Raw genomic sequence first — 70,985 nt, forward strand, 5'->3', positions numbered from 1 at the left:
CATAGAGATGGACAGGAAGCTCCCACAGGGCCCATCGGAGATGGGGGCAGCAGCTCTTCCACCCAGAATCGAGGGGGGAGCCCGGCCACGTCTGACCCAAAAGTCAACAAAAGAAGACCATTGGCAGCTACCGGAGGAGACTTCGTTGGACAGGCCGAGAAGAGAGGAGATCGAGCACACCGAGACCCAGAGGAGAAACCAGGAAGAGAAGCAGACGAGTGACCCGGAGACCAGAGACCCGGCTGCAGACCGGCCCGATCATCCAGGGAAACCATCCACATGTGTACCCACATCACACACGGCCAAGAATAAGAAGATCTGGTCTCTGCATGTGGCAGAACAGAACCTCATCATGGGGGACTCCAATCTCAACAGAATAAATGCCATCCCCGTCCAGGGACTGCAAATTGACAGCTTCCCTGGAGCAGGATGGCAACACGTGAATGACATCCTTCAGAACGCCACAAAAGAGACCAGAGTACAAAATATAATTCTCTCGTTTGGTATTAATTACAGGTGTCCAAGCAAGAAGAATAAGGGGTTGTTTGACCAGGTGGATCAAGCGCTGGCAACAGCACACGCCAAATTCCCGGAGGCCCGGATCATGGTGCCACAGGTGAATTTCTCACCAGATTTGTCTGAGAATGAAAAAGAGGTTCTAAGAGGTTTGAATGACAAAATTTCTACCCTGAGTCATTATATTCCTGCTGGGGAAATAGAGGTGGTCACGGATGGGGTGAAGGATAAGATCCATTGGTCTACACCTACGGCTGACAGAATCCTTCACAGTTGGTTACAATACTTAAACTAGAACTCCCCATGAGCCCATTTAAGGGAGGGGTTAATAAAGGAGTTGTTAACCTAGCAAAAAGGTTTGTTTTAACGGATGCACAGCTCTCCCTGCTGAGTAAAGGAATAAACTTCATCCCAACTCAAAATTTCAATAAGAACATCTGGTTTCAGTGCAAATATGAACTACAAAACTACCACAGAAGGGTCAAATTAGCCCTATACTATAAGAACAAACCCAGTTTAAAAGGTTCAAAACAACCATTTACTAATAAATCTGATTGGACACCAGCGATGGGACTACTTCCGCCCGAAACAGCAAACCTAATTAGCTCTGATTCTGACAGAATTAAAAAGAGAGCACATAGGCCTCCACCCACCAGTAACCTTAGTTTGGAGGAAAGAAGAGCGATCAAAGAACTAGCGGATAATTCAGAAATAGTCATAAAACCAGCAGACAAAGGGAGCGCCATAGTAATCTTGGACAAAAGCCAATATTTAAAAGAAGGGTACAGGCAATTAAGGGATGAAGTTTATTACTCTAAACTCACTAAACCAATCTATCCAGAAACCAGACCTATGGTAAGACAAATTGTCAATAGATTAAGGGAAAAGGGGTTTATTGATACAAAGCAACATACCTACCTGCTGGGCTCCTCCCAACCGAGGGAAAGATTATTTTATATGCTGCCCAAGATTCATAAAGATCCAGTTAAATGGGCAACACCATATGAGATCCCTGCAGGGAGGCCGATTGCATCAGATTGTGACAGTGAAACTTACTACACAGCCGAGTTCTTGGACTTTTACCTCAATCCCTTATCCATGAAACATGAATCATACATCAAAGACACATATGATTTTGTGGCCAAGATTAAAAACTTGGAAATACCAGAAGGAGCCACTCTGTTCACAATGGATGTGGAGAGTCTATATACAAATATTGATATTCAGGAGGGTTTAGATGCAATTAAGGGAATTTTTCTCAAATACCCAGATAGCAGACGCCCAGATCAAGAGCTTTTACAGCTACTTGAGATTAATCTCAGGAGAAATGACTTTGAATTCAATGGGGAATTCTTTTTACAGATTAAGGGCACAGCAATGGGAAAGAAATTTGCCCCAGCCTATGCCAATATTTTCATGGCAGAGTGGGAAACAACTGCAATGACAAAATGTGACAAGAAACCATCAGCATATTACAGATTTCTGGATGATGTCTGGGGGGTTTGGCCACATGGGGGACAGGAGTTTGAACATTTTCTGACAACTCTGAACAGCCACAATCAGTCAATCAAACTGAAGGCCACAACAAGCTCTGAATCAGTGGATTTCTTGGACACAACAACATTTAAAGGGAAGGATTTCAGCTCCTCCCACACACTGGACGTTAAAGTCTTCTTTAAACCCACTGACACCCATGCTTTGCTCCACAAAACGAGCTTTCATCCCAAGCACACATTTGCTGGGATAATTAAGTCACAACTACTGAGGTTCCACAGAATCTGCACACAACAGAGTGATTTCCAGGAGGCAAAGAAAATCCTGTTTTCCACCTTATCCACTAGAGGGTACTGTCGCACCTTTTTAAGAAAGGTGAACAGAACCTTTTTGGAAGATAAACCAATCAAGGTTACATCACAATTACCCCTTGTTATGCCATATTCACCACACATGTTGGGCTACATCAGAGGGGTCAAAGAGAATTTTCAGACTCTTGTCCAGACAACTAAGATACTCACAGACCATGAGGTGCTGGCTGCCTACAGGAGGAATAAAAATCTAAAAGACTATCTAGTTAAAGCTAAATTGAGACCTACAATCAGAACTAAATCTAAGGATTTGGGGCAATTTTTTAAACACAAACAGTGGATTTACAACGTTTTCTCAGACACAGTTTACTTAACCCGGACTAAAGGCACCGCCCGCACCTCTAATGGGCCATTCCCATCTGTACCGGGTCGGCCCGGGCCGGGTACCGTAGGTTGTTTACATATCTGGGTGGCCTGGTATTTTTCCGGGCCAACCAAGGCTCATTCTCAGCCCTCTTCTCGAGGGGGTCTGCTTCAGGCCGACCAGGGCCAACACACCCACTGCTGACAGCAAATTCACACCTTCCATTAGAGCAAGCCTCTGATTGGTGGGTAGAATCAGCCCACATGGGCTTAAGACAAGGATGTGTGGAATCAACCGGGCCAGGCTGGGGCCGACTGGGGCTACCCGGCCCGGGCCGACCCGGTACAGATGGGAATGGCCCATAACTGTGTGTATCTCATAACATGCAAAACGTGTCAAAAAATGTACGCGGGAGAGACCAAAAATACACTCCTGGTCAGATTCACACAACACAGATACAACATCCTGAGGAGGAAGGGGACAAACACCCATTTGGTCCAGCACTTTCTTATACATGGTTGGCAATCTGTTACAGCCACAGTCCTGGAGTCGAACTCAGACTGGACTGCCCGGCAGCGGAAGTGGGCAGAGAGACTCTGGATAATGAGACTGGACACAGCACACCCGGGAGGGCTTAATGAGGCTAAGCCTCGGGCTGTTTCAAGCTCCTAACACTGTCTCCTACACCCGACCTCAGTTTAATCACTCCTGGCCTGAGCCCCCCATCCTCCTCCCAACCCCTGGCTCTTACCCTAATTAGTGGGGGTTTGAAGCCATCACCTTCCTCCCTCATTTTCTCTGCCCCCTCTCCCAACCCCTGGCTCTTACCCTAATTAGTGGGGGTCTGAAGCCACAATTTTCTCTACCACCTTTCCCATCCCCTGGCCCTGACCCTAACCAGTGGGAACTGATGTTCCCAATCCAACCCCCCCCCACACACACACACACACACCCCCTACCCCATCAACTAACCCTGGCTCACCGGAATCCTGACCCTAAACCACAAACCAGAGGGCGGGTTCGTCAGACTGTACCACTCTGAAAAATCAAATAAGTGTGTGTCTTGTACCACCTGTGAACCCCAAGGAAGAAATAATGGGGGGTGGACTATCAGATCCGTGGTGCCCAGAATGGAAAAGCCTCAAAGAGACCACCGCCACCGCATTAATGCAGTCAAACAAATTCTCCTTAAACACCCCAACAGCAGAAGGCCAGACAAGGAGCTACTCCAGCTATTACAAATTAATCTGAGAAGGAATGATTTTGAATTTGATGGCCAATTCTACCTGCAAATTAAGGGAACAGCGATGGGGAAGAAGTTTGCTCCAGCGTATGCAAATATCTTCATGGCACAATGGGAGACGGAGGCATTAAACAAATGTGTAAAGAAACCACTTTATTATTACAGATATCTAGATGACATCTGGGGGGTCTGGACTCACTCGGAGGAAGACTTTCAACTATTTCTAAACACGCTAAACACACATAACCCATCCATAAAGCTGAAATCGTCCACCAATGCTAAATCAGTTGATTTTTTAGACACCACAACCTTTAAAGGCCCAAATTTCAGCTCCACACACAAACTTGACATAAAGGTTTATTTTAAACCTACGGACACACACGCATTGCTTTTTAAAACCAGTTACCATCCAAAGCACACATATGCTGGCCTTATTAAATCCCAGCTACTTCGCTTCCACAGAATCTGCACTCAGGAAAGCGACTTCAAGGAAGCCACTCGGATACTGTTTTCAGCACTATCCTTAAGAGGATATTCTAGAGCATTTCTGAAAACATGTAAAGCTTCCTTCCTGGAGTCCAGACCCAAGGACACATCACCATTATTGCCTTTGGTCACCACTTATTCTCCCTCGGCAGGAAAACTAATTCATAAAATCAAACAAAACTTTTCTAAATTCCAATCAGAGACTAACTTACTGCAAAATCACAGGGTAATTGCGGCCTACAGACGGAACCAAAACCTGAAAGATTTTCTGGTTCAGGCCAAGCTGAGACCCCTACAACAACCTAAGGTCAAAGGTCAAAGTGATTTTTTTAACCAACTGCGCTGGATACAAAACAGGTTTAACAAAACCGTTTATCCCATCACACAAGCAGGTAACCCTAAAACCAAAAACTGTGTGTATTTAATTCAGTGCAAAATCTGTAAAATGAGATATGTGGGAGAAACAGGAAATAGCATTTTAACACGCTTCACACAACACAGACACAACATTACAAAAAGCCATAACACACAGCGACCAGTAGTCAAACACTTTATTGAACATGGCTAGCAAGCCCTCACAGCCACGATCCTACAGTCAGATCCAAACTGGTCCACAAAACAATGGAAAAGAGCTGAACGGCTCTGGTTCTACAGATTGGACACACTTGTTCCCACAGGTTTGAATGAGGGATAGATCTGCACCGGTGGACTAAGTGCAGGAGAGTCTGTGCACAAAGCCCGACTTTCTTTTCTTTAACTCCTAACTGGCCAGTGGCCTCCAGCAACCTGTCTGCTGCAGATTTGTTCCTCCTGATGACCTCTGGAGGGGCACTGCCCTCCCATTTAATACTCTGATGCAATATTTCCACAACAGTTCTTTGGAAAATGAAAAAATGAGTAGAAATGAAGCAAGTGTTCTTCTGTACATTACTTACCTCTTCCCTGACTTTATCTGTTGGTCACTCACCCATCCAGTTCTGCCAACAGGGGGAGTCTGCTGGACATGGAGGAGGGCAGTATTTGTAAGACTCAGAATACAAATTGATTCTTTAATCTAATCCTAACCCCATCCTTATTCTAACCCTAAAATAGTGGAGTAGATTAGATTAATTAACCTAACCCCAACCCCTGTTCTAACCCTAAACTTGGAGTAAATTGGATTATTTAACCTAACCCCAATCCCTATTCCAACCCTAAACAGTGGAGTAGATTGTCCTAACCTTAACCAATATTGGACACTAAAAACCGGAATATCTGACACAAATTCCTTGTAATCTTACCATCAGTTGCCTCTTCCAGCCAGCAAACCTTCACCCCTGGTTGACAGGTCTCAAGTCCCACACAGATGTTGGATTGTTCAGATTAAAAGGACACACCTAAACTTAATTTTCTAATCAGCTACAGATGACTCATGTAGTTCACAGTTTTGCCCACTAGATGGCAAGAGTGTATCAGAAATGTAGCAGGGAAAGGAGTCAGTCAGATAGAGTAAAGCCAGTGTGGGGAATCTCATGTCTTGGAATTTGAATTTCTTTTAAATCATGCCCCACAGAAGGTTTGTTTTCATATAACACATGAATGCAAAGTGTTATGTACGTTGTGTCTGTATTTGTCTATTTTTTATGGTAATAACATGTTGTAAATGTAATCTGGTTAGTGAAAAGTGCCAGGCGCTCTCTTGGACACTAGAGGGAGTATGGACCAGAACTCTAAATATGGTCCTACCACTCCAGCGGCGCTCTGGAATGGTCCAATTTGATTGGACACAAGTACAGGTGCTAATAGAGCCAATTGATGCTTGTTAACTGGTATGAGCTAGATGAAACCGGTCAGAAACAGAACGGGACAACCATTCTGGACCGAGCTTCGACGACAAGAGAAGGTTCTATGCGCTTTTACAAGCTCTTAGCCTGATGAAGACTCATTGAGGAGTCGAAACGTAGCGTTGAGCTTGTTTTTTGTAAATATTTTGTTTCTTTGTTCCAGTTAACTTTTTCACGTTTGTTCAATAAATGGCCAGTTGCCAACATTTTAAGCCGCAGTTTTTCGGTTCTTTCATTTAATTCCACTTGTTTTTTTAGATAGTTAGCTACACAGTTAGTTAGTTTAGCACCTGTTTTTTAACTACCGGACATCTCCGGAATGACGTGGGACTATTTCCCACCGGATGAGATGGAGGAGGAGTCGGGCTGGACACAGGTTCGCTACCGAGGGGGAAGACGACGGGACGTTCAGTGGAACCAGCAGAATAGAGGACGTTTCCAACGACGCCACTCTCCCCAGCAACGACGGCCTCGCTATCAACAGGACCGCAGCTGGCAGTCGCAGTACCCCCAGCGGTACCCCCAGCGGTACCCCCAGAGACGCAAGTCTTACGCGTCAGCCGCCAGGTACGGTCCCTCTTACCCCCAGCGTCCATTCCAACCCTCCAGGAGCCGCAGTAGGGGCTTCAATAAGCGGTACCAGAACCAAGGACCCCAGGGTTGGAACCGACAAAAGAAACGCGCTCGGCGACCCCCACAGGGACAGTACGCGCAGCAGGGCGCACAGACCCGAAACCGGTCAGAGGCGCCACAAAGATCTGATGACCCAGACTTCACAATAAAGGTCAGAACCATGCACAGACTTCTTAAAGCAGCACATCACTTAAAAAATGTGTCGGATAAGGACAATAACCCACCCGGCATTCAAAACATAACCGCGTACTTGGCCACGATCATCAAACCCGCGGCTCCATCTACCAGAACTTCCACATTAATAGATGGTAATGCGAGATCGTGGGCCTACACCACCATGCTGATCCTTAGACAACACTACCAAGATCAGATGGAGTCAGAAAAACGCACTTTGCAAGATCTTGGGGGAAACCTACTGGCTCCATTAGAAATAGCCACTAAATGGGCCAGAAGGAACTTGGGGAGACGTTTCAGACCAGAATCGGTGGAAGAGGTGCAGGTCTTCCTGATGTCGGATGAGAAAAAGGACTCACAAGAACCAGCAACTCCCTCATCGGAAAATGGTGAACCTGATGAACGTACATCTGTTCTTGAGTCCTCCACGCAGACCACGCCCCCTCCGCACTCCCAACAACACAGGGGGCAGAGTGAGGATGAACTTTCCGTTTATGCATCCTCTCCCTACGCTCCCAGGGGCTCCGTGAGATCACAATCTCCTCTTCCGGCCCCCCCACCTTCACCACCACCACCACCACCCCACAGGACAACAGTGGCAACGATGACGGAACCATCCAGAGGGGACTGGTCACCTGCAGCATCCAACGAGGAACGACACAGCAGCCGTCCCCTCTTTCCAGCTGTAGCGGCACCACCCACACCATCACCCCAGGCACGCAGCACTCCACAGACGCCGGCTCTTCCCCAAAGGCAGCGGAAATCATCCAGCCAGGAGGAAACGTACACGCAGAGGACAACAGGATCCTCCCCTTCAGTCGTGATCGAGTCTCCGCCTCGACCCCGCGGCGTGACAGCAGAGGAACAGACCATCATAGACGAATTCCTTGCTTATGAAGCAATGATGCGCTCACACCCACTACCTGCTGCTTCTGCTCCACCACTGCTGGAACCTACGCCTGTCGCCCTCCGTCGTCGGATGGAAAAGAGCACACAGAGGCAACTTTCCTTCCAGCAAACGACTCACCCACCGCAGCCACCGCCACCACCCCCACCGGGCCTGATGAATCACCTTCATCTCAGGTAAATGCCACAACCAGACACACAAACACTGGTAAAAAATCACGAGACTGGTCACTTAACCTGAGAAAAAAATATGTGGTTCTGGGGGACTCGAATGTTGCACACCTACCTGTGACAGGGGACTGTAGCAACAACATCCAGGTGGACAGTTTTCCGGGAGCCAAGTGGAGACATGTGACCAGTCTGTTCCTCAAATCTGGGCAAATGGAGCAGGTAGAGAGACTGGTCCTCTCATTTGGTATCAACAACAGAACACAGAAGGACAAAAGGGCTTTGGTTAAGGAAATGCAAACTGCCCTTAAAGTAGCCAAACTTAAATGTCCTAATGCTGAGATCTTTGTTCCTGTGGTGAACTTTTCTCCCTCCTTATCACACAGGGAGCAAGCCATGCTCACACATCTCAATATTCACATCTCTCAGCTCAACAGGTTCATCCCTGCCCAGGACGCTGCCTTTTTCAGGGTTAAACCAGACAAGGTCCATTGGACCAGATTCACGGCTGCCAGGATGTGGGACCTCTGGTCTGCCTGGTTAAAATAGGCAGCCCTGATAGCCTACCAGGACAGGAAGGGCATAGAAGCATTGTTAATAACAATGTTTGTAATTTGTCCAGATCTTTTGTACTGTCTGACGCACAGCGTTCTTTGTTAAACAGGGGTTTAACCTTCATCCCCTCTCACAGCAAAGCTAAAAACAATGACACAACGCTGCAGATCAGACATGATTTACAAAAATACCATAGGAGAATCAAATTAGCTGTTCATTTTAAGGAAGATGGTACAGCTAAAACAGGTAAACCAAAACCTTTCATGCCAGAATCAGAATGGGCGCCCCCTGCTGGCACTTTGCCGCCAGAAGTTAACTCACTTATTGAGGAGGATCTTGGTTATTTCAACAAAACATTTTACATGAACAAGTCCAAACCTAACTTGAGTATTAACGAAACCAAAGCACTCAAGGAATTAACAGGCAACAAGAACATTATTATCAAGCCGGCTGATAAGGGGAGCTCTATTGTTATCATGGACAGGGCACAATATCTCTGGGAAGGTAAAAGACAACTGCTGGACACCACCTATTACAATAAACTAGACAAACCCATTTATCCAGAGACCATCCCCATGGTGACTAAAATCATTGACTCTTTGTATGAGAAAAGGTTTATTAATGCAAAACAGCGCAGATATCTTAAAGGCTCTTCGGAACCAAGAGCCAGAAGGTTCTATCTGTTACCGAAGATCCACAAGGAACCAGCAAAATGGAGTAAACCCCATGAGATCCCACCGGGTAGACCCATCGTGTCTGACTGCAACAGTGAAACATATCAAACAGCAGAATTCATCGATCACTATTTAAATCCCCTATCAATAACACATGACAGTTACATCAAGGACAAGTATGACTTTATAAACAAGATGAAACAAATCATCCTGCCAGACAACTCCATTCTGTTCACCATGGATATAGACAGCTTATATACAAACATTGACATAACCGAAGGCATTAATGCAGTCAAACAAATTCTCCTTAAACACCCCAACAGCAGAAGGCCAGACAAGGAGCTACTCCAGCTATTACAAATTAATCTGAGAAGGAATGATTTTGAATTTGATGGCCAATTCTACCTGCAAATTAAGGGAACAGCGATGGGGAAGAAATTTGCTCCAGCGTATGCAAATATCTTCATGGCACAATGGGAGACGGAGGCATTAAACAAATGTGTAAAGAAACCACTTTATTATTACAGATATCTAGATGACATCTGGGGGGTCTGGACTCACTCGGAGGAAGACTTTCAACTATTTCTAAACACGCTAAACACACATAACCCATCCATAAAGCTGAAATTGTCCACCAATGCTAAATCAGTCGATTTTTTAGACACCACAACCTTTAAAGGCCCAAATTTCAGCTCCACACACAAACTTGACATAAAGGTTTATTTTAAACCTACGGACACACACGCGTTGCTTTTTAAAACCAGTTACCATCCAAAGCACACATATGCGGGTCTTATTAAATCCCAGCTACTTCGCTTCCACAGAATCTGCACTCAGGAAAGCGACTTCAAGGAAGCCACTCGGATACTGTTTTCAGCACTATCCTTAAGAGGATATTCTAGAGCATTTCTGAACACATGTAAAGCTTCCTTCTTGGAGTCCAGACCCAAGGACACATCACCATTATTGCCTTTGGTCACCACTTATTCTCCCTCGGCAGGAAAACTAATTCATAAAATCAAACAAAACTTTTCTAAATTCCAATCAGAGACTAACTTACTGCAAAATCACAGGGTAATTGCGGCCTACAGACAGAACCAAAACCTGAAAGATTTTCTGGTTCAGGCCAAGCTGAGACCCCTACAACAACCTAAGGTCAAAGTGATTTTTTTAACCAACTGCGCTGGATACAAAACAGGTTTTACAAAACCGTTTATCCCATCACACAAGCAGGTAACCCTAAAACCAAAAACTGTGTGTATTTAATTCAGTGCAAAATCTGTAAAATGAGATTTGTGGGAGAAACAGGAAATAGCATTTTAACACGCTTCACACAACACAGACACAACATTACAAAAAGCCATAACACACAGCGACCAGTAGTCAAACACTTTATTGAACATGGCTAGCAAGCCCTCACAGCCACGATCCTACAGTCAGATCCAAACTGGTCCACAAAACAATGGAAAAGAGCTGAACGGCTCTGGTTCTACAGATTGGACACACTTGTTCCCACAGGTTTGAATGAGGGATAGATCTGCACCGGTGGACTAAGTGCAGGAGAGTCTGTGCACACAGACAAGCACAGTAAACAACCACAATTACCTTTTAGTCTCTCCCCAATAAAAGTCAGGCCCTTGGCCTGCAAAATAAGGTTACAAGTAAATTAAAAAATACATAAAACATCATCCTGTTGACACATTAAATGATGGAAACCATTCCAAAAAGGATATTGTGTAAACAGGCAAAAGAAAGGGGGGTTGAATACCCCTAACTAAGATTGAAATTCCCCTAGTCAAATCTAGATTTTTATTAATGTTTGGGCTTAAAGAAAACTTTGTGTTAAGTTTGCCATATAATTCTCCTGGTTAGGGTTAGGATTTTATGTTTGGGTTGGGACTTAAAAAGAAATTAAGTTGAGTGTAACATATAATTCTCCTTGTTAAGGTTAGGATTTAGTTTGGGTTGGGACGTAAAAAGAAATTTAAGTTGAGTGTAACAGGGTTAGGTCTTTCTAAGGAGAGAAGGGTCTCCTGAATGGAGACCCTTTGTGCACTGGCACTCCTGGCGTTACAAAAATCCGCAGTTCTCCACACCTTCATCTCCTCACGCTTAGATTACTGTAACTCTCTTTTCACGTGTCTGAGCAGAACCTCCCTGAACCGTCTACAGGTGGTTCAGAACGCCTGTGCTCGGCTTCTGACCAAGTCCTCCAAACACACCCACATCACCCCGCTTCTCCTCCAGCTTCACTGGCTGCCAGTCAACTTCAGGGTTCATTTCCATATCCTAGTTCTGGTCTATAGGGCCTTACATGGACAAGCACCATCTTACATTGGTGATCTTCTCAGTCCCTAAACATACTTTGTGATTTTTATGTAACAAGGGGCTAGAAAACCTTTCTTCATACATAAGTTTGTAGTAAAATGTTGAAAAATAGCAATTGTAATGTCCAGCAATGGTCAGTTTTTAGGTACTGTTTGACCATCCAACATTTGGTCAAAAAGGAGACACGAGACTGCACGTGTTTCCTTTAAATTAGCCTGCCATCATGCCACCAGCTGGAGCTCAGAGCCTGCAGCTCTGACAGAGATAATGAAATCATAACAATAACATTCTCTCAAGGTCCCTCAAAGAGCAGCCATTTATCTAAGATTACTTGCTTCACAGAAGAAAGAAGATTTTAAAATTAAATATGAATTTCTAAAACTTACAAGCTAGATATTCAGTAAATAAATGTTGTTTATTGCTACTTATAATAATTATAAAATAATGACATGTTTCATTAATCTGTGCTCAATGATTATGTTTCAGCATGTTTACTTGACAAGGTCATAACCATATTGCACTCACACAAGAGCATCTGGTGTCAAAGAGGGCGTGTGTTTCTGAGATTCTTGGTCATATCCCTCTAACTTGTCAGCCTCTGGTTGGCTACACAATCATAACATGAGAACATTAAAACCAGATTACTGGGGTTTTCCCTCAGTTCTAGAGAAGCTTCAGACCGGCCACCTGAAGCACACCTCTTTAACCACCAAAGCTTTTGACACGTCGTCAAAACCTTTTTGCACCTGCGAAGCTGATAAAGCAAACAGTCCCTGCAGAATAAGCTGATATTGTTTAGACTCCTTAAGAGTCCCAGACGCGTGGTTCCATCAGTCTGTCATGACCCGAGACATCTCTGGACTGAAGGGTCGGTGCCATGGTATTCTACAGCCCTCCGGTGCCAACCAAGAGGGTCTCTGAAAACGGACAATGTAGACACACAGATAGCGTCTGATGTGGCTTTTGATAATAATCAACCTCATAGCTTAACGCAAACCAAATTCTTTCACATCCAGAACGCAGCTCTCCGATATACAGAGGCTCTGACTAACATCGCATTCACTCATAGCTTCCATACATCACATTTAGTTCCATCCTCTCACAGTAAATGTTAGTTTACAAACAATTAAAACATGACAGGTTGGTTAAGTAAATTCTTACTTTTATAAACCTGATTGTTTTCTGAATCAAAATGAAGTGTGTACAATCCCCTAATAAATAACGAATACTAGACTCTTCTGATTAAAGCACAATAAAGAGCAGGCGGGGTGATATTCCATATTTAGATAGAGTATCACAGCTTATTGGTCATAAGTAGAGGTAATATATATATTGAGCTCTTAAAGCACTCAGTTTACCAAACCCTACACAATGTATGTCAAAATGACTCAAATGCAGAGTTTTCTGTTAATCCACCTTTATGTTCAAGCCCCTTTCAATGGATTGATGTATTTTTATTAAAAAAACTAAATTGAAAAGATTTACTTTTACAACAAATATATTCTTTTAGACTTGAGTTTCATTACAGTAACATGCAGGTTTGGTTAGACAGTCTGTCACTTCACACACAAGTACGCAAACGTTAGCTTCGTGTTGTGATTTGTCTCCACCAGCTGAGATGTGTTCGAGGCTGAGGACAGAAACGCTTCGGGTTAAACTGGGCCCGAGTCTCAGATGGGAAATGTAACCAGGTAAAATTTAAGTTCTGGGTTTTACTGCTTGTTTGTGTTTTTAATAAAAGTGGCATTTCGCTCCAGAGTTATGGTCCTTCTACTCGACATCTGATTCAGTTCACTCATGTCCACCCCCGAATCCAAACTGGTGTCTCGGCTGTCGATGGGTCTCCGTCTCCTCTGCTGCTCCGAGACGGCGTAACGGATCTCTGCTGCAGGTTTTCCTTCCAGAGAGACAAACCAGGCTCGAGGGGGCTGAAGAGATTTCTGCATTTCTGATAAACCTGAGAAGGTGTGGACCGAGTGTCGGTTCCCTCTCATTTTGTTTAATGTCCCCGGTACTGATGCTGACTCTGGAAGACTGAACGGACCCCTGGATGTACCGTTTCCTGCCTGAGAGTCATCGGACCCTCCAGGCAGGTTCTGGGTGTCTACCCCCTGGATCTGGATGGTAGATGGAGCTCCTAGAACATTCTGAGTATAGTTTGCCTTCCTTGGCGCCTCTGCAGCAGCTCCATTTGACATGCCAACTCGTGGCAGAGTGGCTGACCTGCTCCAGTTGGTCAGAACCGATTCCTCCTCCAGATGGAAGAACGCTGAAGCTGGGAGGATAGTGACAGGTTGGTTGTAGAAAAACAAACTGTCTGCAGGCTTGGTTTTCTCTGAAGTCACTTCCTTCAGGTCCAGTGAAGCAGCCACGGTGCCAGCGTTCGCTATGACATCACTGTGCTGGTCCTCCTCCTGTTTGGTCACTGAGTGGTTCTGGTTTCCTGGAGATGTTCCAGAAACGCCGTCATGACTCGTGGAGGTGGCTTGGTCTGTTTTTATCGCTGCCAGAGTTTTCCAAGCTTGATTTTCTCTTGACTGCTTTCTATCAATAAAAGCATCAATAACAACCCGTCAAGTTATTTTTTAAATAATACTGTTTTTATTTTATTGTTTTCTTCTTTCATCAAAGCAATCCACATTACAATCAGCCTAAAGAGCGATTATGTTACGTAGTTCCCTCATGTTATGAAAGGGTTCATCAAATGAAGGTTGGTGATTTATCATCTTAAAGATTCATCTGATGTGACGTGAACTTTTAGGCTGAGACATTCTGTTAACATCATTGCATTGCAGCTAGCTAGCTTGTAATCCGTTAAAGTGCTCTTGACAATTCTAGAGTATTTCTGAAAGTATTTTTTAAAGTGTTTCTTTGGGTTTTGAGGGAAGAATACTTTTCTTTAGATCTGAAAGGATCTTAAGTATTAGGTGGAAGCTTCTTAAAATGACACTAAAAAAATGTTATCTGGGCAAAAAATTCAGGCTTTTGTATTATTCTGAACCATAATTTTATAGAATGATTGCACAAACGGGCTTACCTGCTATAACACAACAGCCAGGTCAATAGGAAGACAACAACAAGAAGAGTTCCTCCAAGGAAAACCGTCAGGAAGAATAAATGATGTGAAAAAAGGTCAACGAGGGTGGGAAGTCCAAGGGAACCTGCAGAAGATGATTAAAGAAAATGTGTGTAAACACTCACAGCATTTCAACGCATTTGTGAGGTGACAACCTGCCTCTGGGGGAGGAAAAAGGTGCAGCGATCCAGTCGCCCAGGTGAGGAGCGGTGAACACCCACGTGAGTCTTCCATCCACTGAGATAAGCTTCCCAAGTCCTTTCCTCATCCACCCTCCTATATGAGAAAACACAACAAAGATGCAGCTGAGGAATATTTCTGTCAGCATCACAGGATGGATGACAGATTAATTATTCTGACTGGATCCAGGAAATCAACAAAAAAAAGTCAAATCATTAATCATCAATCTTTTTTTTATTTTCCCTGGGATTTTATTTATTTATTTGTTTATTTATTTAAACATTAAAACATGACAAGGTCCACAATAAAGCTGAAACTCCCCCAACTGCTCGTGGAAATATTTCCACTTAAAAACAAGTACATATCAAAGTAAATACAATAAAAATAAATCCCTTATTTGCTAAAAAATATTAAAAAGATTCATTTAAACAAACATTTTTAAACCAAAGTTTTCCTCCTGATGCGATGCTGATTTATGGAAGCCGGTATGAAATGAGCCCAGTTCTGATTGGTTTGTCCCTGATTTACCGACCAACGGTTCTGTTGAAGAACCACGCTGGAACAGCATCGGAAATCTGAAGGCCACGGTTCTCTGGAACGCTGAGGCTCATCTGGATTGGTCCGGTCACGTGAAGCTTCGTGTTTCCAGAGAAAAGCTGCACACTGACAGCCGCCACTGGGTTCAACTCCAAGCTCACAAAACCTGGAGATAAAAAGTAACCTTCAGTTTTTAAGGAACATTTTTACATTCAACAGTCTGGAGCGATGCAGGCGTTGTTCCGGTCTGTCTCAATTTACCGGTTAATCTACATTCCTACCCTCATCTATGTCAAGCCCCCACAATGCCGCTCAGAAAATGGTCCCATCCCGGAAGTAAGAAAAATTGCAGTTCCACCCTCATCCGCTGGGGGCTGGTGCCAGAAGCGAGCAAATCCTCATTGACTCCCATGTTAAAAATGCCGATTTCACAGCAGAAATAAACATGTTTACAGCCTGGTGCCAAAACATGTTTTTTGTCTAAATTATCTAGTTTATACTCATGACAACTCTGAGGGGGGTGAATTTTTTTCTCACTCTTCTGTTTAAAGAGCAAGTAACGTCTAAATTAACTTTTTTTTGCTGATGAACTGTATAAATGAGTGTCTAATAGTGTTTTAAATGTGTGTATTCATTATTTTAGCATTTTGGTGCATTTTCTTAAAAAATTAAAAATTCTGCCTAAATACCACAGTATAGCTCCACCTTCAGCTTAAAACATAGAATTTGACTCATTTTGAATAAATTTTAGCCAATGGCTAAAGAGTAAGATACTACGTAATCCAGTAGAGTACTACGTAGCAGCTCTGTGTCAACGTTATAAAAGCATCGGGAGTCTCGGCCACGCCTTGTGGCGAGTTGGGAGTTGGATTTGCATGAGAGTGTAGGAGGCTAGCCGTAGTTCAGCATTAGCATATAGCATTAGCATATCCTAGTCTTTAGCATAGCTTTTAGTGTTATACATACTTATTTAGTGTTAGCTTGGCTGTTGGATATTGTAGTTTAGTTACTGTTTGGCTGTTAGTGTAATTAGGAAAGTAGTTCGGGTTTAGTGCTCCATATCGTGTTAGCATGGTGAGATGGTGTAGTGTAGTATGGTTGCGGAGCTCTGTCGGGTTGCACTCCTTTCCGCTGGACTTAGAAATTAGGCGCCAGTGGTTGCGTGTCTGGAAAAGATTCAGCTCCCGCCTGGTGCTGTAGTTTGCAACCAGCATTTTACCCGCGATTCTGCACGTCTCCGTTCCAAGAGGGAGGCTGTGCCCACCGTGGCTCTTCCGCGATTTAGATGCAGCCCACCGACTCTGCTCCCCCACCATGACGGGCTACAGTCTGAGGTGAGTAAGCTAAATAAAAGTTTTAACATCTTCTAAAGACAATTTCCTACCTAAATGCAAAGTTTGAGAGACGTGGTTCACTCCATTTAGCTAATATCAGTCTGCACTGCCTTCGGGCTATTTTGTCAAGTTCACAAAATGTGGAACGATGTAAGGTTAGAATCAGCGGCGAATCGGAACATATCTCGAAGCCCTGGCCGACAAAACGGTCCACATGACTGTCAGGCTCAGAGAAAATTCGGGTTGTTTTTGTGTCAGTCGGTAATTCAGCAACAGTGACTCTAAACTGACGCAGCACTAGTTGACAGACAGCATTACAGCGTCAAATCTAGCACAGCGTGACCCGGTTCCGTGAGGAATTCTGTTCAGGAGGTCGCATTTCAGGGTCTCCACATCATATGTGACTGACTTTTACTTTATAATAACATCACACACTAGGAATGTTATAAAGCGCCTATATGGGACAGTTTCTTTTGTATTTTATCTGACTTTATAAACATCAATGTGCTTCTATTTTTTTCAGGCTAAATCTACCCAAGACACTGGCTGTCAGACTGATTTAGTAATCTGCAAGAATGCACTTGTCCAGGCTGACGTGGTGTTACCCGTAGCAAAGGTGAATTATTTTTAATAATCTTCTATGTAAACATTTTATTACCTTCTAGTTTTAATTTGTTTTACAGATTGTTACACGTGATTTTATGCTCTTTTAAACGTTCATAAATGTGCTGCTTCTTTGTTTTTATAGAGCTCACAGCCTCAGTGTCTTGTGACACAGGGACCATGACAGAAATTCATCTTCCAGAAGGTCCCAGAGCATCCACACCTCCTGAAAAGACCACGGTGTGAGGTGTCTGCTGTTGATTCCAGCTTCCACCTCAGTGACAGTGCAAGCTCAGTGAACTGTTCAAGGTAAAAAAAAATTAAAACATTTCTGAATTTTTAAGATATTAACAATTAAATAAGTATGTGATTACATCATGAAGGAGGCTACTGATTCTGGCCCTGTGACACTTGGTGGTCACCACCAGGTGGTGACGTGTGAGCTGATTCACCTGGTAAATAACTTTTAAATTAAATATTTTGTTTTTGCTATCAAAAGTAAATTAACTAATAACCTGCATTACTGCAGGACACTCAGCAAAATATGGACTCTACACCATGAGGCAGGCACACGTTAATAACTCTATAAGAGCACATAAGGTAAGCAACACCACATATTATTTTTATTACTGTACACTGTCCTGGATTTGTTTTCTTTCTGCATCTCATCATTAGCCTGGCTGTTCACCTGATAACTCCTGTCATCTGGTTATGACAGCATGAGGATGTCCTCACACACCTGTAACCTATCAGCTCATCTGGCAGAATAGAGAGAGAAGAGACAACACCACATCTCCTGTTCCTGGAAAGCCTTCAGCCATCCTTCGATGACTGAGAACCTCCATCAGCTCTGTCTCCTGTCTGCCTACAATTATTATAATAAATATTGTGTTTGACAAGTTTTTTGTGCTGCCAAATATCTCATTTTGATTCCAGTTTTGATATTTTAATGGATATTTATAAATTACATTAATTGAATTATCACATTGTCGCATGTTTAACTAGCTCTATTGTGATGAACTAAACTAGCACCTCACTGTTAAAAGCTCGTTTTAATTTCAAGCATGTTTAAGTATTTATGGACATGAACAAAAACAGGAAATATATAAATTGAGATTTATTTAATTAATATAACAAATAAGGGGGAAAGAGTCATTGAAAGGCACATTCTTCTGGAAGTTCCTGATCCCGACGACATCAGCAGGAGACCAGCTGCAGACACCAGAGGATCACCTGCAACCAAGAGCAGCTAGTATCAGTAAATAAATAATGAAATCAGGGCAGTTTTAATGGGCTGAACACATTACAGAATAATTTTCTCATGGTATATTTTCATAACTTTATGCAGCAGACTAGCTTGAGCCCAGATCTCCATGGAGAGCTGCTATCCAGCACGTTTCAGTGGATTTTCCTGCTTTAACAGGTTAGATAAGCTGTTAAGCAGCTCAGCTGTTTGTTGCTGATTAAAACCAGGTGTGTTGATGCAGATAAATCTCTAAAACATGCTGAATACTAGCTTTTTAGGGCCATGGAGACAAACCCTGCAGCTAATCCAATGCTATGGCTAACGGCTACTTACGTTCAGAGATGGGTCTGTTGGGTCGGTTCCAGTAATTTCAGGCAACTCACAAGCTCAAAACAATAAGGCTCATGTCCGGTTGTCTCCTCCAAATAGACTTGGTCCCTTTCTTCTCGAGTGTCTGGGTAAGGAGGGGGAGAAACGTCCTCCACTTCTAATGACTGCTCAGAGTGAAGGGAGCTAGCTTCGTCTAGTTAGCCGTCTCTTCGTCACTGCCACGGCTCCGCCCTCTCGGTCCTCCAGGCAACGCCTACTAATGTTGCAGTTTTCAAAATTGATACGTGGGTGGGGTAAGACTCTGAGGCACACTTGACATGCACTTTAAGTGTATTGAAAGCCTAAAATTCTGTATAATTAATGAGCATCCGACAGACGTGACCGCCGCCTCAGACCCACGTGACCACATAGCTAGCTCCGTGGAAAGGCCTCAGTACAGCCTCGGTCTGGCTTGGAAACTGCTCCGGCATTTTGAGTCTCTGTGTTTGTGTATTCTTCTTTGGATATTATTGGTGCAATTGTTGGACAAAATGACTTGCAGTGGTATTAATTGCACTAATAGAGCGTCCAAGGAGTCTCCACTTCATTTTTTTCGGTAAGTTAAAATCTATATTCGTATTTTATGTCACTGCCACCTTTAAACTAGCTGAGTTTACCGAAGTAGCTAGCTAACTATCAGTTTAACATGTAGCATGTACTGTTTAACCATGAAATTTAAATGTAAAATACGGTAAAATAATTAATAGGGCATATTTAGATGGGTAATAGGGTAAAACCCAGTGCATTTAAGATAAAAATGGGTTGAAATATGATGGAGCGCTAAGAGGGAGACTTCTGTGTCCATTCTTCCATCCGGTAATCCCCAGCGGTCAGGCCGGGCAGCCTGACCGATCCGGCGCCTACTTGCTGCGCCTAGCTGCTGCGCGGTCTGACCGCTCGTGGAGTTTTTCATGTCTGACTTTAACCGCATCTAATACTGTATTACGGCGTGAGCGCAACAGCGACAACTTAATATCGACGTGTAAGCAGCCTGAGTGGTAGGGTGTTTTCATCTGAACCCTCCAGCAGGCTATGCTGCACTATTGACGTGTTAGCGCGCGGCGCTAACAACTTAGCAACGTGACATGTCTCTGAGAAAGCGTAAAACACGGACGCTTCTTCTGAAGCGGAAAATAACACTTCTTCTTAAGCAGAGCAGGATGTCGCCTCGGCTCGTTCACGGCCGAGCCGGACTGAGCTCGATAACATTGACCAAGCACAGCCACTGGGCCGTTGTAGCTGCCACCAGGCCTGCTGAAGGAACTCCAGCGGGTTTCATCAGACTCGTAAAGTTTCTTGTTTTTGCTGGGGATTTCTGTATTTTACCGCTCCCTCCTGCAGTCTTCCCCTATTAAAATTTAAAATGTGTAACTTTATGTATTGTGATGAATGACTAATATTCATGTTAAACTGAAACGTTAGGCATTTAGGGGGAAAAAACAAAATAATAAACATTATACAGATGTCAAATAAATCAAACTGTAATTAAACTATATATTTTCAAAGTCATATAGACAGCATGATGGTTTGTGTGATCCGCGCGGTTTCACTTACACCCCTTTAATGATCAGGCTGTTTTTTATTATTTTTATCAGCTGATAGCAGTTAAAATTATGGTAAAAAATAATTTTATCTGTTTTTGATAACTTAATGCCCAGGAAGAGCATCTTCCTGGGCATTAAATATAACCCAAATGTTTTATTATGAGCAGATCTGATGAAGGTTTAGACAAGCAGTCTGCAAAGTAAAACTTGTTTAGAGTCCAAACTCTTACTAAAGCTTTTGAAAAGAAAAAATGGTTGAATTTTGAGAAATATCCACAACAGGGGAGCGAGACCTCTGAAAAATGTATATTTTCTCTGAATTCATAGAATAATGTGAAGATTCTGGGAAAAGTTGGGATTCTGAGATTAAAACGTAAATCTTTCTAATCATAATTCTGGCAGTTTTTGTGTCCTTCTGCTGTGGAAAGTCGTGCAACATGAAGATACTGAGAAGATGCTTACAACCTGTATTTTTATTCCATCCATAAATAAAATCATGAGCTATTTTTTTAATCCAAATTTGATCCAAAGGGCCATCGTTGGTTCCAGACCCGTTCTAGAACATTCCTCTAATCTTAAAGTCATCATCAGTTTCTTCCTTTTAACAAATATTTATTTGTTCAAATTTTTAATATTTATAACTGGAATATTTGTTCCTCCCTCTCCCACTGCAGTTAGTCCTGTCCTGCAACCCTGTTTTTGCAGCTTAGTGAAGCCAACCATCACTAACCTGGGGGTGGTTTTGGACCCAGAGATGCGGATGGACTCCCACATTAGCCAGGTGGTTAGATCCTGCTTTTCCCGGCTTCGCCAGCTACCAAAGATGAAGTCCATCCTGAAAGACGTGTCATATTTTCTCCCCAAGCCGGACCTGACCGTCATGTATCGGTCCAAAATAGTGTGATGATATTGTGTTTTTGTACATAACAGACTTTTTAACAGACAAATTTGTCGCATTCTCCTACACCTCTTCACGGGCTCGCCACAGTAAATATTCTATTTGGCAAGAGATAAACTTTATTGTATTTATCCTAGTGAATCTATAATTAAACGGGTAAACTAGTAGTAGCACATCCAACATCAAAGAAAGTAAAATGTTATTATCAGGAGAGGGAGAATGTTTAAGTGGTTAGCAGCAGTGTGCTAGCCGATGGCCCCCTCCATGAGGCCACCACAGCTCAGCAGAACATCATTGTAGCTTCTTCTGGGGAGAAAAACACTTAGAGAGAAAATAAAGTTAACAGCTGAAATAGCAGGAAATAATACAGTTAAAGAGCAGATTGTAGAAGAAAGAAACCCCTGGGTTAAACTGGTCTGTCTACTGCATAATGCTGAACTCTAACATGTGTCCTCAGGGAAGGACCTGATTGGTGTCCAGAACCTGCTGAAGAAGCACCAGGCTCTGCAGGCTGAGATCACAGGTCATGAACCTCGCATCAAGGCTGTCACCCAGAAAGGAGAGACCATGGTGGAAGAAGGTAGAGCAGGTCTGGTCCTGACATGTTTCTGAGGTGTCTGCAGGTTCTGGCTCACTTTTTTTGGGTCCAGGTCACTTCGCTGGTGAGGAAGTGAAGACTAAACTGTGGGAGCTTCATGGACGTTGGGACACGCTGAAGGCCAAGGCGTCCCAGAGGAGGCAGGACCTGGAGGACTCTCTGCAGGCCCAGCAGTACTTTGCGGATGCTAATGAGGCCGAGTCCTGGATGAGGGAGAAGGAGCCCATCGTTGGAAGTCCAGACTAAGGGAAAGACGAGGACTTGGCCGAGGTATGGAAGTCCCTTCCTGAGAAACTCCAATCGCTTTTCTTTGCCCTCTTTCCAGTCCTTCATAATTAGTGTTTCTGTATTTGGCATTTCCTTCGGTTGTCTACCAGACGTCGTTGCTCGTTTAAGCGTCTCATGGGTTAGGGGTAGAAGTGCTGGCCTCGCACAGGAAGTGATGACAAACGTGTTCCCGTCGCTCTTATTTCAAACGGTTTACAAGCTGTGATGTGTGTTCCCGCTGCAGAGCAGCCATGACACGTGGCAGCCGGCAGAAGGCTCACGCTTTTCCACTAAACACCCGCAGAGCTACGTCTGCGGTGAACTGAGCAGGGTTTGTTTTACGGTGGCGGATCCGATTGGACCATCGCTGCGAGAAAGCTCCACTTGTGTCAGACGAGCTGAAGGTTCTGATGTTCTGCTCCACAGGCTCTCCTGAAGAAGCACGAGGCCCTGATGTCGGACCTGTCGGCTTACGGCAGCAGCATCCAGGCCCTGAAGGAGCAGGCCCAGTCCTGCAGGGTGAGTTCAGAACCCTCGGCCCGTCAGAACATTCTTATCCACCACGTTCTAACACCAGACCTGTTAACCCGACAGCAACAAGGTGATCAGCAGGTGCTTTTGTCCTGCAGGACCTGAAGGCCAACGAGTCCCGCCTGAGGGACATCAACAAGGTGGCATCTGAACTGGAGTCAGAAGGTCTGATGGCTGAGGAGGCTCCTATGGTTCAGGCTCAGGTGAGCGTCACCTGTCTGCAGCAGCTGGTCCCTCTCACTTCCTGGTTTAACTCTGCTCGTCTCTGTTTGTAGCAACAAGAACATCTGGGTTCTGCTCCTGGAAAGGTGCGTGTTGTCCTCCGCCTCCACCAGAACCAGACGTGGTGTTTATGTTACCACTCATTTGTTTGTTTACAGGATGAAGCCGACTCTAACACGGCGTCACCCTGGAAGGTGAGTTCATTCAGCTGATCAGAGGTCACCTCTGATGGCAGCAGTCACGGCCGACCGTGCTGACATCACACAGGAATTCAGGTGACCCGGCAGGCACCAGGTGCTGGTGAAAGTGGGGACATGTCAGCTGGTTGCCATGGCTACAGTTATCTTATGCATCTGTATGACTGCTGACTGGTGTGTGTTTCCTGTGACCTTTGACCTCAGACCGTACGGTTGGGCGTTCAGACGACGGCTAACTTTAATTCCATCAAGGTAAGAGGAAGCTCTTCCCTTCCTGTCTGAGCGATCCGTCTCCAGGTTTCTTCGTCCGGCGTCCAGCCCGCTGGCGTCCACCTTCATCTCATCTCACTTCATTTATAGTGCAATACTTTCACAATATCATTTTCCCACACTTCTGTATAACTGTATTTTGTTGTTTTTCAATAAAGAATGACAAATTATTTAAGTTTGGTTTTTGTTGCACACAAATATATATCTGTAAAAAATATCTACAAAGCTAATGTTTACATAACAAGTATGATTGGGTTTTGCAATACGGCACTCAAGTTTATTTTAGTAAGATTTTCAAACCAAGTAAAGTTAGTAAAGAACACATTTCTATTGTCTGCTAAGAAACTGTTGGGATTTAAAATGGGCCTGTTGTACAAATAACTTGTAAATGATTATTCCTCACTTTTGTCTTAACCAAAGAAATTCCAGTAATTGAGCAAAAACATTTATTTTTAACACTACATTTTATAAAACAGGGCGCAAAGTGTCGGCACATGTATGTATGTCGATGGTCCGCCCCAACCAAACCAAGAGACACAGACGTCAGGGAGGCCAAGGTTGTCTCTGCAGCTCTCTGGGCACCACGCCTCACTCAGCTGTCTCCAATGATCCAAATGGCTATGGAGAAAAAATAACAGGTTTGGCCTAGCTGTTTAAAGTACAAAACCATTCATGAAGTGGTCAAGACAAGTACTTGGAACTTACACGCTGCGTTGTGTAGCTGATGTTGGAGACACACAGGCTGCCATGGTGACCTTTTAATAGATCTAAGAAAAAAATGTAATAAAAGAATGAAACTTAAAAACTCCCAGACCTCATGTCATATTTACTCATCAGCTATGGCTGATTTGTTTGGATCACAGTGAGTTACACTAATTCTAATATATTTTTATTTCTATTATACATACATACTTTTTAACTGTTATTTTCACATGACTGTTATCAGGCTCTCTTGTTCTGGTTCTGATGATAACTCTGTGTCTTCCAGTAAGTTATCTTGTGCTTACTTCATCTGTATAATGTCTCTTTACTTTTGGTAAATTGTACTGAGTCCAGAATAAAGGCTAGTTGGCTGTACAAGATACAAACAAGTATTACGTTTTGGAAATATATGAAACACCGCCAGCATCTGTTAGAGCCTGTGGCGGGGTGCTGAGGGCCGGCTCCAGCCCAGGAATGAGCTCTACACGCCGGCCGGGAGGGTTTGAAACACCGCCATCCTCTCCTCTGCTGGCTGTAAATTCTGTTATGGTTACCGGTGCTTGTGTTGCAATGTGAAACGCTTGGTCTCAGATTTTGTAAGAAAGATAATAAAATGTCCCCCCAAAATACGACTTAAATATATTTTCTCTTCTTCATGATACATTTAATGGCTGGTGCGACTCAGGAGTGATAGCGCCAAAAAAAACTACTGAAAACTTGCTCAAAGCAAAATGTTTTCATTACGGAAATAAATTATAAACTTACCGATTTAAAACTTTTTTAATACAGGTACTTCTCACGAACAGGCGCAGAAAACCTCCACCTAAACTCCGTGTAAGGTTCAGGTCGATGGGTGTTCCAGTTAGCTCCGGTTGGGTTGAAGCTAGGTGGCTACATCCGTTAGCTCAGCTCCCACCTCCGCTTTAGCTTTGGGTTAGCCAGGGTTAGCTTCAGGTTAGCTCGTAGCTAGTTCACCTGGGTGTCGTCACTCGAGCCCAGCCTTACAGCCACACCCTCAGCGCCTCCTCTCTTCCCTTTTATGGAATTGTCTGGGCTGGACGGAACCTGTGACACGGTCAAAATGGCGGTGGTGGACACCTCCCATTATGGACAGATAACGTGAAATTGAAGCCTATGGAATCGAATTGTCCAGTATATGTACAGTCTATGATCTATGTTCACGAGCTTTGGGTAGTGACTGAAAGAACGAGATCACGGATACAAGCGGTCCAAATGAGTTTTCTCCGCAGAGTGGCTGGACTCTCCCCTAGAGAGAAGCTCCCCTAGGGTGAGAAGCTCGGTCATCCGGGAGAGGCTCGGAGTAGAGCCGCTGCTCCTCCACATTGAAGGAACCTGTTGAGGTGGCTCGGGCATTTAGTTAGGATGCCTCCTGGGTGACTCCCTGGAGAGGTTTTCCAGGCACGTCCAAACAGAAAGACCCAGGACACCATGGAGGGACTATGTCTCCCAGCTGGCCAGGGAATGCCTTGGGATTCCCCCGGAGAAGCTAGCCCAAGTGGCTGGGAAGAGGGAAGTCTGTGCCTCTCTCCTTATACTGCTGCCCCCGCGACCCCTCCCCGGATAAGTAGATGAAAATTGATAGATGGATAAATTCAACAGATCAATGGGAGCATACAGGGATGTTTTAATCAAAAGTTAAACTTTATTGGCAAAAATTATTAAAATTTTTTACTTTTTCCCCCCCCAGTTGTGAAAGTTGGTCTGGGAAAACTCCTACAAGTGTTAATTACAATAGAAAGTCATAATTAAAAGTTATTTTAATGGTTGCTGAGAGTTTAGATATTATGCTAGAATTATCTATCACTAATTTCACCCCAGAATGTTTGCAAAAGGTCATTTTTAAATAAGTAAATGAATCATTAATGCAACCTAAATCCCAAACCTGATTTGGAGATCTGGACACCTGGAGTGTTGAGAGACTCGTCCTGTTTGGGAACCGTCACGTAGACTTTCAGTGAGGTGGCGTTCCTGCTGTGGCTCAGGTTCAGGAGGCGCTGAGGGAATCTCACAACAGGCTGGGAAAATCCACCTTCAAACAGAACAAACACCCAAAAGGATTATGTAACGTTCCATTTTCTTTAAGTAAACGCCTTGATGATAAAGTAAAGCGTACCAGGAGTTTTCCTAGTGATCAGGACCGAGTCCTCAAAGAGCCAGATGTTCCCTTGGGTCATCCTGAGCAGCCACACAGTCAGCGAGGAAAATACTGCAGAAATCAGAAAGTACAGATTTGTTTTTCTCCACTAGATGGCAGTGTGGTATTTTGATTCTGGAGATTCAAACATGTTTAGAACTTTGAAAGAAGAGAATATTACTGCACAAGTCCAACACAAGTTTTTGTGATTACTTTATTGATACGTTGACATCAGAAGTAATATGAAATTAAAGCTGCAAGCAGCGTCGTTCGGCCATCGCAGCTCAGCGCCGGTCCGGCCTGGCCGGCAGCCCGGTGCACCCGGGCACGTCCGCGAAACAGAAACGTTAACCACCCCGACACCAGAAATCACGAACGGTCTCCTCGTCTGCACCTCACCCTGACTCAGCATCTCCTCTGAGCCCACCAATAAATTACACATCTCACCACTAGGGGATACTCTATATTTACCAACCACACTGGTGGTGTGATGACACAGACCAAGTTTAATGCTATTCTGACCACGTTTTTTGAAGTTATTGACGGTTAAAGTTATATAGGGGGTGCTCTGACGAATTACAGAAAAATCCCATTGAGGCTTTGATTGATAAAGATGGTTTTGTGGTAGTTAGGCATCAATCAGATGTTGCATGTGCTTTCTAGAGCCAGAGAGCCGAAAGGGGCTGAGCTAAAGGGATTTGAACCAACAACCACATCAATGTGTTTGATGCAGTCACGTGATAACACAAGCCAAGTTTAATGCCAAGTTTAATGCCATTCTGACTTAGTCTTTAGAAGTTAATAAAGTTTGAACATATCTAGGGGGTGCTGTGAGCACTTACAACTAAATCACATAGAGGTCATCGTTGGTCATCAAAGACGGTTTTCTGTTAATTTGGCAACAATAAAACATCATCGAGAGACAAAAGGCTGTAAGTGGGCGGAGTTAAAGTGATTTGAATGAGTGAGCACATACATGTGTTGATTACAGTTTCGTGATGACTCCCACCATGTTTGATGTAGTTAGGAGTTTTTTTGTAGAAGTTACAAAGGTTTTATTGTATCTAGGGGATGCTGTCCCAAATTTAGGAAAATATCCCATGGAGCAGTTTGTAGGTTAACAACAATAATTTGTGTGTAGTTTGGTGTGAATTGCATTATGCATGTGTTATTCAGGGCCTAATATCTGTCAGGGGGCAGAGCTAAAGCAATATCAACCAATGACCACAGGATTGTGTTGGGTTTCTTTGTGTGATGACACATGGCAAGTTTGGTGCAGTTGCGACTTCGTCTGTAGGAGTTATTACAGTTTTGAAGGTATGCAGGGGGCGCTGTGGTGATATTATACAACGTTCACCAACCGTTTGTGCCTCATTGGATAAAGGGCATGATTGTTGATTGCCATGTTCGGTCTCGTGCAGATCGGAGGATGTTTGTGGAAGTTACAGTCAAACATAAGGTCACGGCGTCATGCCAGAATCCGCTGTGGCATCAAAGCCCCTCCCTTTCTGAAAAGCTATCTGAACTGAATGGTCATTACAGCATCATAAAGACAGTGCATGACCTTAGTGTCATGTTCACTAAATTAGAGGGGACAATTATAGGCATTTCACCATAAAACAATAGACTTGCTGTTGTCAGGGGGCGGGGCTTAGGTGATGTCAGCTATCCACATTGTTCTTGTCTTGAGATGGGGTCAGTGATCACACGGACAAAGTTTGATATAGATCTGATCATGCACATGGGAAATTTTACATCAAGTAATGTAATGGCGAAAGCTCAAAGTTTGAGGCTTAGCCACGCCCACACCTTTACACTTATTTAAAATCCGACTGTTGAATCCCCCCCCCCCCCCCATGTCTTAAGAGTATATAGCAGAAGTTTGAAGGTGATCGGTGAAAAGGGCGACGGGGCATCATTCTCCAAACGACGTGTGCAAAAACCACTTAATCGAGTACTTGGACCAAAATGGCCGACCTCCTGTGCGACTTTTTGCTTGGCTCCAAGAGACGTTTTTGTAGGTCCAGAGACACTACATTAGTGTACCAAATTTTGTAATCCTCAGTCAAAGCATGGCTTGGGGCTTACAGTTTTCAAGGTCCTAGGGGGCGCTATTTAAGAAAATAGGCCAGGCCCATCAGATTTTCACATCAGATTTTTTGTGGGGCCGGACTAGGATCATTCACCAGAAGTTTCGTGGCGATATCTTCAGATATGACGCAATGGGAGGCAAACGTATGGCCACAGCCCCACCCTCTTTTGAAAACTCCCACAAAGTGACGCCAAGCAACCCCCACTTGCCTTGAGTTACCAGCTACAAATTTGTGTTAAGTAAAATGGGGCGATTTGGGACCTATCACAGTAAAACTTGAAATTTTTGGTCTTGAGGGGGCTGGGCTTGTGTGATTTCATCATCCAATTCAATTCAATTCAAAGATACTTTATTAATGCCAGAGGAAAATTAGAGTTTCAGTACACACAATTCTGAGATCAGACATACATACATGCATAGACACATGACAAGAACTGGTGACTGTGGTCATTCGCAATCCGAGTTGTGCTACCTTAATTAATAGAGATCAGACGGGTTTATATGAGGATTGAGTCAGGTGGAGGAAAAAAAGGCCCTTCAGAGTTACCCTCCACAGGGAGGGAGGTCCACTAGTTTGGGAGGTAAGATTGGGACTCTCCACACACCAGTGCATGCAGCCGCGATAAGCAGCACTCGTCACCTCCGTTTGGACAGGGGAGGGAGGTAGTTGGGTTTAGAAAGCACAGTGACTCCTGGAAACGATTCGACAGCCTTCACCGGTTGCAGTCCCGCCCAGGCTGGGATAGGGAGACAGAGTTGCCATGGCAACAGCAGCATTCCACATTTCTTCTGAGGGGGAGTACTCACTTCAGCCTCACAGGCTCAAGGGCACCAGATTCAGATAAGAACTTGTTTTGGGGCCAGACAGAGATAATTTCCTCTCTGTCTTAAATTTTCGTTGGTCTCCAACCCCTCTAAATCCAATAATGCCGTAATTAATCTATCCCAATCCGCAGTGGCGGATCTAGGATTTTTCTGAGGGTGGGGCCATCAAGGGGCCACAATATTTATAGAGGGGCCACGTACAGTCCAACATACTTGCATACTATTCCCAGTTTTGTATGGTAGATACAGTTTACCCCAACACCATGTTGAAAAACATCAATGCAATTGTACATCAATTTTTACTGTACATTGACAAAATACAACCACACACAGCATTTGAGAAATTTTAGCATTCAATTTATTTTGCAAAGCCACAAATATCAGGTTAAAATATGTTTGTGTGTGGAAAAAACACCAGAAGAATATCACAGGACCCTCTGCTCTTGACTGGGAAATGTCTGGTGGGAAGTCAATTAAATAAGTCTGAGTCAGTTGCTTATATCTCTCAACCTTTAACATTCATGGCATTCAGAATCTGCAAGTGACTGACTGCAAAATTCAATTAAATTTAAAGAGCCTTTACAAAATGAGAAGCACACCACCAGGTCCTACTGGAACAGAACACCGTTCTGATGTCTGCGCAGGATTCTGTGCATCACACTGGAAGATGTCTGAAAACAGCAAATGAGAAATTATCTAACATAAGCCAAATACATACACAAGCATTTATTACTTTCAAAGATCAATGTTTACCATTTGATCCTGCAGGATTAGCATTGATTGGTGACTCTGGTGGCCCAGCAGGATGGAAGGTTGAGTCATTAACTTCACTCTGGTTGTCTGAATTGGAGAGAGTCTTGTCCCAGTTTGCAGCTAAAATACAAATATATGTCAAACTCCAGCTAAATCCAGCCAAAACTTTGTTTTCTATGAGACCACATTTTTATTTATTTGAAATTGAAGACTTGAAAGATTGGACTATAAAGATGAGATGTGGTAGATGTAGACAAAGAAACCAATACAATTTAAATCCATTATGTTAATGTTATAGTAAACCACATCATCATGAAGCGGAAGAATTCAGTAAACATATGTGCCATTAGTACAAGATAACATCATTTAACAAATTTGAGATAATGGTGATTTTTTTTATTTTTACCTAGAATAATGGCAGGAAAAGTTGGACTAACAAAGGAATATCCAAAACACAAAATCTCTTTGGAAAACTTAACCCTGACCTTACTTAATCAACCAATTAGAAAATTCAGTGTTTCAAACAAGGACTTTTCCCACACATTTTACAATACATCAAAATGTCACAATTTAGGGAAACCTTGAAGGAATTGTGGGAAAGGAAACTTAACTGCAACATTACTGATGATGAATGGAAAGATGCTTTGAGAAACGTAAAATCATTTACTAAAGGGAAGCAACTTTGCCACTAATGATTTGTCACGATTAACAACTTCTATCAATTTAAACAATAATCCTTTATTTTTGGTGCTTGGAATAACTGACCCAATTATTACTGATAAATATTAAAAGCTCAATGCAAATTTTCTGTGCAAGAAAATGACTCCACATTAACTGGATCAGCTCCAAGATAAAATGGGAAAAGGTTATCCTCAATTATAAGCAGAACACAATAGGCAGCATTAGGTCGTTTATAAGTGGTCAGTCCGTCCTGCTGGATAATGTGGTGCAATCATGATCTTTTTACAAAAGATTATGCGATGGCGGTGAAAAGGGAGCTTGGGGGCGGTCTCTGCGCTGCCACGGACTTCAGTTTATCTTGGACATAACTTGCTTTTTATTGCGATCAAAGCCACACTCATTAAGCTTTTTTAACAAGCCGCTCCAGAAGGTGTCTGTCCCCGTGCAGTCTCTGGTGATCTGAGCTTCAACTCTTACGGAGAGGCTCCCCGGCCATCATCTCAGCTGATTCTGTTTAGAAAAGCCAAACTTACGGCCCATGTTTACTTTCATTTTCAATATAGTTGCCGGCCGGAGCTCGGCAGTAACTGCCCACGTGATCATGATACCCCCTTCTGTTGCGCCAAGTTGTAATATGCATTCACAAGTCCGGCGTTGCGGTGATATTAGTATCAACCGTGGCAGCACGAATGCCACAAAATTCCCGCAACACCATGCCGCCACGGCGCGTTTATATTACACGTACGCTGATTTCCCAGCATGGTATGTCCTACAAGAGGCTGTCTCTCGTGTTTATCTGACATGACTGTTGCACAATAAAGATTATATTCTTTCTGACCTGATAAAGGGGGAATGGAGGTCCCTTGCCCTGTTCCAGCCTCTGGTCTACTGCCTCCTGCTGCTCTCTCTCTGATTTCTCCATGCTCGTTTTCACCAGCTGACACACTCACTCTCTTGGGAAAAAACTGCAGAATTCCCGCCTGTATCTGACCCTTTCTTTTCATGTTCTCTATCAGACAGTGCCAACTATTAACACACGAAATGCAGATTACAAAAGAAGTACATGGATTAGCAAGGGCTAACGTTTTTTCACAAGCCCTTTTTAACATTACCTTTAACTAATGTCGGCATTGCTTTCCATTGGACTTATTGTCAGACTTGACTTACATGGCAACTGTGAGTAAACAGTGATTCGTGACTTACCAACAAACTCCTCATAACGTGGACTCTCATCAGATCCGATGTCGGTTGAAAAGTTCTCCCTTCTTGGAATCTTTCAAATCTTCTTCTGTTGGATTTCACACACTATTTTGCTCCTTAGCGCCACACGGCCACTAGTGTTTGGACTCGGAATTGCATCCACCTATAATCTCATCACCGCACAAAGGACAGATAAGTGACAGGACAGGGGCACTACAGGGGCCAATCATATTTCAGCAGGGGCCAGTGCCCCTGTGGCCCCGCCCCTAGAACCGCCAATGCCAATCCGTGCTGATATGTCAACTTTCTCCTCGATCGAATCCACCTTCTGTGCCAGAGTCTAAATCTCAGCCAAAGTTCCAAGCTTACGACTCATCTCGACAATTATATGAGTTTGTGCGTTCACAGCGCGGTGTAATCCATCCCTGAGCTCCAGGATTGAGCCAAAATTCCTTGAAAGCTAATTAATTTTCTGGTAATCCAGGTAACCACTCAGGCCAAAAAGCAAGAAACCTGACACCAACACCACAAATATCCAGACGTCTTCAGAATCCTCTACAGACAGTTGAGAGAGACAGATCAGGTTCCACTGTTTCCAGGAGCCCATGATATGCCCAGCTGGCTCTGTCCCAGAGGGGCATTGGGGAGCCCCTTCTACCATTCTCATCGTTGAAAACATTTTGTCAGTCACGTTGAGAGACCAACTGACCAGGACCATATTTAATAATTTCCAGTTTCCAGAAAAAATGCAGAAGCGCCGTACACCCAAAGACAGACAAAGAGCCTTGGGGATAAGATATGAAGGAGAGGAGGAAAAAAGCGTCTGTACTCTCCAAGAGCTGGAAGAAGAATCTGACCATTCAATTTGGTTTCTGAGTGGATGACGAATGACCACAGAAATTTCTGTAACTATCTTCCATTCGGTTATGAAGTTATAGCCATTTGATTTTTTTTGGCAAGTAGTCGAACTTTGAGGCCTGGCCCCGCCCCCTCAGCATATGCGAAAAGTCAGTTTTATTTTTTCTATTTGATCGCCCATCCCTTCTGAGCAATTTCCCACAAATTTCAAGATGATTGTGCAAAAATTGATCGAGTAACTCAATCAGAAGCGGACCCTAAAAACGGCCAAAACGGATAAAAATCGCCACTTCAACCCAAAATGGCCGACTTCCTTTTCGATGTTGACCATGGTTGCAAGAGGCGTTTCTATGCGGACTGTTAAGTACTACAAGTGTACAAAATTTCATAACTGTACGATAAACTACAGTATATGGAGGGGGGTATTTGTCACATTGTAGGGAGTGCTATTCAGCCATTTGCTTAGTGATTTTTTTTGGGACCTTTAAAATACAACATTTTACACCACACCTGACATGTGTTCAAAAACTCCCGAGTTTTTGGGTATGTTAAGGCCTCCAAAAAGCCAATTTACTTGGCGGAAGAATAATTATTAACAGAGCAAAAACAAGAGGCCTTTGCAGTGCCTTCGCTGCTCGGGCCTACTTAGGCTGAAATCTCCTAATTTGGTTGCACAATCTGCACACACCATTACCAAACTTACTTGGTGTTCTGTTGGCTTTGCAGGACATCAGAGTGGAAATGTAACCCGCCCTGCTGGCTGCCACAGTGAGAGGCAGCCTTGAGGGGTACGGTGCACGGAGCCAAGCCCCGCCATCTTCTGCGCTCACAGCTGAGGAGTTCATGGTGTGGTTTATGAAAAGCTCCACCAGCGCCTGGCTCAAGGGCAGGCCACTCAGCATGTCCGCCACCTGAACCCGCAGATTAAATGTTGACCCTAAAAAGAAAATTCAAAATATTTAAACCTCACAACATAGTTACATCTAGCAAGAAAACAATGCATGTTAAGGTTTGCAGGTCAGCGTTTCTGCCTTTATGCAGTGTGAGAATAAACTTCTTTCCAATTTTATCCTGATAGGACCTTAGAAATGACACAACAGGAAAAGTAAAGCGTGGAATCCCTCGAGGATATCAGTCAATTAATCACAGCGGATCAGAAAGGGGTCAGCGTGAATTCCAAAGATAAGGATGCTGCAGGAACCTCTTTCCAGTAAATGATTTCATAATCATTACATATGTTCAGAATCCCTCTGAGGGCCCAACAATGATTATGTAAAATCTCATTAGCCACTCACACTGCGCACCAGTGGTCAGTAATGAGCTCATGACAGCAGTCTTTGCATCGGCGAGGTGTTGCATAACAATGAAAGGAAGCTCGGTAATCTATCACAGTTCGCCTGAGTGAACTAAGCCATGAGGGAGGGATGGCATGGTCACTGAAGGCTCAAGCTGGAATCAGCAATATTCTTATTCACACTCAGCTGATTCAGTTCCACACATACAGTTTCAGTCACATCAGCTCAAAGTTTAAAGCAGAAAAAGCTGCTATGAGAGCTGTACTAAAGCAACAAATGATCCTTTTCCCCTCCTTCAGCTCATCCTGAGGGATTTCCAGAGGTTTCCTTGCCAACTGGGAAAAATAATCTTACCAGTGAGTCCTGAGTTTGGCTCCTCCCAGTGGGACACACCTGAAACTCCAGACGTCTGGTAGTCTGGCCAGCCATCCAATATATGTGAATATATAGTCTGGCCACAACCCACGGAGGGGCGGGATCTATGGTTGTCTCTCAAACTGTCTCCACATGCTATTTGACAAGGAACAACATGACGTACTGACATCTGTGAGTCAGTCAACGGGACAGTCTGTCATACGCTGTTAGGGAAGATGCAAATGCATCCTTTTTCTGAATAACGGACTTAAGTAGCTGTGCTTTTGACTCAAAGGAAAGCCTGAGTCCAAATAGTCCAGGATGCAATATTTAAACTACTTTTTACAATGTCTAATCCCTAGACTTTGTTAAAATATAAACAACCTAACAGTTTACCTCATTTCAGTAAAAATAAGTTACATCCATGCCAAAGCTGTACACCAGCTCAGTTGTTCCAGTCAGCGGCAGTAACATCCTGCCCACTAAACCAATCGCTGAGCGTTCTGATTGGCATAGCACAAGACTGGTCAGGGGTCTCATTTATCAAACATTGCGTAGAATCCTTACTAAAACCGTACTTGAGCTGAGCAAAAAAAATTACTTACGCCAAGTAGGTTTGTGATCTATCAAACATGGAGTACGCACAGCTGCACGCAATCTCCGCTTCATAAATCAGAAACTATCTAGAAAGGGTCTCAGCTGCTTTTTAGTCACACCCCACCCTCACCACGCCCACTTACTGCCATGAATAGTCAATGCAAAGTGCCTTGTGGATCTCATGCATATACATAAGCCAGCTGTTGCAGCGCTCCGCCAATGACATGGCGACCGTAGATCAAGGCAGATCAAGGAAGCGCGATGTCACAGAAGCAGAAATTCAGGTACCTGTGGGTGAGGTGGAGAAAGGAAAGGAAGTGCTTTTGCAAAACAAATAGGAGAAAATCCATGGAGTGGCACAGAGTTGCTAAAGCCATCAATGTTGTGAATTATTCAGAGAGATCTGTAGCGAATAAAAAAAAGGTCCAATCGGGATTCTAACCCCAGACTCCCAGGTGTAAGTCATGCAAATGGAGATCTCCCTTGTCCAAGTAGCCAGGGTGCATGATCAATCGGGTCACAGTGACAGGACGCTTACATTGTCACAGACGCATGACATTCTGTCTCAATCTGTCCACCTGCTGATATTCTGCATTCCGTATTCTGCGCCTCAGGCTGTGTGTGTGTGTGTGTGTGTGTGTGTGTGTGTGTGTGCGCATGTATGTGTGAGTGTGTGTGTGTGTGTGTGTGCATGTGGGGGGTCTTTTTCTGTGTGAAAACGAAGCGGTACAAGTGATAATGCTGCAGGATTTCATATTTTATCCTTCTCAGTAGCAGCACTGCAGGTGCGCTCCATGTCCAAAATGTGCGTAAGCCAGGTCCTTAGTCAACTTAAAGTTACGCACATTTTTCCGCTAAGTTTTCTTTCATAAATCCCAAAGTTTGCATGGAAAGTTGTTTACGTAGTTTTCTGACCTCATTTTGTGCGTAAGCAAGCTTGATAAATGAGGCCTCAGGTCTGCTGAGGCTCTAATGGAGCGTGACGAGACCAACAGGCAGAGCATTTTGCTTCTGTAACAGTTTGTCCAGATTTAAAGGCTAAATGTCTGGACCACCATGACTGGCTCTGAGCTACACTAGTTTCAGACTCGTGCATTCATAATCTCATTTTTTTCTGTCATCATCACTCAAAAGACAATGCCATCAGTGAGGGTCAAAACATGGACCTCCAACAGGTTTTCAATGAGATACTCCAACTCCTTCACCTGAAGCAGAGGCACATCCCAACACAGAGTTGGCTATCCAGTCTTTCCTCGTTGAGGACCATGGCCTGGGACTTGGAACAGCAGATCTTAATCCTAACATCTTCAAACTGATTCCAGGTCTGATGAGGTCAACATAACAGAAACACCCATAACAAGCAGAGTGGTCTGAACTTCTAAAGCTTCTTGAACAAAAGAACTTCCGCCACTTGGCTGCATCTAGAAATTCAGTCAATAAACTTTATGAGGCCTCAAAAAAGAATTTTAGGGCAGTTTTACACTTTAAACACTCTAAACACCATCTAAGTATTTATAGTTCAGTTTAGCTCAGCTGCAAAACAACTCTTCCACCCAGAACGTGTTTTCTCTCTCTGATAGAAACCTTCTTAGACTACATTCACACATCCAAACACACACATTTCATTTTAGTTTTCATCCAGACACAGGTTGCTTTAATACCAAGTTTTAATATCAAAGTTTTATAAAGTGTCATTTATGAATTGTTTTTTAAATTGTCATCTTTAAATTGTTAGTAATAAATTCTTAACTTTTTAAACCTGACTCTTCTTTGAATTTAAACACAGAGTGGTGTATATTTGGTTATTGAACGAGCAAAGATTTCTTTAAATCTTCTGATTTAATAAATAAACTTTTGCTATTAATTTAAATCTCTTAAATTAAATATTAATCTTTGGATTAAATATAGACCAAGCCAGTTGGTGCATGAACTTCTATCGATTATGTAAATATCCATGGATATCTATGTAAATATAAGCCAAATTGTTTGATCTCTCTCAGGATTTAGCAAAGCTGCATAGCAAACAGCGTTAAATCCTAGTTGTGTAGATAAACTATGCTACATAAAATGGCGGGCCAACCAGTCTTATTCAGATCAAAACACGCTATTTTGTGTTTCATCTTCAATAATTTGTAAAACGGGGAGCTGTGTCTCTTTCATTTTCGTCCTCCGGAACTTCCGGGACGGAAGCTTTTTACTGTAACACCGGCTTCCGGCATAAACTTCCGGTACTACGACGGTAAAAATCAGCCGAGTCTGTAAGAAGTGTTTCAAATCACATCCTAATTGCTAAAAAACGTAAGTGAGTGTGTGTTTATACGTTTATTCGTCACCTTGTCTGTATACATTGTGTCACTCCTGAGTCAGAGAAACTCGTTTCTCTCTCTACACGTTAGCACAAAGCTAATCGCTAGACAGCCTGATCAACTGAAATAGCACCTTTTTCCGGTGAAATTACCTGGACTTTTCCGAGCTTTTCGGAACATCCAGACTTTGGTCTGAAGAGTGGTCATGATCAAACTGACACATCACTCAATGTGTGCACTTTAACCCGCTATGCTTAGTGACTAGCACAGTAGATTATCTACGCTACAATTACTATCAAAAGGCATCAGAAGCTATCAGTGTGTCTACTTCACCCGTTCTCAGAGACCCTCTTCATGGATCCGAAGGTCAGAGAGGTCGGATGACCTCTGGCACTGAGGATTGTAGAATACCGTGGCACCGACTCTTCAGTCCAGAGATGTCTCGGGTCATGACAGATGGATGGAACCGCGCGTCTGGGACTCTTAAGGAGTCGGAACAATATCAGCTTTTTCTGCAGGAAATGTTTGCTGTATCAGCTTTGCAGGTGCAAAAAGATTTTGACGACGTGTCAAAAGCTTTGATGGGTTAGAGAGGTTTTGCTTCAGATGGCCAGTCTGAAGCTTTCTCAAGAACTGATGAATCACCAGAGTGTTCCGGTTTTAATGTTCTCATGTTATGATTTATGTAGCAAACCAGAGGTTGACAAGTTGAGGAATATTACCAAGACAACCTCAGAAACACGCCTTCCTTGATACCGGATGCTCTGATCTGGGGTAACGGGCTATCTATGTGTCACGCGCTTGACTTAACTTTACTTTGTCCTTGTGTGAGTGCAAATGAAGATGACCTTGTCATATAAACATGCTGAAACATATATCAATCAATGTAATCATAACATAACATTCATTTCAAACTTCAATCACTCAAGCACAGATTAATGAAAGCATTTCATTAATAATTATATTATAATTATTATAAGTAGCAATAAACAGACGTTTGTTTAATGGTTATCTAACTTATAAGTTTTAAAAGTTCATATTTAATTTAAGAAATCATTCTTTGATTTAGCAACTAATCCAAGCTGCGAGTGTTCCTTATTCAGAGGCATGAAGAATCCTGTAGGACGATAAGGGAAGCTTGGGCCTTGAGGAGAGAACATCATTGTTGACAATATGTTATCATGTGTTCAGAGCTGCAGAGAGGCTCTGAGCTTCAGCTGGTGGGATGAGGGCAGACAGATTAAAGGGAACACATGCACTCTCGTGTCTCCATTTTGACCAGATGTTGAATGGTCAAACAGTACCTAAAAACTAGGGATGAGCCGAGTATCCGGTACGGATAAAGTATTTTAGACGAATACGAGCATGAGACGAGTAAACCTCGGAAATATCTGTAATCGTGCTGAAGGAAAATCCTCATTGGGTAATTGACTGTCTTCACGCTCCGTGATTGGCCAGTCACATAGAGCGCCCGCCCCTCCCTACACAAAAAACTCTCTAGCCGGCCGGGAGCACAGTCCGTCCGGCTCATCCACGCACACACACAGACAGTAACGGATCTCGCTGTGATTGCTTCACTGTTGCTCACGTTTCTTCAGTTTTCCCTAGGTTTTCTTCAGTTCGCCTCTTTTTCAGCTGAATATTTAAAATAGGGCTGGGACTTGATTCAAATTTTTAATCTAATTAATTACAGGCTTTGTAATTAATTAATCTAAATTAATCGCATTTTAATCGTTCAGGAAAATGTGCTCTCAAAGTAAAACTTTTAATTAAAATTATGAGACAGAGAATCAAACATTAGACATGGTTATTACTGTAAACTAAAGCTTTTAATAAAAAAATGCATTTTAATTATTCAAATGTCACTGTGTGATATGAAACAAAACCCAAATCAACTAAAATTTATAATTACAAATAGAAAACACCTGCAAAGGGTTCCTGAGCCTTTAAATAGTCTCTCTGTCTAGTTGAATGACTGAAATGAATTTGACTTTGAACCAGATTCAAATTTTTCCAGTTTCACTTGTTTGTATAATTGGGAGTTTTTATTAGCATTTCTACTCATAATGTAGTAAAAACACACACACATATATATTAATCCTTCAAAATGACAGTAGAACAGGCACAAATATGATCTAGGACTTAAGTGTACTAACTTTTAACACCAGAGCAGGCATGGCATATTCTGAGAATGATCAGGAACATTAACTGGTTCCAGTTGGATGACTGGAGGATGATGGGAAGATAAAAGATCATGGCGAGGAAATAATGATCTGACGAACAGGTGAGCGGACCTTCCTTACGGGAAGTCCTGATGTCACGTTAAGAAGGGGTGCTGCAGACCTGCAGATTCACGCCTGCTGCAGCGAATCTGGTGTGATCTCCAGCCTGATCACAACTTCCTCGTTCCTCGCTGCCCCTGATGCACTTAAGCATCCACCCCTTAGCTGATGACAGCTTCAACACACCTCGTTGCTTAATGATAGTAATGCATGTGATGTTTAGACAGAGACTCGTCTCAGAAACATAGAATTTCCCGACAGAATTGTTTAGAAAATCATCAGAAAAGTTTCAGAGTGTTTCTGTTTTAACTTAAACTTCTGTTTTCAACTTTAAGACACGTTGTCTGTGATTGTTTACAGAGTAGTGAGAACACGGAACGTTCTCCCAGCAGCAGCCAGGTGCCTCTCGTTTGTCTGACTACTTTCATAAACTACTGTTAGGGCACAGAATTATTCTGTCTGGTGCTTTCAGCGCTGCACAGATGTTACGTAAATGTTAAAAATATAGCTTACCGCAACTTTTGTAAAGTATCCGGTGCCACCGGACAGCCGCAGCAGAGAAGATGTCTGAAAAATGTCCGTGACACGGACTCCGTTGTTGTCTGGAAGATTCTTTTTCCAAGTTAAGAAAAGAGGCGGACGTGTTTCCTAAATCCAGCATCAGTCCAAGCAAGGCATCTTCTTTCCGTTTTTATTCCGTTAGTAGCCATTAGCACTGTGCATTGTTGTGTGTGTCAGTGATATTCTGTCTACGAGGAAGTCGTGCAATGACAAAGGTTCCGCCGTGCTCGAAATGCAAGCTGCAATTAAATGCGTGAAATTTTTTTAACGTGTAGTTTTTTTCTAATTAATCATAATAACGCGTTAAAGTCCCAGCCCTAAAACGGACCTAACGACGTCAGCGGGCTTCGTCCTTCCGTTGATGTAGCCGGCAGCGCGCGCTGGGAACCGGGCTGTGCGAGCTCTGAACCTCACGGCTAGTGCTGCTGGTTGGACTGCCCGTTTGCTCTCTCCCCCCAAGCCGTGATGTGTCGGCCCTCTGTCCACCCCAGCTCGAGAAGGAAGCATCGGAGAAGACGGGGAAAGAGAGGTAGCCGGCGCGTGAGACGTCAGCCTGGATCCCTGAACAAGCAGCTGGCCCGATTCGGCCCAGCATCTGACCCGGTGGTTCCGAGATGCCTCCTGGATTACGTGGCGCCCTGCCCAGGGAACTTGGCACCGCGCCACGGCCGATCGGCTCGAAGATCTTGCCAGACTGGGGTTTGGTGGGAGAATCTGCGCTCTGTTACGGGCACAGAGGAGACTGTGCTCGTGCGCGATCTCGGTGCTGCAGCCCCACCGCAGACCCGGTTTGGTCTGGTCAATGCCAGGTCTGTGCTGAACAAAACTTTTATTCTTCGTGACTTTTTTATTCAGCATGACTTGGGTTTTCTCTGCATCTGTGAGTCCTGGATCCCGTTCGGTGACTCGAGCACACTGCTGGAGCTGGTACCACCTGGCTGCTCCTGTTTTAACATCCCCAGATCACGGGGCAGAGGTGGAGGGCTGGTTGTTGTTTTTAAATCCAGCTTTCCTTGTAAATAGCTTACACCCACCATGTCGTTTTCTTCCGTTGAACTGTGCTTATTTGAACTGTGCATCTCCCCCCGCCTGCTCGTTGTGCTGATTTATCGCCCTCCAAAGACTGACTCTAACTTCCTTAATGATTTCTGTGATCTTGTGGCAGACTGCATCCTAAAATATGATTATGTCCTATTTTTTGGTGATTTTAACATCCATATCTGCTGTCCTGACAATGTGCTTGCTAAAGGTTTTTTTAATTTGCTAGATTCATTCAATCTAACTCAATGGGTATCATCCCCAACTCATGCCAGGGGTCACACCCTGGACCTGGTTCTCTCTTTTGGTCTCCGTGTCATGAACCTTGTGACTTTGCGTCCTGTGTTCTCTGACCACTCTCCAATACTCTGTGATGTTACGTTGCCATGTCCTGTCCCTGTGTGTGAAGCTCCAGCTACTAGGTTCAGAGCCCTGGATGCAGAAACTATTTCAAAGTTTGTGGACTGTATGTCTGTAAGGTTAGAGACCTTTAACCCTGATCCATCTAACGTTGATCACTATTCACAACACTTTGATGTACTTTGTAATCAGGTCCTGGACGTGGTTGCACCTCTCAAACTGTGCAAGTCTCGGCCTAGGAGGGAGCCATGGCTCTCTGATGTCACACGGGCTTGCAGGCGGGCGTGTAGATCCTCTGAGAGAAAGTGGAAAAAGGATGGCCTACAGGTCTCGCGTGAGTTGTTCAGAGCATCTCTGGTTGCTTATCAGGATGCTGTGAGGGCTGCTAGAACGGCCTATTTTGCAGACATCATTGAGACAAACTCCAATAATCCTAAGATTCTCTACAAAACACTAAACTCTGTTCTGGTGTATCAGGAGCCCAGCTCCATGTCTCCTACAGCTGCTGGAAACTCTGAAGCTTTTCACAGATTCTTTGTAGATAAAGTGTCAGGCATTAGAGCAGCTATTTCTGGTAACTCTGTTGACCCTGTTCCAGTTCCTCCATCACCACCCACCCTGAGCTCCCTCAATACTGTTTCATATTCTGAGCTGAGTAAGCTTGTTGCGAGGCAGAAGCCATCTGGCTCTCCACTTGACGTTCTGCCGCCTCGTCTCTGGAAGGCTGCCTTTCCGTGCCTTGGCCCTTCACTTGGTCAGATTATCAATGGGAGCCTCAGCACAGGTGTGGTCCCAGCTGCTTTGAAAGCAGCAGTTGTTCGGCCGACCCTGAAGAAACCTGGTGCTGATGTCTCTGTGATCGAAAATTACAAGCCTATCTCTACCCTGCCCTTTACATCTAAACTGCTTGAGAAAGTCGTTTATCAGCAGCTGGTCTCACATTTAGCTGACTCTGATCTGTTTGAGGTTTTCCAATCAGGGTTCAGGTCTGGCCATAGCACAGAGTCTGCTCTACTGAGGGTCCTAAATGACATCTATCTATCACTAGATCAGGGAACATCTGTGGTGCTTCTGTTGTTAGACCTGACAGCAGCCTTCGACACAGTTGACCACGCGATTCTAGTGGATCGCCTGGAACGATGGGTTGGGATCAAAGGGTCAGCTCTGGATTGGTTTAGATCGTATCTCCACAACAGGACATTCTAGCACATTTCAGATAGACATTCTGGAACATTTGCGGACAATTCAATCCGGTTTTTAACCGGAACTGTGTTTTCAGACACACCACTTTTGTACCGGAACTTGTCCTTTCGGCTGCGTTCACACAGCAAGGAAAAGTTCCAGATGTCTGATGGCGGCGGGGGGTGGGGTTGGGGGGAGAATCGGACTTATGTTAAGAAGAAGAAGAAAATATCATTTCTATAGCGCCTCTCAAGATAAAAATCACGAGGCGCTTAAGCATAATTCTGTGCACACGAAGACACATAAGAGACCTGGATGATGAAGCTCAATGGTTAAAGGAATCACTGAAGCGGTGTGAAGTGCTCCGTCGCGCGTCTAGGCGGTACCGTAGGAGGCGAGCTGCTGTGGTTCGCTGCATGCTACAGGAGCGAGCTATCTAGGTGCGCACAGCGTCCCCCGGTCCTCATCCCCCTTGTCCGGAACTTTACCTCACCAGTCTGAAGCAGCCACCCTGTCCGTAACAATTCCGGACCTGTTACTAGGGGCTTCGTCCGGTTAAATTCCAGAACACGTTATCCGGATTGAGACACAAAAGTCTTACGGACAGAGTCCGGAACATTTCCGTTTTTCATGGCCTGTCTGAAGGGGGCTTTAGTGTTAAACTGGGTGATGTTTTTTCTTCTTGGGAGGGGCTCCACTGGGGGGTCCCGCAGGGATCGATCCTTGGTCCTCTTTTGTTTGCCATTTATCTGCTACCTCTTGGGTCAATTTTTCGTAAACGTGGCCTATCATTCCATCTCTATGCTGACGATTGCCAGATTTACTCTCCATTGTGTCAGGAGAAAGGTCACTCTATCCAGTCCTTTGTGTCCTGTCTTAACGAGGTGAAGTCTTAGCTAATGGCCAACTATCTACATCTGAATGAGGGAAAGACAGAGCTCATTGTTTTTCACCCCAACAGCAGGAATGTGGATCGTCATGTTGAGGGTCTGACCTCATGAGGAAATTACTATGCAGTGATTTTCTCCAAAATGACTGTGCTTAAATTGCTCTGAAAAGCAAATAATCACATCAGCGCCAAGAAACTTCATTTCCCATGATGCTTTGCACACGGAAGCATTGTGATGACGTCACCGCCTAGTACCAGAAACACGTTCTGCGCATGTGCGGGAAGCCGTGGAGCTTTTCCCGCGAACTAAGACCATAAATCTTCAGCAGAGACAAAGAATCCTCGTTCTTTTGCCCAGGATACCTGGCGGTAAGGACACGCTTGTCAATGCTCCGACTCCCTTGAGCACGCGGAAGCTCTAAGTGCCCAAGTTGAGCCCACGGAACTGCTGGAAACTAAACTGCAAGCCCATCAGATCTGCTCGTTTCTGCTCCCCTCCAGCTGATGTTTGAGGACACAGAACTGCGGAGGAAAGCAACAACTCCATCAAGCACGCTGTAAGTTATAACTCAGCACAGAAAGAAACTTTGCTGTCTCTGTCCAGCCCGTGGAGAAACACTCGTGAACGCCAAACAATGGAGAAAGCATCAAACCGACGGACGACGCCGAAAGCTGCGGAGAAACACGGAGAACCGTCAAATCAAAGAGGGAGGGACGCCTCGCTCTTCTGGTGATCAGCAACTCATCTCTTTCTCTCTCTCCTTCTTCTTCCGTTAACTCTATAGTCCAGAATAAGCAATAAAACCGCGCTATTGCTTAAAAAGTAGCTTCGTGTTTTCCTCTTTCGTCCCAAACACGTCCGTCGGGTCATTTTGAAAGAATAAACTGCTTATTGATCATTGTTTGGTATCTTAAAATGGTTTCTGTCATGGCCAGGCTGAAACTAAAAGATATTAATTTGTGATTAATCTTTTGTGTTGTTTCATGATCTTTTGAAATGTTTTGAGTGATTTAAGGTTAAGTTACTACTGATTCTAAGTGCTTTGGAAGTTAAAGTGCAAGTTGCCACCCACACTTTAGCCAGACAAAGGGGTCAGCCATCTTGTATTCAAGACTCCATTTTGAATCCATACACACGCACACACACACACACACACACACACACACACTACTCCTTTGTGAGAACAAAGGACCCCATTCATACATCCTCCATCACATGCAAACACATCCATCTTCAATCATATCACACGGTTATTATTCATCTATTCCACTGTTTATTCATTTGACAAATTGTTAATTAAATGTTATAAAATTCAGATTTTTGTGTCCAGTAGCTTTGTTGTGTCGAAGAGAAGTCTCTGCTCCGAGGATTCTACGAACTTCAAGAAAGACTGATAAGAGTTTTGGATTCATTTCCCTTTCTAATTAAAGGGTGGTGCCCCGAAGATATCTAAGAATATCTTAATTAATTAATAAATCAGTAAATAGTTCCATATTTACAGAATTTATTGAAGAATCCAAAAGTAAGTTAAAGCTTACGAATTGTTCGCTCCTAAGAACCCCAACATTTTATTGGTGCAGCCCGCATGAGGCTTGGATACACAGAGATTTCTATCCGGCACAAACAAACAAATAAATCCAAAGAGCTTGAATTAAAAATAATCCGTTGTTCAGCCTTGAACCAGCAACAGAGTGGTGCTGATTTCGCTGAGCAGGAAGCTGCATCGAACTCTCACCAGTAACTCAGTGCTTCTTTAAAGGTGCAACGTGTAAATTAATTCTGGTTGACCTTTTAGGTTAAAAATTCAGTTTTTCCTTAAAGGTGCAACGTGTAATTAATTCTGGCTAACCTTTTAGGTTAAAATTCAGCTTTTCCTTAAAGGTGCAACGTGTAATTAATTCTGGCTAACCTTTTAGGTTAAAATTCAGTTTTTCCTTAAAGGTGCAGCGTGTAAGTAATTCTGACTAACCCTTTTAGGCTAAAATTAACTGCTAATTTAGCGACTTTAACTCACAGTGGCTATTATAACTAACTGAAACCTTCACTCAAAGACTGATAACACCTTGTTTGCTAATATTCTGAAGGAATAACTAGCATATTTAACACTGCAAGTGTTGTAAGACGTTGCTACGGCAACGCACCAGCTTTTGCTAAAATACTGAAAGGAATAGTATTTTAGGCGTTAGTCACGGCATTCCGTGCAATCTTAAAACGCTAAAACCTGTGCGCACAAAGGTTAATTTAGTGTTTTTCTGCTACAAAGCTAGCAGTTGCTGCCCAAAAGGTGCAGCTTGAGCTATCTGCAGAAGCTCTACTAGGCTATTTTTGGTTCGGTTGTTAAAATGGAGGGACAGAGTAGTGAACTGACCAACTCCCAGCAACCAGGTGACGCTGTGGCCCACGACTATGAACCTGGCCTACTTTCTGGACAAATATTGTCCAAACTGGTCGCGGTTGCTCGAGAACCCGACTACCCTTCTAGGGATTTCACTGAAGAACAGCGTAGCGACGAGCTAGAAGCTGTAATTGATCAAATAGAAAACCCGGATGGTACAAAACCAATCCAGGTTCACTTAGCTAAGTTAGCCCTGATCCTCTATCAGAGAGGACTCCAAAGTGGTCAGAAGATCATGAACCTCCAGAGTATGCTAGCTGAAAAACAGCGAAATGGAAGGCTGATCGAGGAAGACAACACCAGCACCGATTCTGGGGAAGATGGGGAGAAGACCCCGCCCCCTTCTGCTGATGACAACAGACAGTGGGAAGGGGGGAAACACCATGACTCTCTGGACGGACGCACGCCGCAGGGGAGAGATGAAGCTCATCTGTCCCAACCTGCGGCCCTTTTCCCTACACACACTATAGGGCATTCAGGACCATCTAGGGGCCGAGGGCAATTCGCCCTCGAACCCCAGGTTGGACCACCACCCTCATCTTCACGGCCTTCTCAATCTGTGAGAAGTCGACCAGCTGAGCGGCACCTCTATTTAGACCGCTCCCCCAGTCCACGAAGGGTGCAAGGTGCCGATTGGGGTTATGCACCCCAACCTGCACCTCAACCATCCACCCATCCTAGCTACTCCGGTATTCGGCATGCCGATAACCAGCTGCAGGACAAAGCATCCTACGCCAGTCCGTACCCGGAGAGAGCGTATTACGCAGAAGCCCCAGTTGAAAGACGCAGGCTGCACTACGCAGACGTGCTCCGGGAGGAGGACCTCCCAAGACACCCACGTGACGTGCCAGCAGCCCGCCACAACATGCCGGACCCCGATTTGGGCCCCAGGAGTCAACATTGGGAGCCCAGAGCACACCAGCGATATCCAGCACCCTCTGAGACAGACCCTGGGTCAGAGTCAGAGGATGACGCGCCGTACCGTGAGTCAGGGCTCCGTGTACGTCAAATTGAATCGCTAGCTAAAGACATAGAACGCTTTGATCCTAACACCAATGAATCCAACGTTGACGATTATCTCAGGGAGATAGAACGTTGTCTGCTTGATCTTCCAGCACCTTCTTCAAGGGAAAAGCTCAAGCTAATTTGGAAAACCACATCTAGAACGGTGCACGGTTTCATGGAAACTCTACCACCTGACATTCGAGATCGGTACTACTCGCTCTGCCGAGCGTTGAGGGATGAATACGCCACTTATGCAGACTCTGCGTCAGCTACAATGGGGGCCTTCTCCATCAAACACGGGAGGAACGAACCCCCCAGAGAGTATTATCGCCGACTCAAAAGTGCTTATTTCCAAGGTCGAAATGGCCCTGGGCTCGAGGAAGACCCTGCCTTCAGATCCCTGTTCATTCACAACCTGCACGAGTGTGTTCGCTCCGAAGTCTCAATGTATTGTCGGATGAAAAAACTGACAACTCAGGAGATTAGGAGATACGCTCAACAGGCTTGGGAAGCCGGCGGAAAGCCCCAAAAGCCTGACGCACATCACCGCGTCATGCACCTAGCTCCCGACGCCGAGCCGCGTTTGGAGCTTGAAGGCACAGAAGCTCCACCCACTAAGCCAAAATCTGCTAAACCTAGACCTGTTAAACCGCGAGAGCAGTCCCAATCTCCTCAACAGGGGAAGGGGGGTGCTGATTGGCCGCCTAGGTCTGGACAATCAGACAGGAAGTGGCCCAACCAAAACCAACGGCAGGTAGGTTGGAACAGTGGAAGGTTTAAGGAGCGCCGCCAACAGGTAAGTCTCGAACGCAAGTCCGCAGGTGAGTACTTGACCAAAGCCGACCTCCAGGAGATGTTTCAGCAGTTCCTAGCTAAACAGAAGGAACAGCTGAGATCTGCAGGAGAGACCCCTGCACCAAAGTCTTCTTCTAAGAAGCCAGACCCAGAGCCAAAGTCCGCATGACTAGGCGTGGCTCAACCCCCCAGCGTGGCCAGGACCTACCTGATCAGCTGGGGGAACACTACTGGTAGATCACAGGAGTCTCCTGAAATCTACCCCCCAGAGAAACCTGATACTAAATTTCTGAAGTTCCTTGGTGACTTAACAAACCATGATCATGCTCGCCGTTTGTACTGTAGCACCAACGTAGGTGGGTGCATACAGGTTGATGCTCTGCTGGATACCGGCTCAGAAATCACCCTGATGTGCTCCACATTGTTCCATCGCGTGTCTGACACCATGCGGTCGCTCGGGAAACCAGTCCAGGTAGAACCCTGTGACCTGAAAATCACCAGCTACACCCAGACCCGGGAGTGTATCACTCACCGGGCGTGGCTGGACATCACCTTCCAAGACATGACTCTGGTTCACCCGTTTTATGTCTGCCAGCTAGACACTGAACCACTTCTCGTTGGTCAGGACCTGCTTGAACGTCTAGCTCCCCTCATCGACTGCCAGAAGGGTCAACTGTGGGCCCAGGTGGACACACCTAAGCCCTGGAACCCAGATAGCAGCCGACCATCCTCCATTCTTGAAGTCAGCATAAGTGAGCCGCAAAACCCTTGTTCCAAGGTCATGCCCCTCCCTACGGCTCCCACAGACGATGACCGCCTGCAAAGGCATGAAACCGCTCCTGGAACTCCGTTCCGCACACATTCATCTTTTCTCTGCTCGCTGAAGAACGTCAGCCTGCAGCCATATGCACCACACATAGTTGGTGGTCTTACCATCAACTGCACCCACATCTCAGATGCTCGCCTTGCTCTTTGGTCTGAAAAGTCAGCCATCAGCCAGCAGACGTTTGAACACCTGCGTCAGAAGGACCCCCTTCTGGTCAGTGTGACACGTAGCCATCGGCTCTTGTCACCTACTTGGCCGCAGAGGCTCCTGAAAGCGCCAGAGGTCTGCTCTCTGACTATCCAACTTGGAGCAAGACAGCTCACACATACATTCAGCATCATACCACAGCTTGATCCACCTGCACTCATTGGAGCAGATCTGCTGGTTCGACTCGGTGCCCAGCTGGACACTTGCAATCAAGTCCTTTGGGCCCGAGCCACACCATCCTCTGAGCCTCGCTCAGAAGGCCCTGAACACTTGCTGTCCGGTCAGACCATTCCACAGGCCTGCCGTGCAGTGGTTGAGGCCAGCACGGTTCTGCCCCCACAGGTCAAAGGAGTGCCTGTTCGTCTGACCCTGATGAAGCATCAGAAGCTGCCAAGCACACAGGCCTTCTTCCAGCCATCACCACACTTCTTGGAGCTCAACTTAGCCGTCTGTGGCACGCCACTCTTGGAGCTGAACAATCGTTCTGCGTACTTGTTGGTCGAAAATCCGACCCAGAGTCCTATCCACCTGCCGGCAGGAAAGCCCTTGGGCATGCTGATAGATAGCTCATTCCATGACTTCGAACTTTCAGTCCCCGTGATCGGACAACTTCCGTTGTTCTTGAATGACAGACAGGTTGGTGCAGACACATTCAGTACTTTCCCTTCACAAATGATTACCATCAAGCGGCATGAAGCCCTTCCTGAGGAACCCATTTGCAGTGCAACCTTAGATACTGACGGCGGTCAGTGTCTAACGGTTTTTGCAATAAATACTCAACCCTCTGAGTCACCGGTTGAAAGCCCGGAACACCAGAGACCCTCCTCCTCTGAACCTTATGACGGCTTCGAGGCCGAAGTCAGCCAGCAGCTTGACAAAGCGGATGCGCTGGAGTCAGAGGAGCAGAGAGCAGAGACAGAAGCCTGTTCTATGAGTTTCAGTCCGTCTTATCCAGGGACTCCCTGGACTGTGGACTCACAAACCTGCATACGGTTCGCATTCCAACGAACCCGAATGCCCCTCCTACTTTTGTACGTCAGTACAAGATTCCCCTCGCTGCTTATGAGTCGATCCAAGAGATCCTCGATCAGCTGAAGGAGAAAAACATCATCAGAGAGTGTAACTCCACTTACAACTCTCCCATCTGGCCGGTTCTGAAACCGACTGGGAAATGGCGTCTCACCATAGACTATCGTGCACTGAACAAACAAGTACCTCTCTCCAGATGGCCTATGATCCATTTAGATCAAGAGCTAGCCAGAGTCAGAGATGCTCGTTTCTTCTCTACGGTTGACGTAGCCAACGGCTTCTGGACCATGAAGGTTGAGCCGGCGGACCAGTATAAACTAGCTTTCTCCTTTGGAAATCGCCAATATACTTGGAACCGCTGCCCCTTTGGCTCTCTAAAAGCAAATAATCACATCAGCGCCAAGAAACTTCATTTCCCATTATGCTTTGCACACGGAAGCATTGTGATGACGTCACCGCCTAGTACCAGAAACACGTTCTGCGCATGTGCGGGAAGCCGTGGAGCTTTTCCCGCGAACTAAGACCATAAATCTTCAGCAGAGACAAAGAAACCTTGTTCTTTTGCCCAGGATACCTGGCGGTAAGGACACGCTTGTCAACGCTCCGACAAATTGAGCACGCGGAAGCTCTTAAGTGCCCAAGTTGAGCCCACGGAACTGCTGGAAACTAAACTGCAAGCCCATCAGATCTGCTCGTTTCTGCTCCCCTCCAGCTGATGTTTGAGGACACAGAACTGCGGAGGAAAGCAACAACTCCATCAAGCACGCTGTAAGTTATAACTCAGCACAGAAAGAAACTTTGCTGTCTCTGTCCAGCCCGTGGAGAAACACTCGTGAACGCCAAACAATGGAGAAAGCATCAAACCGACGGACGACGCCGAAAGCTGCGGAGAAACACGGAGAACCGTCAAATCAAAGAGGGAGGGACGCCTCGCTCTTCTGGTGATCAGCAACTCATCTCTTTCTCTCTCTCCTTCTTCTTCCGTTAACTCTATAGTCCAGAATAAGCAATAAAACCGCGCTATTGCTTAAAAAGTAGCTTCGTGTTTTCCTCTTTCGTCCCAAACACGTCCGTCGGGTAATTTTGAAAGAATAAACTGCTTATTGATCATTGTTTGGTATCTTAAAATGGTTTCTGTCATGGCCAGGCTGAAACTAAAAGATATTAATTCGTGATTAATCTTTTGTGTTGTTTCATGATCTTTTGAAATGTTTTGAGTGATTTAAGGTTAAGTTACTACTGATTCTAAGTGCTTTGGAAGTTAAAGTGCAAGTTGCCACCCACACTTTAGCCAGACAAAGGGGTCAGCCATCTTGTATTCAAGACTCCATTTTGAATCCATACACACGCACACACACACACACACACACACACACACACTACTCCTTTGTGAGAACAAAGGACCCCATTCATACATCCTCCATCACATGCAAACACATCCATCTTCAATCATATCACACGGTTATTATTCATCTATTCCACTGTTTATTCATTTGACAAATTGTTAATTAAATGTTATAAAATTCAGATTTTTGTGTCCAGTAGCTTTGTTGTGTCGAAGAGAAGTCTCTGCTCCGAGGATTCTACGAACTTCAAGAAAGACTGATAAGAGTTTTGGATTCATTTCCCTTTCTAATTAAAGGGTGGTGCCCCGAAGATATCTAAGAATATCTTAATTAATTAATAAATCAGTAAATAGTTCCATATTTACAGAATTTATTGAAGAATCCAAAAGTAAGTTAAAGCTTACAAATTGTTCGCTCCTAAGAACCCCAACAGTCATGTTGATCTTGGCCCTCTTTCTTCATACTCAAAACCAGTTGTTACCAGTTTGGGGATGAAACTTGATGCAGGACTTAAATTTGATCCTCACATCAATTCTGTGATCCGGTCCAGTTTCTTTCACCTGAGACGCCTTGCAAAAATCAAGTATATGTTGTCGAGAGCCCACCTGGAGCGGGTACTGCATGCCTTTGTAATTTCTAGGCTTGACTACTGCAACTCTCTATATGCAGGGTTGTGTCAGTCATCACTGCGTCGCCTACAGGTTGTGCAGAACAGCGCAGCCAGGTTCCTGACTGGGACCAGGAAACGGGACCACATCAGTCCGGTTCTGGCCTCCCTGCACTGGCTTCCGGTTTGCTATCGCTCACAATTCAAAATCCTCGTCTTTGTTTATCATTTCTTCCAGGGTGGTGGTTCCCCCACACTCCTGAACAGACACTCCCCATCACGCGCTCTGCACTCCTCTGACCAAGGCCTGCTCGCTGTCCCTCGTTCTAGGTGTCGTACCTATGGGAACCGGGCTTTCTCAGTCCTAGCACCGTCGCTCTGGAACCAGTTGCCACCCTCAGTTAGGCTGTCCCCTTCTCTGCCAGTCTTTAAGAGTCACCTAAAAACACACCTCCTCCGCTTGGTGTTTCCAGAACATGTTTGATTTTGGCCCTCTATTATGTTGAATTTATTTCAGTTTTCATTGGTTCACTCAATCCATTGTTTTACACATTTGTCCTGTACCAGAATGTTTCATCTATTTTGTAATTTGTATTTTGTAATTTGAATTGCTTTTATTGTTGATTTGTTCAATATATTTACCTACAACTGTACCATGTTCAGCGCTTTGGACTTCCTGACAGGGTTGCGGAAGGCGCTCTATAAATAAAGCTTTGATTGATTGATTGATTGAAAAACTGACCATGCTGGACATTACACATCCATCCACTTTCTGAACCCGCTTATCCATACATGGTCATGGGGCTGGGGCCTATCTCCAGCAGCCAACAGGCAAATAGACAGGGTACATCCTGGACAGATTGCCAGTCCATCGCAGGGCATCTGCAAAACATGCTATCTTTCTAAGATATTAGAGCTATAAAAACATTTTGGAGATTTTAAAACAAAAATAATGAAGTGGTTTTTACACATCTTTTTTTTTTTTACCGTGTCCTGTCTGGCTGTGAAGCAAGCAGAATTGATGTCTGAATGCTGGTGACAAGCCTTACAGATTTATTCTCAGGTGGAGCATCAAAGCGTCTGCTCTTAATGTCACGCCTGATACTTAAAACTTTATTGCTATTGTTGTTGAATGCTTTGTAATTCTGACCAGACACGGAGACAGAGGTGAAAGAGAAAGGAAGAGAAAAGGTGGGGAGAGGGAGGGGGGCACAAAAATAAACAATGAACAAGAGTCTGCTTCTAGACCTGCAGAAAAAAACTAAAAAAGCAAAAGGACAAAAAAAAGGGACACAACAACAATACAACAAGATCTAGCTATCACTGCGTCAACTTGATGAAAAAATATATAATCAATATTGCTTAAGTGAAGAATCACGATAATAAATCACAGTGCATTAAGTGCCCACCATAGTCTTAACACCTGTATTTAACGTACCCAAGCCCATACTTTTGAGAGCACCATGTGAGCACCTGTGTGTGTACACGCGCTTGTTTATTTAAGGTTTCTCTATAGGAGCGTCCAACAGAGAGTGTGAGAGACCACAGATCCGCCCCCCAAAGATGCGCAGGAGACGGGGGGGAGCTCCAAGTCCCAGAGATCCAGGCGCTGCCCCAGAACGCAGGAACCCCAAGGAGGCTGCAACCAGAAAGGCCCCCGCCCCCCTCGAGAGGCACAGAGGATCGCCCCGGGGGGCCACAACCAGCAGCCGGCAGAGTCCCGGGAGACATCAGCGGCAAGCCCACAGGCCCACCCGCAGCCTCCCACCCCCTAGCCGGCCGAGCCCGGGACCCAGCGACCTGGGACCCAGGGGCGACCACCCCCGCCGGGGACCCAGCAGAGCCCAGGGACCCAGACCCCACCAGGCAGCCACCGGGATCTATCAGGCAGATGCCAAAATCTTAAACCCCCAGACCCGGTTGCCACGAACACTCAGGCAGACCAAGGCACAACCCCTCACACCAGGTGTGGCGGGGGAGGGGGGACGAAGATCTATATCATCAAGAGAAATTCCAGGAGAGGGGAGGAGTCAAAGGCCCCACCTGACATATATAGTCATACACAAGCACAGTCACACACTCCCTCCCTCATGCTCACACATGCACACATTTACACATCTGTCTACAAACCTCAGCTAATAGCCCAGCTTGGACAACATTCAATGATTGGTTTGTCAGTCTCACCAAACCGCCGCACTTCCACATTTACCTTGGTCCGCTCCTTTTCATGCGCTCGTGCATATTGAATTAGAACAACTTCAACTTTAGGACAAACTACCAGAGTCACAAAAACAAAACACCATGTGAAATCACAGACAACAAAAGTAGTTTGGACCTAGAAAATGGTGGCTGGTGTTTAGCGCTCTCTCGTTTCTTCTAGCAGTGCGGGTTCAGGTATCCGGTGGATGTGGCCTGGGGATGATAGCCAACGGGAGGGGTGAGAGTTCCATGAGCGTGTTTTTGTTTAAAAGTTAGCTTCTTTTGCTGATTTGCTGTTACAGCTTTAATCTCCACAAAAAACACAAACCTGAACGCTTTCTCTATGTTGTGGTGTTACAATGGTTAGCTTCTACTAGCCAAGATGTCCTCAACTCATTTTTCCTGTGGGCAGTCCCAAGCCAAAAGGGCCAGGCCATGAATACTAATTTTCCTTGTGACAAAAAAGAGGCTGGCATTTTCTGACCCAATTGGTTTCCTGTCCATTTTCTTTCTGTGTTGATGGGGGTTGAAGAAAGTTTACACATTCAGCATGCATATGCAAATTGTATTTCAAAAGAATTATTACACAATTTTTCAGCAAATGAGACTTTTAAGGTGACAGTGCATATTTTTCCTGGTGTTGGGGACATTAGATACCTAAATCGTTGCAAACAAGCAGCATTTTTGTGTTGGGGTAAGACCTTACCAACGGGTGCCCATTAGGGTCAAAAAACCCTGGGGACTGCAAACTTTAGCAAAATGACAAGCACATAAGACTCCCTTTCATCAGTGGCAGCAAGGGAAGAGGTAAATGTGTAAAACAACGTTTATTAATGATGAAAGTTTTGTAACTGTTTGTTACCAATCAGTAAATGCATTTTGTCCTCATAGGCTCCCTTAGAAGGAAACATAGCATCTAGCATGGGGTCGCCCAGAGACTTAGACCCACTCCCATGTATTATAGACCAGATTTTCTTGGTCATATGTTACGAAGCCGCCAACATTTTTCAACAACTGGAGATCATTTACTTAATTTTTAACAACATTTCCATGGATATTTCCTGAGATTAATGGTAAAAACTACACATTATCCCTTTAAAAATTCCTGATGTTTCAATGTGAACTTTATTTCCTAAACATTATCTGCAAATTGAACTGTGCAGCAAACTTTTTTGCTCAGTGAATCATGAATAATTAGGTTAAACTGGATATTTTTTAAGAAATAAAGTGAAATACTGTTGGACCCTCCAGCTCTGCTATTATCAGAACGACTGTTCAGCTGCTCCTGTGCTGCCTGGACTGGAACTAAAGTTGCTGGAGCTCTAAGTCTCAGCAGCAAGCTCATCATCTGTGATTTTCTCCAAAGAGGCCATGAAGAAGCACTCGCTGCAATTTTTTCCCCCTGAAATGAAGTGCTGAACCGCTGCTATAGCAGCAATCTCCCTCGCCATAAAACCATAAGCATCTTTCTAAAAGTGGTAACAAAAGAACCCTGACTGTAGCAAAGGCTGGATTGCTGCTGCTGCGTGAAGCGCTCCTAATCCTGCTGCTAAAGGAGCTGCCAAAATATTAAAAAGCCCTCATAAAGCCCTGCTTAAGGCCAAAGCTGGACAAGCAGATCCACCCATATTATCACCCCAAACACGCTTTTCTTGCCATTGCTTCCATTTTCAGCCTCTGTGCATTTTGGATGATGTCAGCACCAGATGGACAGGAAGAGGCCTTCCTCTACAAAAGAGAGGTCACTAAATCTGGAGATGCTTTGTTCCAGATTACTATAATCTTAGTGGGGCGACACATGAAGTGGACATAAAAATAAAGATAAAATAAAGGAAAATGAGAGAATAAATAACAGAACGAAGCATTATGACAAAACAACACGTTGTGGCTAAAAGCATCATCAGATGCAGCTTCTATTATTTCTCAAAGCTGATTAAATGACAGCAAACAGGAAGGAGCATAAACATGTTGACTGGTCGGCCTGACCACCAGACAGCACAAACAGATGGTCCAACAGGGATTTATCTATAATGACGCTTGTCTAGCCTGCATGTGTGCTGGAATTAGGCCACAGAGGGAGGAGGAAATCACAAGAACATGCTCAGATGATGAAAAGAGCGACGGGAAGGTGGACTCTGGGTCAATCTGAGCAACACAGGAATAAAATCATTAATCCCGTCTGTTTTCCTGACTTTCTTTCAAATGTCCTTAGCTGCTGAGCGTGGATGCTGAGGTTTTACTGAGGAGGAGAACTGGCAGCACTCAGCAGAAAGCCATCAGAGTGGTGGGAGGACGGGAAGAGGAGGAGGGTGTTTGTACCAGAGACAACAACATGTCCAAGTTTGTCTTCCACAGACTGGGTCATGTGATGGCAAAGCACTCCTACATCCACATGAATTAGTCATGAATCTGTGGAATTCATCTTTCAGCTCCTCAGCTCAGCTCTAGAGCGTGAGAGGAAAAGTTCACAGGGGGGGCAGCTCTAGGAGGAAAAAAGCTTCAGTTTTTACTCAAATGTGGATGAATAAATAAATAAATAAATAAATACAAGCTGAACAGGATGACAGTGCTGAAGAACAAACAGGTGCCCTCCATGGATCATTTTATCTCCATTAAGATCTTTAAAACGTCTCATTTATTACTCATAGATTAGATCTGTGTTCAAATCCTCCAAATGAGACATAATCTGACAGATTTATGCTTTTTTATTTTGTGCTGCAGAAATAAATGAAAAACAGAATAAAACACTCGTCCATGTGTGTACAGACCTGGCAGAGACTGGTGCTGTGGCTCAGAGGGTTGTTGTTTCATTCGGTCCTGGTCTGAAAAGTTCCTGTCATCAGCATGCAGGAGGAGTCCCAGAGTCCCAGTAGACTCTCCGCTCGTTTCCCAGAACCGGATCAGAACCAACACACAGAACAGGCAATCCGAGCACGCGCGCATGACTCAAACACCTGATGATGATCTTCTGGGTCTAGTTTTCATCCACAAGTTGTAAAAGATCTGTACCTCACTCCATCCGAACTCTTCTGTCCATCACTATTCAAGCTGGGAAGGAAACCCCGCCCCTTTTACACACACACACACACACACACACACACACACACACACACACACACACGGACACACGCACACACACAGACACACACACGGACACACACACGGACACACACACGGACACACACACGATTCTACATCACTGATTAAAAGAACATATTAAATATTTATAATTGTATTATTTCGATGACTGTTTTTCTCAGAAATCTGCTTAATGGTAAACTTTTCCTGATTTATCTCTGCTTAGTAAACAATATGACAACTGCAGGTGGTGAGTGCTCATTTTATTTTATTGTTAATAATTTTTCTTAAAGGGGCATAATGGAAGTGTGACAGCCAAAACATGTATAGAAATAATAAATGTCTTCTTCATACATTCTCCTGCAATGCCCTGGTCCTGTAGAATGAGCCCTGGCATTTTTACTGTGATGGCCTGTTTTTCTGTAAAATCACAGAAAAAGAGAGATGCTCGGGTCGAGCAGGCTGCTTCATGGACGTTCACGCTCAGGCATAGCCCTCCGAACCGTTCTTTGAACAGTGTTTCAGCTGTCATCAAGGATATAAATGTTACAGATACAGAAAACGTCACTGGCGCTTGAGCTTGCCTAAGACTTTGGGCTTTGGTGCAGAAGACCTGGGTTCGATTCTGGATGTGAACATAGTTGTTTTAGGGTTTCTTTTTTTACATTAATGGTATATTTTTTTACAGTAAGATGCCCAAATTTTTATTTGAGACTTGCCGAACGGCATTGAATTCACAGATAAAAAAGATGTGGGTTCAACTTTCATTTTGGAACAATTTTTCAAGCAAGGGAAGGGAATGATCTGAGCATGCAGGAGGACTGACCCATCATAAACCTTTGTCGGCTGTGCTGAAGAGAAAGGTACAGAACCACATTATTTAATTAATTAGCTACACGTTCTCCTGTCCTCTGTCCTCCGGGACACACACACACACACACAAGGGACGTCTCAGCTGTTATTTTCGTTAAGGAGTGTGCACGTACAGCATGCGAACACAGGGACATACTCCAAGAGACGTCTTTCTTCATTTCACACCTAATTTATGGTCCCCTAATCTAATAATCAATTCTGAAGATTGGGGTCTTTCTATTAAACCTGATTCATATTCAGAGAGAATAATTTGTAAATTGTCAGTTTGAGCAAAAACAACTAAAATGTTAATTTTGTCACAAAAAATGAAATTTTCAATTATCTGTTGCATTATATTTCTCTTTACCTGATGAGTGAATCGACTCTTGCATCCTCTGGTTTCCACCACTAGATGGGGCTAATGCAGCACTTACTCATAAAGGGACACAATAAACATGTGTTCAGCCATTAAATAATTATAATGAACGTCCTGTTGATGGGAGCTGCAGCTTAACCCCAGAGTCTGACCCAGAGGAGGGAGAGTCACACATAAAACCAGGATCAGTGACAGCAGCGCTCCTCGTTCCCGCCTCAGAGGGAGAAACGCTCCAGAGGGAATGAAGACATTGATGTTTTCATTTTAAGGTGTAGGTGTTTCAACCTGGGAGCGCTTTAGCTGTTATTTATAGATTTGGCTTTGCAGGACTAATAACTGTTCCATTAAACAGTAAAAAACTTGGCCTCAAGAGTATTTTAAGAATTCTCTTTATAGTTTTATATTTTATTAACTAATTCAACATCTGCTCAGGTACGACGCTGCAAAAGGCCACTGGAATTTTTAGAGAAGACAGAAAACAAGCTTATCCTGCTCAAACTGACAGAACTTATGATTAAAGGTTCCCCACCACCACTGCAGAGACTCCTCAGACTTTTTAATTGAAAAACTCAGGTTTTTATCCTCCTGTTGATTTTCCTGTTTCAGTGGAAAACAAATTTACAAAATTATCTAAAATCAACACCTTCCAGCCACTCTGAACTCCAAATATAGTCAGCAGGAAACATCAACAGATTTTCAAGGGTTTTGATAAACTCTACATATTGTCAATCAATAAAAAAACAGCATGTCTGCAACTGAAAAACTGACATTATTCCCTCTTATGAACACAGGCAGTGATTAATTAAAGAACCTTCTACAATAAAAACCAAAATACCTTCAATGTCAGACATTAAAATGATACCATCTTATGCTTTGTTTGTTTAGGGAGAGTTAAATAATCGAGTCTGCAGGTGACAGACAAATTGCTAACACTAGTGTAACGTGAGGAAATATGGGTTTTCTGTCACAAAGGTGGTGTTGGACTCAGCTAGGTCAAAGCTGGGTCATTGAGAACTTTCACCCACAGATTAAGACCTGAACGCCAGCGAGTCTGGGAGAAACCATAACATCAGCCACCTGCAGTCTACCAGAAGATGTGTTTCCATGAGTTGTACCCAGACCAAGTCAAAACATAAAGTTTAAACTTCTTTTTCTTGATTTTAATGTTAAAGTAACCATTATCATTTTGCTCATTATAAATGTGTTTAATCAAATGAATGACTATTATGCTTTGGGGGTAATTATAATGGCTTAATGAATCCATAATTAGATAGTGTTGAGAATGTTTGGTACTGACCTTCACACACACTCGAGCACACAAACATTCACACATCCACACACATCTTCCCACAGTAAACTCCAGACACATTTGATGACGCACACGTTTGCTTTGAGAAGAGAAAGGTTTTTGGTAAGTTTCAGTCTTATGATTTGAGTTCGTGCTTGACAACGAAAGAGGGAGGACGTGTGAACAACCGCTAACGGGGAACGGAGCCCATGGGCTCAATCCCCCCCCCCCCCCCCCCTCTCTCACGCTGTTTCTGTCAGCCAGGCAGAATAGCTGAATCGCAACTTCTAACGCAGACTCTTTACCGAGTCTTTTGATTTCTGAGTGAATTAACTTAAGAAAGCGCGTCGACAAAACGCTTTACCATCAACGTGTACCGAGGACAACTCTGGACCGGTTCCGTTCGACACCTACGTCTCCTGTCAGCCGCCGGTGTCATCTGGATGAACCACAACATCCTCCACGGGCCGGATCCGAAAGAGGGTCCACAAGAGTTTGGTGAGACAGCACGGTGTTTAGCGTTTTGATGCATCTTTTCCAACTAAACCTAAGTTTATTCAAACCATCACTTTTCACTCAGACACCTGTTTCTTCCTGTAGCAAAATCAGATGCACACACGCATCCATCTCACCTCATCTCACCACACCTTGCACCCACACGCATCCATAATCACATCATATCACTCTCACAACTCACAACATTCTCAATCTTCATAAATTCACCAGAAGGTCTATTTGAGCAAGAACAACATATCAACTGTTAAATATTGTCCCACAAGTTGCCAATGTGATTGTTATTTCCTGTTTGTCAATTTTCAAAATCATTAGTTTAATTTGAAGAATTAAAAATTTTAATTGTCAAACTGGTTTCCTCATTGAACTGAAACACAGACACTCAGATATTATCGTCAGTTTATCGATGAAAACAACCTTTGAGTCTTCTGAACAATATAAAACTTGGTTATTGAATATTAAAAATTAATATTCCGAATTAATGGCGAGCGTATCCAGACTTCTATATCTGCGATATATCTGATTTCTAACATCTACAAGCTGATTTTTCACAATTTTAGCCTTTTCTATGTGTTTCACTTTGATGTCTTATTTTGAAAAAAAAAAAAACGGAAATTATTCCGCTGAAGTCACTCTTCCGGGAGACGTCCTGGTGGGAACTTGACGGTGAAGAACTCCGATCTCAAATTGACCGCAAATTACAGACAATACTTTGATTCATCCCATCTTCGCCTTCGGAGCGAACGTGTGAGTTGTGCTTTTGACTAGATTCTGTCCATTTTGACGCGCCGCCGCGTCTCTAATCTCTTCAGGTCGGAAAGCTACATTTCCGCTCTGAAACCTTGCTGGGTGAGCTACCGTGAGCAGCTTATCCTCAGTCCTAACATTAAAACTAAAATTCTTCCAAACCTCCGTACCGAAACTAAATTCTCGGACACCCTTCGTCTCAGTGTGTTGACACTGTGGGCGAGCTATTGTGGAAAATATTTCCATTGCATAGGCGACTGATCACAGCCGAATCTAAACGGAATGCCCGTAGGCACCTACCGTAGCTTAAATTGCTCGGTAAACGCTGTAAGTCGGGTTATGGCCGTCACGCGTTACTGCATTCAGATTGCGTACGCTTTAAAAGTCCATTTTTACAAGCGGAGCGAGATGCCTGCTTGTTAATCGGGAAAATTTAAGTCTGGTCGCTACAGACAAAGGACGCTAGACCTAGCCGGAGAGCTAAGCTAGCGAGCCACAGTTGGACAAAAAGGGAACGCGTCCCGTTAAATTGTCATACCATTTCTGACACAGTCAGTCTGTGTCCTCACAAAACCCGCATTGGCGGTGATTCTTGTAATTCACTACGGTGTGTAGAATCTACATTTTGCTACGTTTGTCCGTCTGATAACACGGCAGCGTAGGGTTTATTATTTTTTTATTTTTGTTTTGGACCGGTAAGGGTCGGCTTTCACAGCCTCCGTTGCTCGGATCCATGCCTTTTTCTTCCATCTTGTGAAGTTGTGTGTATTCATTTCTCTATCAACAATTCCTTGTTTTACCCTGTGTCATAAAGTTAAGTTGAGCTACGGACGGTCCTTGAGTGTGAGATTAATTAAGGATCTGTACCGGGCTCATACGTCGACTCAGAAGGTAAAAACGCGAGTTGCTCTGAACTTAATGAGAGATGGACGAGACACGACAAAATCTTTCTTGCACTGTTACACCTGATGTAAGGTTCTCTGACGTTCTGCTTCCAGAACATGCCAAGACGCAGGAGTCTGTTTACCGGCCGAGCCTCGCTGGTCCCTCCACCCGCCCGAACGGGCCCGCATTAGTCGGGTGCCGCCGGTCGGGCAAGGTGGGGACTAGTGGCAGCGGTTCGGTGCCAGCTGCACTGGGTCGGAGGTGGTTCTGGTCTGCAATTCATGACGTGAATTGAATTCAAACAACATGCTGTTTACAGTCATAACGCTTTTTCTTTACTTTTATTTCTTCCAGGGGGTCAAAAACCCACCATCAATATCAAGGTTTGAAATAAACAACACTTTCTCTGCTGCTTTTAAGCTGAATAAATCTCTTGAGCCTATGGTTAACCTCTCTGACAAACAGGTTGTGCTTAACCCTTTGGTTCCTGATGCTTCTTCTCTGTCATCCATGTTAGAGGCTGACCATCTCTCCAGCATGGGTGTGAAATCTTCAGGCTGTGATCCACCGCTTCAGTCAGAGGTCTGCTTTACTCGTCAGTCCGCCTCATGCACAAGCCAGCTTCTTTATCGGGGCGTGATGGAAACGTCAGCCGCCGTGAAACACTTGTGGTCTCCGGACGGAGCTACCATGCCATTTAAGGGGTTTGTGCCCGGACATCTTGACCTTTATGTGAATGACCTTGTCACTTTTCAGTTTGTGACCTCTGCTAATACGGTGGCCAATTCCTTTCTCCTTTCACAGGGGTGTGACTTAGTCTCGGGCCTCTGTGCTCTCTTTCCTGTGATTTCTCTTACAGGTGACCACGACGACGCAGTAAAACCTGCGGTTTCCAGCAGTCCTGTGGTCAGTGGCGATATTGTAGGAGGCTCGGTGGTTGCTGCGATCACCTCTCTCACGGGCACGAGATGGCCACCCGGCCCGCGAGCAGTAGGTGCGTGCAGTGATGCTCTGCTCGGGGCCCCTCCTGACAAAAGGGGGGTGCCGAGTGGCACTGAGTTTTCCGTTGCGGACTTCAGGCTGTTCGGGGGAAACCCTCCTCCGAGCGGGCGGGTCATTGCAGAAATCGACACTGACCTTCCACCAATTCAGCTGACAACATTGACCTCCGACCCGGAGTTAGGTGCTGCGCCTTCTACGGGGCGGAGTTCTAGTCAGTCTGTAAATACTCTGGTTAAACCGGGTTTTTCTGATTCTGTGTGGGAACCTCCATCATTCTTGGGAATAAAGTATTCTTGGCTTCAGTTTTCAGGACAGACCATGTTCCTAAAGCTAGCGTCATGTCTGTCTCTGATTCTAAACTTGGCTAGGTTTGCTTTGACACCCGTGACACAACCATCCTTGGATCACTCCTTTTCAGAACCTCCAAGTCCAACACATCCAGGTCTTTGGACATCTGAACACCTACTCTTTCAGCACGATTCAGGTGACACTGTGCATCTTCTTGGTATTAGGGCTTTTAAGAGCTTAAGAACTGTTCTTTGTTATGCTTCTCCTGTCTCACAGACATGGCATAAGTTTGAGAAGCAAAAGGGGGGTGGGGAGCCTCCTCCTGCTTTGCGAGCATCATTTTCGCATTTCCAGTTCACTACTATTTCTGATCACAACAAAGTCGCCTCCGTAAAGCTGCAACCCAACTTTGAGCAGGTAAAATCAGGTTCTGATCTAACAGTTAAACCATCAGCTTCGCTCCAGTTCCAAGCGGGACCCTCAGGTAAATTCAAACAAGTTTCCCTGTGTGTTCATAACACAAGATACAAACAGTTTGATAACCAAATCGCTTATGAGCCTGCTCCCACAGATACGTCCAAACTCGTGTCTCTGTGGGTCCGCAATACCAGATTCAAAACTCTATTCTGACCGACTCTATTCTGACCAACTCTATTCTGACCAACTCTATTCTGACCGGATTCTTTTCCACTAACTGGTGGACCGTTACAAATTCTCTCGTTTGTGGGATGAATTTTTAACAAATGTGATACCCTTTGAGTTTTTTTTTTCAGGTTACCTGCCTCCAGCAGGGGTCCTGTTACTAACTCATATTTTTAGGGATTACTAACCTACTGATTTACATTTTTAGAATTGATTTACATCTCTATCTTTTTATTAGTGCTTTGTGTAGCATGATTATATTTGATTACAAATTTGATTTTATTGTTACTATTTCCCTTAAAGGGCCACAAGCCAATTTGCCCTTCATTTTCATGATTATTTCTTTTATATATAAGCCTTTAATTGGTGCAGCCTGCTGAGTTTCACATATCAGTTAGGATTTACTTTCTTTTATTTGTGTTTTCTCTGCATCACGTTTTTACATGACTTGTAGAACAGGGTGCAGGACATTTCTTCTTTAGATAATTCACAAAAGGCATCCACATTTTCCCAGAGGCACCCATAGATAGGTTTTGATTGATTTCTTTGATTTGCATCAAATGCTATCTATCGTGTGGGCTGTCTCACTTTGTCTCCTTCTCCGAGCTCGTATGGACTACATCCCATCAGAGGGGTCGTCTTCACCATCCTTCAACTGGTTTCCTGTTGCATGGGGCTTCGGTCGTGGTTCGAGATGGGTCGAGGTCTGCCTTGGACTTCGCCTGGACTACGCCCGAGGAATGCATCACCTGCCCAGCTCCGTGTGACACACGAGCTGCTTATCCTTTGAATACCTTTGCATTATTGCTGATGAAATTAACTGCTATTGAAATAGCTCTGCTTTCAAGATTCCCTAGGTGGATTACTTTACAATGATTGCAACAGTTTTGGCCTTAATCATCTGATCAGGATAGACTCCCTTCTACACGAGACCTGTGGTGACGCTTCATCGTTCCTGCCTTCATCTGGGATGTCTACCTTCACGAGTGCATCACGTTATTGAGGTTGTGACGTCAGGTGGCCTCTGTTGACCTCCATGTCGTCACAAAAGGGGGGAATGTAACGTGAGGAAATATGGGTTTTCTGTCACAATGGTGGTGTTGGACGCAGCGAGGTCAAAGCTGGGTCATTGAGAACTTTCACCCACAGATTAAGACCTGAACGCCAGCGAGTCTGGGAGGAAACCATAACATCAGCCACCTGCAGTCTACCAGAAGATGTGTTTCCATGAGTTGTACCCAGGCCAAGTCAAAACATAAAGTTTAAACTTCTTTTTCTTGATTTTAATGTTAAAGTAACCATTATCATTTTGCTCATTATAAATGTGTTTAATCAAATGAATGACTATTATGCTTTGGGGGTAATTATAATGGCTTAATGAATCCATAATTAGATAGTGTTGAGAATGTTTGGTACTGACCTTCACACACACTCGAGCACACAAACATTCACACACACCCACACACATCTTCCCACAGTAAACTCCAGACACATTTGATGATGCACACGTTTGCTTTGAGAAGAGAAAGGTTTTTGGTAAGTTTCAGTCTTATGATTTGAGTTCGTGCTTGACAACGAAAGAGGGAGGACGTGTGAACAACCGCTAACGGGGAACGGAGCCCATGGGCTCAATCCCCCCCCCCCCCCCTCTCTCACGCTGTTTCTGCCAAGCCAGGCAGAATAGCTGAATCGCAACTTCTAACGCAGACTCTTTACCGAGACTTTTGATTTCTGAGTGAATTAACTTAAGAAAGCGCGTCGACAAAACGCTTTACCATCAACGTGTACCGAGGGCAACTCTGGACCGGTTCCGTTCGACACCTACGTCTCCTGTCAGCCGCCGGTGTCATCTGGATGAACCACAACATCCTCCACGGGCCGGATCCGAAAGAGGGTCCACAAGAGTTCGGTGAGACAGCACGGTGTTTAGCGTTTTGATGCATCTTTTCCAACTAAAGCTAAGTTTATTCAAACCATCACTTTTCACTCAGACACCTGTTTCTTCCTGAAGCAAAATCAGATGCACACACGCATCCATCTCACCTCATCTCACCACACCTTGCACCCACACGCATCCATAATCACATCATATCACTCTCACAACTCACAACATTCTCAATCTTCATAAATTCACCAGAAGGTCTATTTGAGCAAGAACAGCATATCAACTGTTAAAGATTGTCCCACGAAGTTGCCAATGTGATTGTTATTTCCTGTTTGTCAATTTTCAAAATCATTAGTTTAATTTGAAGAATTAAAACTTTTAATCGTCAAACTGGTTTCCTCATTGAACTGAAACACAGACACTCAGATATTATCGTCAGTTTATCGATGAAAACAACCTTTGAGTCTTCTGAACAATATAAAACTTGGTTATTGAATATTAAAAATTAATATTCCGAATTAATATGTAGCATGGTTCCTCTTTCATAAAAGACCATAAAACCACAACGCTACATTAATGACCAGCCAACCAGTTTCTTCTACACTAGCATACTAAGTCTGAGATGGTACGGCTCCCATCTACCTGAATCCTCTTGCAAAGGCTTACATCTCGGCTCGGCCCGGCCCCTCCAGTCATCCCAGGCTCGTCGGCTAGCAGTGCCTACACCACGCTCAGGACAATCCAGACTCTTCTCATGCATCGTTCCACAAATGTGGAATGACCTACCAAGCACTGCAAGAGCAGGGGCAATTATTCTTCAGGCACTCGAGGAGTACATATGCTTCCCTCTTTCGCGCCCTTATCTTTTTTTCCCAAGGCTCTTTGTCCTGTCTGCCCACAGAGTGCTTCTCTGCATTTCTTCTGAAAACCTCTATTTTTACTAACCATGGATTTGATAAACTGGTCATTCAATGCGAATCGATAAGATTTTTTCAACAATGAGAACGGAGCAGGGGGCTCCCACGTGTCCACAGGGGACATACCTGGTGGGATATATATTGGATTCCTGGAAGGAGTGGAAGATCATGTGCCTCTGCCAGCTGTCCATTGAGAACATCGAAGACGTGTGGATATTTGGTCTGATGATCACTGGATTCCTCCAGATTGGAGTGGGAGGATATCTGGTTTTCTGGAAATTTGGGGAGACGGGAGCGATTGGAGGGCGACCCACACCCACGGAAAGCACCGTCCGTGTGGAGACTTCTCAGACTGGGACGTTACTCGAGGTGAATCGTAAGCTGGACAATGAAGCTCATGCAGCATATTTTGTTAAAGTAAAAAAAAAACACATCTAGTAGAGTAAGTGACTCTCCGAGATAAGCTAATGGCTAGCCTCTCCGATGCTAATGCCAGCCTATCCATGCTTAAGGTCCGTCAAGGGGGTAGGAAATCCAGCTAGTGGCATGCCTAGGCACGCTAATGGCTAGCCTTAGATTTAAAGCAACAATAAATAATATTTTAAAGGTCAAGCTGTTGCTTTCAAACTGGTTTCAGTTGCTCTTGAGCCATAAACTTGAGCACATTCACGTTGGGCAGCACTCTGTAGCTTTCTGCTAACCAGGAACTGCATTTAACAGTTTTGTGGTTCGGGCAGGAACACTAGTGGGAGGTCTCTACCTGCTTTATGGCAGTAGGTGTTTACTGTGCAGGTAGCTTACATAAAGGCTAGTAATCAACTTTCAGTTTAAACACCTTCAATAAAAAGCACAAAAAGAAGAATTTTGCTTGTTTTGTTGGCATCATAGCATAGTCTGGGATTAAAAGTAAGAGAGTAATGTCTTTAAAGGTGAAGCAACGACCTAACACCAGAGTGAACATCGGCGCAGGCTGCACTAGTTTGAGAGTGCTAAAGGAGGCTACAAAATCACTGACTGATGGTGACCTGGCTTTGTTGCTACTGGACTTGTAAGTAATAATATTTTTGACAGTGTGGATTTTTTATTGGCAGATAGCTCATGTTAGCATTAGCTCATTGTTAGCACTAGCTACAGCAGGCTGTGGCTGGGTTGTTTACGACAGTTGTAATTCCACTTTGAAAATGGCTGGAGTGAGTTGTTGGAAATATTAAGTGTCGCTTTAAAATTTCCTGTTTGGGCCAGTCAGTGCTCATATTTGTCCAAAAGTAAAACTCCAACAGCTCTTTTGAAATCTGAAGCTCATGCAGCATATTTTGTTGCATTTATTGTTTGAAAATGATCAGTGCTGTGTTTGTCTTTTACTCCTGAAGTTTGACTGACTCCTCGAGCTCTCACACGAACGAATCCGTCCTCAGTCGGCTTCTCCATCATTGTAGCTCTTGTGTGACAGGTCCCTCAGAGAAGCAGTGAGCTCAGACATTTGTCCTTCCAGCTCCAACATCAGAGGCTAAACACACAAGCAGGAGGATGGATGGCAGCATGAGTTTCCAGGATCAGTTTGGCACAAATTAGACACAGAAATGGTTCATTTCTCCTCACAAAGAGCTGAATCTATGGGGAAAAATTAGGAAATCAGCTGCTTTTATTACCCTGGAAATAAATCCTCTGTTTAAAAAAAAAAAAGAAGCAAACAATCACACACTGCAGCAAACCCACTTTTATTTAAAAAAAATGTTGGGAAACATCTTTTCATGCTTCATCTGTTATATTGGACATAATTTCATATTCATCATAATTTGTGTTAATTAGTCTAATATTAACAGTCTTGGTGGGCTGGATGCTGATAAATGTTGGCATTCAGATAATTAGAATTCATGGAAATGAATTATTTTGTTCAATTGTTTCTCAGTTTCATAAAAAAGAAGCTTTATACTTCCAGTCAAATAAGTCTGAATTTAAAATAAACTTTAAACCAAGAAAACGTTTTTAAATAATTCTCTAAAACTTCCAAAAGTCACATGTCCTTTTTAACCTTATGGAAACAATTATTTGTTTTGAGCAAAATCACAAGCATGCCATCTTGTTGACATTCTTGCTAATTAGTTCGAACCATTTAGAACACGACAGTAAAATGGATCAAATGCACGACTTCATAGCTGCGCCCTTACCTAAATATGCAGACTGGACCAGAGGCAACAGGGAGGCGTCAGAGAGAAAGGAGACAAGATGAAGTGATGGACAAGAGTCGCATGGGGACGAATCCTTGCCTGGAGAGACGGGTGCATGATGGGTCATTAATAATGACATCATGAACATGGCTTTTAGGGCTAAACTAGCACGTGGCTGGATGTGGCTAAAGAGCAAATCCAGAAGGTGGAGGAAATGTCCGTGATGGTGTTTGTTCATGCAGGCGAGGCATTGCAGGACGTTACATCAGATGAAGCCTTGGTGATATAAAAGCAGAACTCAGGTCTTCATGAGAGGTTTCACAGCTCTTAACCCTCTCAGGCTCAAAATACGTTTTGATAAAAGGACGAACAACTAAGTCCTTCAGGGGTACTTCTGAGATAAAAAATGCTCATGAAATACGTATGTGGAGTAACCAGGTTGGTAGGTTTTAACGTTGCAAATCTGAAACGCCTGCCTCCAGAGGGTTCAAAACATCTGGATCAATACTGAGCTTTTCATTCAGTTCAACAAAAATACCAAGAAGCTGTTTGCAGAGGTGTCCACTGACACTTTGCTGATTGTTGGTTTAGGTTTTCTACACCAGAAAGCAAGAAAAATACTTTATTTTTAAAATAACATTAAGGTAAGCTCATTGGGAGGGTGGAGAAGGATATCTTCCTTTAGGTTAGACATGTGCAGAAATCCTCACCAGGGAGGCATCCTAACTAGATGCCGAAGCCACCTCAACTGGCTCCTCTCGATGTGGAGAAGCTGCGGATCTACTCCAAGCCTCTTCAGAATGACCAAGCTTCTCATCTTAGAGAGAGCCCTGCAGAGAAAACCCATTTCAGCCGTTTGTCTCCATCACCACCCAAAGCTCAACCATAGACACGAGACTTTTTAAGGAGACATATGACTTTTTCTTAGGATATAATTGGGGATGCGCTCGTGACATCACCAGGAACCAATTTAATAGTTTTAATAATCTTTTTTTTTCTTACCATTTTCATAATTTTTCTGAATGTTGAAAACAGCCTTCAGTTAAATTATTTTTAGTGTCTAAAATCAGGGTTTTATTTCAGAATTATTTTGTTTCAGGTTGAGAATGCAGTCAGACCGGGAAAGACTCGGTCACCTTGCACTTATGTTTATTTGTCCATAAAACTTAAACCAGAAACTAACCAAATACTTTCGAATGACCACTGGGCTACGTCAAGGGTTAGGCTTTACGCATGGGTAAAAAAGGTTTCAATTAAAGCAATGTCCATGCCAAAATTGTGTTTGGTGGTGGTTTATTCACTCAAGCAGCAAGAGCACAGATTTTTGCGTCCTCTCTGTCTGTGTGTGTGGTAAAAAACCATGTTCCCTCGCAGCCCTGGCTGCTCCACCGACCTTGACCTATTTATACAATAATCACCCGCACCTGGCCAATAAACAATAAACTAATTAGCCAAAATAATAAATATGAAGCATAATGCAAAACATCAAATTACCTTTAGCATAAAATAAAGAAAATAAACTAGGCTATAACCTAAGCCTATAATAAACTAAATAGCTTCAACAACCCAGCCCCTAATTGCGAAGGTATTTTACCCACAATTAACCATAGCTTTAGCACAGAGAAGCTATTTCCTGACTGTAGCCTAAAAACTAAGCCAGAATCTTTGGATCTTCAGCATGCCCATCCTCTTTGGCTGCTTTCCTTTTAGAAGACTTCTGTTTGGACTCGGAGCGAGATTTAGCCTGAGACTTGTAGTTCTCTTTATCCTTCTCTGAATCTCGCTCACACTTCCCATCACAGTCTCTTCCTTTCTTCTCGCTGTCAGAATCCGGTGATGCAGACTTGTGGCGTCTCTTCTTGCCCTTCTTCTTGTGCTTCTTGGATTTTTTATAGCTTCTCTCAGATTCTCCTCTTGATGAGCGCTCTGAGGGAGACTTGGACTGTGACCTCTTCTTCTTGTGATGCTCCTCATCCTCAGACTCTGAAACCAATCGAGAGCGGGATTGTTTCCTGTGGTGCTTCTTGGACCTTTTTGAATGCGTCTTTGTCTTGGAATGGTGATGCTGACACTCATGCTCCAGAACATGCATGAAATCTTTGAAAATCCTCTTCCCTGCTGACTCCAGTGTCACATCCCCAAAGGCGGACTGTTTCAAGAATCTTTCTCTGACATCCTCCCATGATGCTTCTGGCTCCAGAGGCGGTGTGGCTTGCGTCAGCATGGTCTTGAAAGCAGCTTCTTTTCTTTTCATCTT

The 70,985-nt window shown here is 44.1% G+C and overlaps 4 protein-coding genes and 3 long non-coding RNA genes across 8 annotated transcripts in view; 3 read left to right on the plus strand and 4 right to left on the minus strand.

Annotated features, from left to right (window-relative positions):
• Positions 1–13,224: 13,224 nt before the first annotated feature.
• Positions 13,225–57,158, minus strand: LOC107395712 (protein FAM171B). Of its 2 annotated transcripts, XM_015975150.3 has the most exons (8): positions 56,856–57,158; positions 33,517–33,750; positions 26,384–26,476; positions 26,153–26,299; positions 15,464–15,634; positions 14,911–15,027; positions 14,713–14,836; positions 13,225–14,219 (listed from the first exon to the last, which is right to left on the minus strand). In XM_015975150.3, exons 1-8 carry the CDS (start codon positions 57,028–57,030, stop codon positions 13,388–13,390), a joined length of 1,893 nt encoding a protein of 630 aa, XP_015830636.1. In that variant the 5' UTR covers positions 57,031–57,158; the 3' UTR covers positions 13,225–13,387. The 2 variants fall into 2 exon arrangements, with proteins under 2 accessions (XP_015830636.1, XP_054594400.1); XM_054738425.2 differs by lacking the exon at positions 33,517–33,750.
• LOC139062602 (uncharacterized) lies at positions 16,569–18,320 on the plus strand. Its single transcript, XR_011516152.1, has 6 exons — positions 16,569–16,802; positions 17,326–17,418; positions 17,551–17,714; positions 17,789–17,860; positions 17,935–18,005; positions 18,124–18,320. It is a non-coding gene; the product is annotated as an uncharacterized lncRNA (long non-coding RNA).
• LOC139062603 (uncharacterized) lies at positions 18,510–19,121 on the minus strand. Its single transcript, XR_011516153.1, has 2 exons — positions 18,985–19,121; positions 18,510–18,638 (listed from the first exon to the last, which is right to left on the minus strand). It is a non-coding gene; the product is annotated as an uncharacterized lncRNA (long non-coding RNA).
• Positions 19,400–23,677, plus strand: LOC107395713 (spectrin alpha chain, non-erythrocytic 1-like). The gene is made up of 8 exons (XM_070543885.1): positions 19,400–19,576; positions 21,920–22,042; positions 22,113–22,330; positions 22,754–22,846; positions 22,957–23,061; positions 23,134–23,166; positions 23,239–23,274; positions 23,482–23,677. Exons 4-8 carry the CDS (start codon positions 22,781–22,783, stop codon positions 23,557–23,559), a joined length of 318 nt encoding a protein of 105 aa, XP_070399986.1. The 5' UTR covers positions 19,400–19,576; positions 21,920–22,042; positions 22,113–22,330; positions 22,754–22,780; the 3' UTR covers positions 23,560–23,677.
• Positions 24,092–25,156, minus strand: LOC129161887 (uncharacterized). Its single transcript, XR_008561963.2, has 3 exons — positions 25,015–25,156; positions 24,253–24,314; positions 24,092–24,165 (listed from the first exon to the last, which is right to left on the minus strand). It is a non-coding gene; the product is annotated as an uncharacterized lncRNA (long non-coding RNA).
• Positions 57,159–62,184: 5,026 nt separating the features above from the next.
• Positions 62,185–64,451, plus strand: LOC129161886 (uncharacterized). Its single transcript, XM_054738424.2, has 2 exons — positions 62,185–62,209; positions 62,346–64,451. Exon 2 carries the CDS (start codon positions 62,364–62,366, stop codon positions 63,744–63,746), a length of 1,383 nt encoding a protein of 460 aa, XP_054594399.1. The 5' UTR covers positions 62,185–62,209; positions 62,346–62,363; the 3' UTR covers positions 63,747–64,451.
• Positions 64,452–70,379: 5,928 nt separating this feature from the next.
• LOC107395711 (pre-mRNA-processing factor 40 homolog A-like) overlaps positions 70,380–70,985 on the minus strand; it is a 1,395-nt gene continuing 789 nt past the window's right edge. The window contains 1 exon segment of the mRNA XM_054738426.2: positions 70,380–70,985. This exon segment is cut by the window's right edge and continues 789 nt beyond it. Coding sequence (XP_054594401.1) covers positions 70,380–70,985 — 606 coding nt within the window.

The sequence above is a fragment of the Nothobranchius furzeri genome, chromosome 14 (assembly GCF_043380555.1).
Source record: "Nothobranchius furzeri strain GRZ-AD chromosome 14, NfurGRZ-RIMD1, whole genome shotgun sequence".
Lineage (NCBI taxonomy): Eukaryota > Metazoa > Chordata > Actinopteri > Cyprinodontiformes > Nothobranchiidae > Nothobranchius > Nothobranchius furzeri.

What these genes read in the sequence shown, in the direction of transcription:
- LOC107395713 (XM_070543885.1), top strand. Translation starts at nt 22,781, where the DNA reads ATGTCGGACCTGTCGGCTTACGGCAGCAGCATCCAGGCCCTGAAGGAG. An exon ending in AGCAGGCCCAGTCCTGCAGG is followed by an intron (nt 22,847 to 22,956) that starts GTGAGTTCAGAA and finishes TTTGTCCTGCAG; the next exon opens with GACCTGAAGGCCAACGAGTC. An exon ending in CTCCTATGGTTCAGGCTCAG is followed by an intron (nt 23,062 to 23,133) that starts GTGAGCGTCACC and finishes CTCTGTTTGTAG; the next exon opens with CAACAAGAACATCTGGGTTC.
- LOC107395712 (XM_015975150.3), bottom strand. Translation starts at nt 57,030, where the DNA reads ATGCGCGCGTGCTCGGATTGCCTGTTCTGTGTGTTGGTTCTGATCCGG. An exon ending in CAAAGCCAACAGAACACCAA is followed by an intron (nt 26,477 to 33,516) that starts GTAAGTTTGGTA and finishes TGATTTCTGCAG; the next exon opens with TATTTTCCTCGCTGACTGTG. An exon ending in GTTCTTCAACAGAACCGTTG is followed by an intron (nt 15,028 to 15,463) that starts GTCGGTAAATCA and finishes TTTCTCATATAG; the next exon opens with GAGGGTGGATGAGGAAAGGA.
- LOC129161886 (XM_054738424.2), top strand. Translation starts at nt 62,364, where the DNA reads ATGGGTGTGAAATCTTCAGGCTGTGATCCACCGCTTCAGTCAGAGGTC.